The sequence below is a fragment of the Myiozetetes cayanensis genome, unplaced genomic scaffold (assembly GCF_022539395.1).
Source record: "Myiozetetes cayanensis isolate MyiCay16 unplaced genomic scaffold, myiCay2020 scf2-11, whole genome shotgun sequence".
Lineage (NCBI taxonomy): Eukaryota > Metazoa > Chordata > Aves > Passeriformes > Tyrannidae > Myiozetetes > Myiozetetes cayanensis.
The window spans coordinates 67,169,752-67,241,840 of NW_026087411.1; the positions used below are offsets into that span (position 1 = coordinate 67,169,752).

A 72,089-nucleotide genomic window follows, 5' to 3' on the forward strand; every position below is an offset into this window, starting at 1 on the left:
TGCTTCCAAGCACTGACTTAGGGGAGGTCAAAGGAGGGATAAAAGCTGGGGAAGTAGAAACTGTGTCTGAAGTCAATAACTTGCGGGTAAAGGGTGTTCTTTGAGGAACCATAGATATGTGGTAGGAATAGGAGGCAACCAGCTGTTCTTCCTGCAGGGTTAGGGGTAGATCATCTGATGCAATCCCCTTGTGTCTACTGCTTTTCCCACCCAGCCTGTTACCCACACCAAGAGGCCAAAATAAGAAGGTTGATTACTTACCAGGAAGGAAGGGCATAGGGGAACTTCCAAGAGGATGTGAAGATCAACTCAGAGTACAGTTACATCCATGTTCCACCTCTCCTGATAAATGATGGTTGAGAAATTGGTTTTTTTTAGTGGCAGAGTGGGAATATGATGTTTCCCCATGCAGCACGAGTATTTCTCTTCTACTCCCCTCCCTGTCAGAGATTTTTTTTTTTGAAAATTGGCAAACAGAGGGCAAATGTTTTTGGTTTGGCCAGTGTCCCTCTTTGAAACATACTAGTTTCAAATACATATGGGACATAAGCATATGACTAGGGTGCATGGCAGCATGGAGCTGGACTGTGGTGATCAAAGAGGCATTTGAGCACACCCTGCAGCCCTGCTGTGTCAGAAAGCAGCACTCTGTTCTGCAGGGCTGGAGCTCACTTTGGCACTGCATCATGGAGAGGTCTTTTAGGTTTTGAAATGGTCAGCCCCAGGCTGACCACCTCACATCTGGAGGGCACTGTGGTCCCAGGAGCAGTGCTCACCCTGAGTACCCAGGAGGCTGGGTCAGTACAGCAAAGGGTTTTTCACCTGTCCAGTGTAATACTGAGAGGGATCAGTCACTAAGCATTGCAAAAGTTTTTTGTCTCCCTCTCTCTGGCCATCAGGGAAACTTTTGGATCCTTCTTTCTTTCTAACCTTATGAGATAAGCATGGATGCTAAAATAGTCAGGATATTAGGTCAGGGGTTAAGCATGGGACTGATAGCCTACAGCAAATACAAAGAGGTAGAGCCTTTCTAAAGAATGCTGTAATGAACTGGGCACAGATGTTTTCCTGGGGCAACCCAAATGCTGTGCAGGAGGCTTTTGCCCATGGCAGTCAAGATGCCCTATGAATTGATGAGAAAAGCTCCTTCACTGAAATATGACACCCTTGCTGGTACAGCAATCCACGGAGCAACTGGCAGACATCACTGTGAGGGGGAGACAAACCTTACACTAGACTGGGATTACCAACCTGACAGTTTGCTGACTGTAGTTCTTCTTTCTTCAGTCTTTGAAAAGTCAGTCCACACCTTTTGTTGTGCTAAGCACATCAGTCCTAAAGCCCTTATGAAATAAAATAGTAGCCCTGACAAGGATAATTATTGCAAGTCTTATGATCCAGGTAAAAATTTCTATTAACTCGGATCCATATTGCTTAAATTATTTTGAAAGAAAATGACAGCGTCTCTATTTCAAAACCAGAAAGTGTTATATTAAATAACAGTTGTCTAAAATACTACACAGTATACTTTACTACTGTGCAAAAAGCAAATAATCTGAGAGTTATATCTTCCTCAAGCTTAGCAGCTGGATCTTTTTTTTAAATCCTAGGAGCTTGTTTTGCCCAGTTCTTGTAAGGGATAATTAAATTTAATGATCTACACTTCAAAAAATGACCTGTGATTCTGAGAATTTTATTTTAATGGTTTCCCTACTTGAAATATGTCTGAAGTGCTTTATTGTTTAAAATAATCAGTGTTTGATGGTTCTTGAAAGTCAAAATGGAAACATCTCAAGGAGACAGAGCCAGCTTTTCCCATATAAAGGGTTGATATACCATACTAGGGCAAAGCTATTCTTATGGGCATTTGCTTTTTGGTCTGAACACATACAGCTAATTGCAAAAGCTGCTTTGTTGAGTTTTTAAACAAGTGAACATAAATTTTGGAGAAGAAATTAGAATTTTAGTTAGAAGGGAACTAAAATCAGTTTCTGATGATGCTTCCTAATTTGTATAATGGCATGACACGACATTTACATTGCAGCTCTTTCACTTCCATACTAGACAATTTATACGGTCAGTTTGGTAACAATTAAAATCTTTAATGAAGTTTTCTGGATCATTTATAATCTGATGGGGTTTTTTAAGATTTAAAATTGCTGACAACATAGCAAATCTGAAGGGATAAAGGAGAAAAAGCAGGAGAAACCATTTTACAACTTGTGGTTTCCATTGCACAGACATATTTCATAGGAGTTCATTTACTTATTTAGTTTTGGAAAGGAATACTTATTTGAAAGGGATACAGAACAGCTTTGGCTGCCTGTAGCTGATAAATCAACTTTTCTGGACCCTCACTGACTCCTTTGGAGCTTTGAAATATGTTTTATTATCTGAACAAGATAATGAAACCAACCAGTTTGGCCATTAATTATATAATTAGTTGTATTTATATCAGCATTTACCACACCACAGTGCTGTAGATGAGAGTTAGCTCTTGATCCTGTCTTATGTAGGGGCTCCATGTACTGTCACAGAATTCAGTTACATGGGTCCCATGAAGCAGACACAGAGAATTGGGGTTTTGACAGGGGGTAAAACTGAAGCCTTGCTGGTTTTTTCACGCCATGATAGCAAAAGCTGAATAAAGCACAGCAAGACAAAATCAATTAGCACGCAAAATATTTTTGTGCTAGCAATTTAGTGTAATGCTGTTTGTATAAAAATAATGATTCGTTCCATTCTTTAATGCACTCAAACAATGGGTGTTCCTTAACAAGGGACATCCTTATACATGCTATTTTGTGCAACTTAGTAAGTACAGGCAACATTCACTTGACAGCTATAGATCAAATTACAAGCAAGTCACAGAGAAATATGTTTCTGCAGAGGAAACCCTTAGTCCCCTACTGTGTTCCTGTGAAAAAAAAGTGGCCAAAATCCAGCTAACTTTGCTCCCCAACTGCAAGGAGCCAGACTGCATTACACTGCTGGCAGCATTCAGCATCCCTGAGGAGGTTTTTCTGAGCAGAGTCCAAATGCAGACACCACCCAGGATTGCACAGTCTGGTCCACAGCTGGAGGAAGCTTGTACTTGGTGGGGGTGGTGGCCAGGAGAAGACCCCTCCAGAGCTGTTGAAGCCTCACCTCTTCCAGTCACCAATGCTGCTCCTGCAGGACCTGTTGGTGTCAGCATGGGTGCCACCACATCCATGCCTGTCTACTCCCGATTGTCTTCATGGGCTAGGGGAACATTTGATACAGGTACTGCCTAGAGCATTGTCTTCATGATTACACCAGGTCAGAGGCACTGGCCTGCTCAGGGTGCAAGACCCTGGGCAATTCTTTCCCCCTTCACTGAGTTGGAAGGGGCTCACAAGGATCACTGAGTCCAACCCTTAGCCCTGCACAGGATCATCCCCAAGAGTCAAACCATGCACCTGAGAGTATCACTGAAATACTTCTTGAACTCTGTCAGGCTTGGTGCTGTGACCACTTCCCCGGAGAGCCAGTTCCAGTGCCCTATCACCCTCTGGGTGAAGAACTTTTTTCTAATATCCAACTCAAACCTCTTCCAACACAGCTTCAGGACACTCCCTTGGGTCCTGTCACTGGTCACCACAGAGAAGAGATCAGTGCCTGCCCCTCCCCTTCCCCTCATGAGGAAGTTGTAACTGCAATGGGGTCTCCCCTCGGTCTCCTCTTCTCCAGGCTGAACAGACCAAGTGACCTCAGCCACTCCTCATATGGCTTCCCCTCAGGGCCCTTCATCATATTCATTGCCCTCCTTTGGATGCTCTCTAATAGCTTAATATCTTCCCTATACTGTGGTGACAAAAATTGCACGCAATATTCAAGGTGAGGCTGCAAATTGAACCTTTCTTGGGCACAGAAAGGTCCCCTTCCGTGGCACTGCTTTCCAGCATCTCATTCCCAGTCTGTAAGTACATCCATGTTTGCCCCATCACAGGTGCAGAATCCATCACTTTCCCTTGTTAAACTTCATATGGTTGGTGATTGCCCAGTCCACTAAGTTGTCAAGGTCTCTCTGCAGGGCCTCCCTGCCTTCAAGGGAGTCAACAGCTCCTCCCAATTTTTTTGTCTCTGCAAACTTGCTTCGTATTCCTTCCAGTCCTGTGTCCAAGTAATTTATGAAGATGTTGAAGAGCACAGGGTCTAACATGTAGCCCTGAGGAACCCCGCTAGTGACAGGTGACCAGTCTGATGTTACCGCATTTACTATTACCCTCTGTGCTCAAACACATGAGCCAACTGATCACCCACTACATGATGTGTTTATCCAGCTTTGGGCTGTACATTTTGTTCAGAAGGATCCTGCGAGAGGAAATACTGAAAGCTTTGCTGAAATCCAAAAGGATTACATCAGCTGGCTTTCCTTGATCAGCTAGGTGGGTTACCTTGTCATAAAAGGAAATCAGGTTTGATAAGCTGGACTTTCCTCTCATGAAGCTGTGCTGGCTGTGACCAATGACTGCATTGTCTTTCAGGTGTTTTTCAATACCTCCCAGAATAATCTTCTCCATAACTTTACCGGACACTGAAGTGAGACTGCCAGGCCTGTTAATCCAGGGTCCTCCTTCTTGCTATTCTTGAAAATCAGGCTAATGTTCACCAGCTTCCAGTCAGCTGGGACCTCTCCTGATTCCCAAGACTGCTCAAAAATCATAGAGAGAGATTTTGCAAAGGTATCCAACAGCTCTTTGAGGATTTTTGGATTAATCGCATCAGACCCTGTAGATTGTAAGGATCCAGCTGAAGCAGCAGTTCCTGCACAGTTTCAGGGTCAACTTGGAGTTGATCATTCTTATAGCCATGGACTTCCAGCTCAGAGCACTGAGACCCCCTTGGTCCATCATCCGTGTTGAAGACAGAGGCAAAGAAAGCGTTAATCACCTCTCCCTTGTCTCTGTCCCTGTTTATGAGGTGACCATCCCCATCCTGTGATGGGATCTCACATTCTTCCATAGAGGGGAAAAATTTGCTTGACACAGGTATAGTTGTGCTCTCACCATGAACTGTATAAACTCACATGGTAAAATTGGCAACCCAGTGATACAGGATACAGATCAAATATATAAATAAAACCTTTATTGTGTACAAATGACGAGGAGATTACAGTATTAAGGCCATGATTTCAATAGGGATAGTGGGAAGGATGCCTTTACCAATTTCTATTCTGACAGTTACCATTTACAATTACCATTGTTCACCAAAATGTTTACAACCATGTTTAATACCGGTTTTCAAAATTGTGGTTTATGTTCATATGTGCTGTATGCCAATACTCATCTCCTGCAAGGCATATGGGGTTTTATATATGTAGTAAAAGTGGTATTTCTTTAAAGGCCTGGTGAAACACCGTAAATTCAGGTTTGGTAAGGCTGCCCTTTAAAAGATTCATGAGTGACAAGGGAGGAATTTGGGGGAGAGGGGGGTTTGGTTGTTTTTTTTTTATTTTCTTAACAAAGTGCCCAAGATGGTTGCAGATCTGTTAAAACTCCACCTTAATGACTGTTTTGTTAGTGCCAACTTTCATTTTAGCTTCAACTTAGCACCTCTTATTAATTTCTCACATTCTTCATGGACTGGGGATTTCCATATTTGGTTTTACTCTTGGATTGTGTCAGACAAGTTTGAACAAAATCATTTCAGCTAAATGAATGTGAAAAATTAATATCTTCCATATGTTGTTATCGAAAACTTCTGTAGCTGTTTAAGTAAAAAATGGCTGGCCAGAAATCTTTACGTTGGCTTGTGATATAGTCTCTTCAAGAAAACACTCAAGTTGAACAAAATCGGTTAAGTAGTTTTAAATCAACTTGTCGTTTTTCTGCGTTGTATGTAGACCTCTTTAATTTTCCCCTCTCCTTTTTACTTAATTTAGTCTTTAAACCCTTGTTTAAAATGAGTTTGCCAGGGATTCATTTACTAAGAATATCTTTAATGACATCTCAGTTATAGATACATTTGACAAGAACCCCAATTGTTAAGACCAATTGATGAAAAAATCAAAGTGGATGCCATTTCTTCAGTATATAAGGGATGAAAAGGTTTAGAGCCTATTGTCAGCTTTCTTTCCCAGTTCATACAATTTTAAACATCAGACCTGATGATCTTAGGCCAGTAAAATGACAATTTTGCATGTATACAGTCAGTCTGTTTCTTGCTCTTTTAACCTAAAAGTAGAAATAACATACAAAACCTAGGCTAAAAAGAGAAGTTGACAATTAACCACTTAAAACTCAGAAAATCAGAGAGACTGCAGTTGCTACAACAATGCCAAGACCTCATGTTCTCTTTATGTTCTTAGAAAGCTTACAACCCACTTTGACAAAACCCCATGTTTAGAAAAAGAACAAAGCTTTAAAATCAAGTATTTAATTACAGGAAAAAGTAAGATTAAGGTAACTCATTCTCTGGTCCCCTAAGTATCCAACAGCTTGGAGTCCAATGGGATGACCTCAGTGAGAGTGACATTAAACTTTTCCTTTCCTACTCCTTTCCTCCTTCAAGTGTGAATACAGTGGAGAGAGGGGGGAGGACTTCTTTGTGAGATGGGTATTCAAACCTCTTCAGCCAGGCACAGAAGCCTGCCAACAGTTCCCAGGAGCATGCTAACGCTCAGCTATTGTAAAAATAAATACATAAAAACATATGTCAAAAGTCCCTCACATTCTTCTTTTTCCCCCTTTGCTGCATTTCCCCCCAGCTAAACAGGACAGCTGGGAGCAGGGCACTGGAAATGTCTTTCTCAGGTAGCTAACTTTCTACAGACATTATAAAGGGACCCTAGACATCAAATCCATGTGTGAAGTCAAGGACTCATTGTATTCTCCCTAATACAGAGAGAGCTACACTGCAAAGCGATTAAAACCAAAATTTCTAAATGGTCCACCACAGCACGTCTCATTCTCATGTAAAAAACCTGACATACCAAAGGACTGACTGTTCCCATTTGGTTAGGTTGGAGTGGCAAATACTCACAGAATCTGGAAAAAAAGCCCTCACAGAAAACTTCTAAAATATCAGACTACTAATTTGCCAAAGGTTGTATGGGAAACCAGAGGCAGAGACAGCAGTAGAGCATATTTCCCTAGGACTCCAGTTCAGTGCTTTGAGCACAGAACAGTCCTGTCTCTTCTTCATTTCTACTTTGTTACCTGAATTATAGGGATGTAAGATGTAAGAGACATTAACCTCATTCTGTTCAGTTCTGAGGAACACTGAATTACTGTTTTCTTTGCTGATCTACTTCATAAATAACCATGTTTCAGATGGTTCTAGGCACATGAGGGTTAGGTACTACTGAAACGTCTGTGCTGGCTGCTGCAGGTACATTTACAAAGAGACATTAGTGTTTAGGATGACATTATGAAAGTTTCCATGAAAACTGTGTTTGTTAAAAGAACTCAAGTAAAGTTTTCACATGTAACTTTATTTTTGACAGTTTCTCAACCTTAGCTTTGTACTTTTTATTTCCTTGTTTTAAGAAGAAACTGGGCTGTAGTGGGTTTCTGTGTCTAGGTTTTGGGAGTGGGGTGTGCTACAGAGGTGGCTTCTGTTAGAAGCTGCTAGAAGATTCCCCTGTCTGGTGGAGCCAATGCCAACTGGCTCCAGGATGGGTTTCCTGCTGCTGGCCAAGGCCAAGCCAACCAGGAGTAATAGTAATGCCTCCGTGATAACATGTTTAAGAACAGAAGGTTGTTGCACAGGTGAAAATTCCAGCCAGGGAAGAGCAGAGTGAGAACATGTAAATGACAATGCAGACACCAAGGTCAGTGCAGAAGGAGAGGTAGGAGGTGCTCCAGGCTGCCAGAGCTGAGGCCCTGCAGCCCGTGGTGCAGACCATGGTGGGGCAGCTGTGCCCCTGCAGCCCATGGAGGGACATCGGGGTGCAGAGACCCCCTGCAGCCTGTGGAGGAGGAAGCCCACGATGGAACAGGTTTTTCCTGGGTAGGACTTGTGGCCCCTGTGGGGGACTCATGCCAGTACAGCTCATTTGTGGAGGACTGCATCCCACGGAGGACTGACCCATGGGACAGCAGTTTGGGAAGAACTGTTGCCTCTAGGACAGACTCACACTGGAGAGGTCCATCAAGGACTGTTTCCCATGGGAGGGACTCCATGGGAGCAGGGGAAGGACTCCTCTCCTTGAGAAGCAGCAGAAACAACAACTCACCATAACCCCCACTCCCTGTCCCCCTACACTGCTGTTGGGAGGAGGGAGAACATGGAAGGAACGAGGGGTGGGGGTAAGGTTTTCACTTCTCACTCTTGCTCTGACGCTGTTAGTAATAAATTCAATTAACATCCCCACTTTGAATCTCTTTTGCCTGTGAGGGTGATCAGTAAGTGACCTCTCGCAGCTCTTTTCCAACTTCGTGAATCCTTTGTTGGCTTTTTTTTTATTCCTCTGTTCAGTTCCAGAGGGGAGTGAAAGAGCAGTTGTAGTAAGTACCTGCTGTCCAGCCAGGGTCAACCCACTGTATGGGCTCATAACAGAGATCCTTAAGTCACATTCCTGTATGTTATTTTAGTGTATACTTTAAAAGAAAAAAAAGGAAAACCAAGTTTATTCTGAAGTGCTGAAACTGACAAGAGTCGGAGATCATCTGATCTCAGTCTCTACCGCCATCAAACCATGGTGGTTACTGCTCATGGAGTGATGGAAATCTACCATTCTCCCTGTTGGCACTTTGGTGATTAAAGAAAATACATGCCCAGCAGCAGGTGCTTGAATTTCCCTTGAAATAAGACCACTTACACTCAGAAGAGAGTGTTAAAATGTATACACTAGGATAAAACATCAAATGAAGTAGTGTGTATCCTGGGTAGACATAATGCACAAAATGAAGTAGTAACAAGACACCTAACAAAATGTAGCCCGAAACCACAGCCTGTTCAAATCTGGTTAGTACAGTGAGGTAAGCAAGTTGGTTGTAGACTCTCTCTCTCTCTCTCTGGTTTACGTATACACACTATTTTATATAGTGTTTATATATAAGAGGGGTTATAGACTATGAAAATGTGGATCAGTTTTAGTACCCAAAGATCAGACCAAAAGGGAGAATTCAATGAAAAATGATGACCATCTCTCTTTCTCTTTGTTTAAAAGGGTTATTTTCTTATCAATCTCTGCTATTGGGCAACATCTTACAGACATGTTTGCCACTGTACACAGCTACACTCTACAATATCCTTTAGGTACATAACATATTTACTGCATATCCATCATAGATTATAATACATATCTACACTTGTAGATATGTAAACTGCTAAATTTAGCAAACAGTCCTTGTACCTTTGGTCACCACAAAAAATTCAAATGGTTCAATGCCAGATGCTAAAGGATAGGGACATTCCTACTGGAAAACCACTTCCTGTCTCATGAAACCAGAATGGTAATACTTAAGTGCTGTTTTGCTTGCAACTCCTTTTCTATATAGGCTATAGATTTTAAGGGGGTTCTAATTTTTGCTGTGAGTGTATAACACCTAACTCAATACAATCCACCTCTTAGACTGAATAGTTAACATGTAACAACATATTATACTATTACTTTATAAAATAAATATTAAAACAAAATGATTTATTTCCAGAATCTGTTTCTGCTTAGAGACCTTACTGATTACTGCATTAAGAATAATATGTGGCTCTGTTAGTGCATGTGTATTTTTATTTAGTTGGATGTTTATACATATGTATCTCATGAGATAAATTCTGGACAACTGTTATTGTACCCTCCCTTTCCTGTACAACAGTTTAACTTCTACTGAAGCACAAGACAAAGCTTTCCCTGGTCTTTCAAGACCTTTTGGAAATCACTACACTGAATTAAAATTCTAAAGCAAAGATCCTGAGCTATACGTTTTGATGACCACTGGCACTAATGTAGGATAAAGACAGACTGTACCTTTCAGATTATCTGTTCTAACCTCAAACTTCCACAGTGAAGAAGCTTTTCCACAACGTTCCTATTGTGTAATCTGTTAGACCATTGAATTATACTTGTAGTCAGAAATCCTTTCCTAAAACTTAAGCAATATCCTCTTTCTTACAAACTATACTAATTATTTTTTGTCCTTCCTTCAGTTGACACAGAGAACAACTGATTTCTCTTTATTATAACCATTCACATGATGGAAAAACAACTAAATCCTAGTACTACAAACTTCTCCTTGCCTGTAGTACACAGAACAATCTATTTTCTATGTAAAGCCTGTGTGTTGCCTTCCCAATACAATTTCCATATTGCCTAAGATTGTTTTTAAGGAGTATCTTTTTTTAAAAGATGCTCAAAACAACCCTGTTGGGCCCTTTCCACTGCACTAATGCTTGACTGATATTGCCTGTGAACCAGCTTGGCCCCAGGCTCCTTTCCTGTTGCCTGGGTAATTCCCATGTTCTATTGTTGAATTAGACTTCTTTTCCTGAAGCATAGCCCTTTGCTGAACTTCTGCTTGATTTTTGGATCATATCTGTCTCATGTTTATTGCCATGTTAAGTCCAATAGTACTGTGGGCTCTCTTTTGTGTCCACCTCCAGTGCTTCCAGTACAGCAGCAAACCACTGGCTGCTATATCTTGAAGGGTTTTTTCAGATGTTGAATTTGCTCAGCATCTATCTTCCTAGATCTTATTTCCCTGTCTGTGTTTATGAGAATGTTGTACAGGACAGCATAAAAAATATTACTGAAGTAAAGATCTATTACAGCTCCTGACTCCCACAGAACTTCTAGGCTGGGTACACTGTCAGAAAAGAAAATAACATTGAATTGAAAGAGTTTACCCTTGTGAAGCTGATCTTGACTATTTGTTACTATTTTATCAACCTAAAAATACATTTGTTCTAGGGTATTTTCAGTTGCATTAGTTGGCTGCTTTATCTGTAATTTTTCTAGTCCTTATTTCAGTGTTCTGGTTCCACTCAACATTCATGTCTCTTTGTCCTTCTGCTAGTCCCTCTCTTTTTTTTTTACACTCCTCAACCTTATTTTCTTGCTCCTCTATCTTTTCTTTTTTTCCCAAATCTTTTGTGAAACCACATCTAAAACAGGTATGGTGTTTATTCTTCTCTAGTTGTCCAGATTATCCTATTTCTTTTTTTTGTCAAAAGCTCTCAGTAATGACTCAGAAATTGTTTGGCTAATTTCCTAAAGCTGTGTGAAATCCTTTAACTACTTCTTTTAAAATTATTCTTTTTAACTTATTTTCCCCCCCACACATATACACCTTGGCATGTTGTAGATACAGTTTTCCAAGTTTAACACTCTTGGTAGCAACAAGTGCTAAATGTCTCAGTGGTTACACTGGCTACGACAGTTTTAGGGAAATTCCCTCCCTTAGCTCTCCCATGTGGCTAGCAATACAGAGACTGTAAATATAGCCAAACCACAAGCATTTTTACCACTTTAGTTGATTTATGCAACATCATGGTGAAAATGTCATCAGGCACTACCATTCCTGTCTACATTAGAGGAAAGGTTGGAGAAGTTTTTAAACTTGTGATTTTCAGGTAAGTGCCTTTGATAGATTCGGCGTAGTGTGCTAGAAAATACAGGGAATACAACCAATTTTACAAACCAGTGAGACCACTTTTTTTCAATGCCATGTGAAAATAAACATAAAAAATCTCTAATAAACATGCTTTTTCTTCTATTTAATGCACAATATACACATGCTTTTCAGCTTATCAGGCTGCTGGTTCACGAGGACTCACGGCATTCCAGATCATGCATCTGAACCAATTTCCAGGTGGTTCCAATCTAAGTAGTTCCATATTTTCTTCGGATATCTGTAGTTTTAAAATAAAATTTTGATAGAGTGATTTTCTTATTAATACTCTTAGGAATCATGAATTATAACCGGAAAATTTAGGGTGTGAAGGTACTTTTTTAATAAAAAACAAAATCTATGAAGAATCTTCATTTCTGTCCTTCAACGTGACAATATTTAATAAAGTTGAGGATAGTTTTTGATAAAGAATAAACAGCTTCTGAAAGAAAAATCATACCTAAATGTAAATATTCTCTCTAACTAGGCACCTTCCCTCCTTTCCAAAAAAACCTCACTAGTCCCATGGTGGGAATTGCACCAGTGTTCAAAACAGCCACTCCGAGAGAAAAGTATTTTAGTTTCAGTACCTAAACATGGCCTCAAAGTGTCACTAGAGAGCTATCGATAATCTGTCTCAAACTACATTTCATGGGTTTTGGGCTGCTTGATCTTTTCGCTCAAAAGCCACTTCTAACTTAACCTTGTTGCTTAAAATGCCCATCACTATGTGTGGCCATAAAAAATGCCCTGGCCAACTGTACACGGATGGCAAGGCTTTCTGTATCACAGTTCCACTTTTATGAAGGCAAAGAGCACGAAGTGAGAAAAGAAACTTGCAAATAACATCCTTTGGGGGAGAGGGGGAGGGGAAGGAAAAAAAGGAAGTTGGTAATTTATTCCCTCTCCCTCCATAATCTTGAACAAGACAAATAGAAATGTGATTCTAACAATGGTAGGAAGTGAAGCAGCCTAACCTTTCTGCATTTAGCCTGGAAGCTTTTTCAGAGTAGAGACTGTCTCTCAAATATGTTTACACAGTGCCTGGCACAAGCACGACTCATATTTAATCTTGGCCTTTTGAGCCTGTATCACAATATAAATATTTCCTAATAGTAGTAGTCTTACAGAAATGAACCTTTGTTTATGCTGCTGTTCAAAAGCAGTCCCTGGCCATGCTCCTCCTTCGGGATTCCTTCCCAGCTGTCCACGTCACTGCCATCTGCAATTGGATTGCCTTTAATGCAGCAGATTAATGTGAAAGGAAGCCTGCTGTATGCAAAATTTTAAGATGTCCAGTTTCCCTTGCAAATGGTGCATTTCTTACATGTATGTTGCTTCACTCAAGTGCTACTGGGAACATCCGATGTTCAGCTCCCTTTTAAGCCTCGTTTGAACTTGTGTGCCTTTCCTGAAGAGTTTTGCTAAGAGTGTCCTCATTCTATCTTTGTCACAAAAGATAAACAGTGTATTATTTCTTCCAAAGTCCTCAAGAACAACTTAGCACTTCCCTCTTCTGCATCTCTATGTGACAGAGCCACGCAGAATGTTTCTCCTACAATTGCTTCTTGCAGTTAAACCTGGCACTCCTGCTATGAAGTATTTAGGAATAGGGAAACTTCAGAAGTACTACTTTGTTTCTACTTCTATATATCCACAGATTATTAAACTAATGACTATCATAATATGTATGCAATAACAAAAACAATGTGCAAATCAAGGCCCTAAAGCCTCTTTAGATTAGATTAGATTAGATTTGCACTGGGATTTAAATAGAGAACAGTTGGCTTTGAATCTCTTTGCTTATTAAAGTTGATGGTCCTACTCTAACATCACTTGAAAGATATTTTCTCCTTCTTTTTCCCCTTTGGCCAAATTTATAATAACATCAGAAGCTTCATGATATTGAAATGACAATTTTCTGTGCAGGCAACACAAAGGCAAAAAATTCAGCAGATAACACAGCTTTCAGTGGACATCATTGATGACCAAAAAGTATTGGTTTTACATTGGAAATAGCAAGCTTTTCTGATAACTTATCTGGATGAGCTTTTGAATACTTTTCTGCATCATCACTTCAATGTTAAGTATTAGACAGACTCCATGTGATGGAGGCAGAGGAAAGCCAGAACTGGTGTGAGCCTCCAGGGTATAAACTCTCACATATATAATAAGGAGGCTAAGTTTCCAATGGCATTTAATTTTGTCATTCATGACGGCAACACATAAAAGTGCTCCTGTCCATTTTGCCAGTGTGGTCTTGCGGGTCTTCAGTCTCTTATTTCACGCAATCACAGTCACTTTCTTTTCCCTTTATTGCACACCATTTCATGTGGATTCCAGGTGGATGCTGCATGGAAGAATCAAATGTATTTCTCTTACCATTAGCAACATTCTAAGTGCATTGCATACTTTAACTTTCCTCTCACAGATCATGATGAGAATAGAATGAGGCCAAAATGAATCCTTTACAAAATTTGTTATCTAATTTAGCATACATTTGACACTGTTTGTCCATGTAAGCATTAACTCACAAAGTTGTTAAATATCGGAATAAAATAACAGTTTTCAAGTACACCTGTATAAAAACATCCAGGAGAAAGGATTCAGAGAAATGTTGGAATTATTCTCACTCTACTGTTTTAAATTATTTTCCTGGATAGTTATTAGAAAGCAAAACCATATGTATATGCAAGAATATTACCAGGAGAAAAACAAAAAAAAGTCATGTTCCCTCCTGTATTCTGAATATCAGTCCATGATTTCTGCCATTTTGATTGATGACCAAAATGGAAAATATTGGCTATCCAGTCTCCTTAGAAGTGCCATATCTGGTAAGTTTGCTTTTACAGGCTCCTGAACTGCAAGGTGGGACTTTGTGAGTGGTCTAATGATTCATCCCTGACAAATGTTACCTTCATCAATTTTGGACTTGTTTTCATTGGTGGTTTTTTGGAAGGAGCACAGCTCTGCACTTCAGTGGAAACAATGCCTCACACAATTAAATAATATTTTTTTAAAGACAGAAAGGGGGTATTTTACACCTATGACAGTGTTGCTCCAAAGGGCTAGAAAAAAGTTTCTTCCTTTAGGTCCTAAAGTTTGGTGGTCGGTTTCTTTTTTCTGTCACTCTTCTTCTGTAAAGGCCTTGCCTACAGAGGACTTAATTTACTGGTTTGAAATGATTCTTTTCCAGTGAGAATGGATGGGTTTGCTTTCTTTGAACAGAAGATGACCCTTGTAAGCATGGCTTTTGTGTCATCAAAATAATTTAAAATATTCAGAGTCTACATACCGAATTTCAGAGAGATAATTCCTCCAGTATAGGCTAGTAAGTAATTTCTTGCAGCTATTAGAGCTACTCAGCAAGAATGGTTTACCTATCCAATAGATCCATAGGTATTTTATTTTCTTTCTCTATTTTTTAGAAACTAAGGTGTGAACTTTAGGAGACAAAGTCTAGTTTGGACTGTACCTAAAAATAAATCTCTAGTCACTATGGTCTTTGGAAAGAGTAGCTATCAAATATTTTAATACCAATAGTATCAACTGTGGTGCTGGAAAAGACCTCAGAAGGTAGCACTGCTTGACTCAAAACATTCCCTCTCCAGCACTCTTCTAATGCAGGTTATCATATACATGGCCACAAGAACTATCCTAGGAATCCTAAGTCCTGGAATATTTACCTGCTTGGTGATAAAAATGCATGCACCACCAGTAATGTTTCCCTGTACTTGCTGTTCTAAAATTAGAATTGTGTTAGGAAAAAAAAAAAAAAAAAAAAAAAGAACACAGTTCCCCCTCTTTAATTGAATATAATTGAATAATGTCTTTGCTATTTATCTAAATTCATCATATCTTTGAGAACTAACATTCCACATATCTTGTTTGGGACTTTCCTACTGCAAATATTTATGTCCTGTTTCACCCAGTATCTTGATAATCCTGTTACTCTTCTGGGTAAACATGCCTTCCTACAGCAAAGACTGAGAGCAAAGATGTATAAATAATACTTGTAACCCTCCTCAAGGCTTAAAAACATTCTAAACACATCAACTGAAGTTTTATGTCACCTTCATCAGGTAACAGTATCGATATCCTTAAAAAGGAGCATTCTGAGTCCGAGTCTATTGCTTTCATATCGAAATCAATAACACAGGACAAACTTACATATTCCTATCTCTGTACTTTATTCACAGGTCAATATTTTGGTCACTCATCTGTTTAGGTATAACTGCCATTTTGATCCCATTGCTAACCCTCTTCCGATCTTCCCAACAGGCAGTGCTCCCACTTCAGAATGACCTCAACAGTTGCCTCAGTAAATGCATCATGAAACATGCTGCTGCGTCTTCCCTAAGTCCTCTAACAAGCAACAGGCCTTAGAAGCTCACCACCAGACTGGCTCTTCCTGGGGTAAGCTAAGGCACAGGCAGTCAATAACCTTGTACTTCGTAGTAAGACCTCTAACATTCATTTCTTAGAGTAACAGGAGGCTGCCTGGCCTGCTTGCCTCTGCCCTGCTGGACTCCTTGCAATGCCAATAGTTTCCATTCACTGCCAATTATCTGAAGACCCCAGATTTGTAAAGAAAAGAAATTAACTCCAGTGTCTACAGTATGTTATAAACGATATACCATTTTTCACTTGCTGCTTACTTCAGGAGCCAAAGTACCTGTTTTATTCTATCTCAGTGACCTGAGCATGGTAAAAAAAAAAAAAAAAGTCACAAGCTATGATTAGGATGCTTTCAAATAAACTACATCATTATGGAAAACATGTTACCTCAGTCTCTTAAACGAACACTGAAAGGAGTCCAGTATCACCAATGATGACCTTTTACTGCTCTTTCACTATACAAAGAGCACAAAGACCAAATTCACAGGACTAGTTTTGGAGGAGATCATTACTCAGCATTACACCTTTAGACTAGAATGTGTCTTATTCTTGACTTTTTTTTAAGACAATATAAAAAGACTTACAACTTAGAAAAACCCAAACAAAACAGAGGAAAACCTCTGACCTTCATCAAATCATCTGCAAGTGAAGTTAAGGGTTAGCTGTTTCAAACAGTAGTATGTAACAAAAAACATTCTTAAGACACAGACAACATCATCATAAAGGCATAAAATACTCACATATGCAACATTTGCATCTAATACAACCAACAGGAGTATTTAGGTATGTCAGAAGTTGATACATGAAGACTTGATTTGTATCCAGGGGTTGTGTACACAAGCAGGAAGGAGAAGGCACTTCAGCAGAAGCCAAAGCCTAGGCTCCACTTGCCTCACTCAGCTCGCCTTTCCCTTTTCTTGTCTTGCTTCATTGCCTGAAGGCAAAGTCTCTAAGTGAATATATCAGGACCAGATACAAAAGAGGAGTACTTGAAGTTAGACATTGTGGAGTTTGAAATGAAGTTTAGATATTACCAAGATAGGCATGAAATTTGAAAGGACTTTTGTACAAGCAAGTTATATTATTAAACAAGGAAGACTGTTGGCTTAGTTTAAGTAAATAAACATAAAAAAGTAAATCTCTAGAGTCCCTAGTCAGGCAAAATTAGATTCCAGTGTAAGTTTTACTGAAAAATATGACATTGTTCAGCACAACACAAGTTACCTTGTTCATAGCAATAATACCTTCTGCTTAAAACGAACTAGAGCAACCCAAGAAATCACACATTTTAAACCCACATACATTCCAAGAGAATTTGTTGGAATTATAATATCCATTATAATTAGCATTTCCATCAAGGCAATCAAGGAAAAAAAAAAAAGTTTAAAGCTTTCTCAGTAAGAATATGAACCACCTGACAAGTCACTAACACCCAGCTCCTTCATTTTCCTTGCACATAAATAAGGATATTCCACAATAGCACAGAAGTCACTATTCAGTCCCTTGGGGACCAAGGGAGGAAGGATGCTCTTGCACAATTTTTTGGCAGGAGGAAGCATTTCAAAACTCCTCCATTTCCATTACTCCAAGCCTTGACTCCCATCTTCTTACACCACACAGTGGAAAACTGGTATCATCAAATCTCACTCGACTGCTGGGACCAGAAAAGTAGATGCAACTGGTATTCTTAAGATGTATTTTCAAAACTCTGCTATGTTAGGACTTGGTTTCAAGTCAGCCAAGCCACGGAATGACAAAGCCCCAAGCCAGAAGCCTGGCTTCCTAGGGTAGGAGCAATTGTGCACGCCCAGGGATAGGAAGCACTTCAGATAACACCAGCTGGGTGAGGAAAGAACATGAAAGCTTGAGAAGAAAAATCTGAAAAAGAACTTTACTAGAAATTATTTTCTTCATATGTACACATACAGTTTGGGAAAAAAAAAAAGAGAAAAAAAGAAGAAATTCAGACTTCTTTTTAAGAATCCTTAGATTTAAATATATATATATTTATTAAAAAGAGACATTGACTCTATGGTCAAGACATCATGCGTCTCAGAACAGGTTTTTACAGCCATGTTATAAAAACCCCTTAGCAAAGAAGTTATGCACTAGACTTCAAACACATGTACTCCAAGAATGACACTGGTGTGGAGGATCTTGTTTTACATCCATTTATTTTTGTCCCTCAGCAATTATAGCATAGTTTCAATACATTTCTAAAGCTATAGAGAAATACCAGGGCAACTAGAGTACATACAAGCCAAAGTTAAAATGGTAGACAGCTGAATTTAAAAAAACAAAACAAAACAAAACAAAACCAAAAGAACCCCAAACAAATAACAGGAAAAAAACCAAACCAAAACAAAAAGAAGTATGCATTCAGCAGGAAATCTACTATACTTCATTCAGTTTAGGCTTTGTTCTTTAGGGAACAAGGTGCTAACGTGCCATTTTCTCATAAAATGAATCATAATTGCTTCCAAAGAGTTTCCGCTGAAAATGTAGGTGGAAGCAAATAAGTGTAACACTAAACTTTCTCCTATAAACTTAGAAGCAACACTTTCTTGAATCAATTTCCACCCTCCAAACACCACTGCTGCTTTTCTTACATGAACTCACTGTTTTATTAAGGCATAATATGCCCTGAGCAATATGCTGGAAATTAGCCAGAAAGCCTAACAATTAAAAAGTAAGCACCAGGAGATTTTTTATAGATAAATTTGGAAATCTGTTTTGAAACTCACCTGTACTTGGGAGTAGCACTTGAGGAAAAAAAGAAAATATTGCTTTTAATTACTTGAGCAGAATGGCAGTGTTAATTTCCCTTTTCTCCTTCCAGGCTAAAGTTTTCAGGCTAATAGTCTAGGTACCAAAGTAGGACCAGCATACCAAGATAGAAGTGGGACATCTGTTCTAGAGCTTAATTTTTAAGCAACTCAGCAAAAAAATTTCATTGCCCCACCCTAAGCAATTGAAGTTAAATCTTATTTTCCTCAAGAGGCAAAACTCTCATATGCTGGATACTTCTGGTCTTAAAAGCAAGATGGACCCTGGACAGGAAAAACATACACTGTACATGCTCAGATTGCCTTCCACTCTTCTTTCTAAAGCCAGAAAAGCCTACAAATTACCTGGTGCATTGCACAGTTTCTCTGTAAGATGCACAGTATTACACAGTCCAGGATTCAGGAAGTTTTCAAAGCTAGTGCTAACAGGACACATGACTTTCTCTCTACAAATTTAGACAATACTGGTTAGTCCCTTTAAGCTACCAGAGTATCCATAAAAGAAAGACAACCAAATTATACATTTTATTCACATTTATTTTTCGCTTTTAGTGTGCTCACAGAAAATTAGAACACCTTAAGCAGGAGTTTAATAGCAATTTTTGTAAGCAAAGTTACATTCCATCTCTAAGTCAAATTGGTCAAAGCTTCTCCAGTATTTACAAAAACATGATAGACAAGATGCTACACAAAAAAAAAACATTGCATCTGAAGAGTTTTCCTTTATTTTCAAAGACAACTGGAAAAGAAAGCATTGTCTGCTGTAATCAAAAACATACCACAGTATAAACAGTAACCATTCCACTTATCACAGCTTGGTTGAGTTTAAAATTTGTGTTTAAAAGGTCCAAGATGACTGCAGTTTTACAAAAATGGGCAGGGTGGAAAGAGTTGCAAACTTCATGTGCTTCTGGATATCAAGATTTGTTTTTTTATACAATAGTCACAGTTAAAAACACCCTGCTGGTAATACATAATTACACTTTATTAAGGTCATAAACCAGCAATAAACAATAAAGCCTATACAACTTGTATTTCTACTTAATCACTGACTGATACAGCTAACATGAGATAAGTGAAAAGTTCCTATGGTTTAAATGAATTCCTAAGACTATGATCTCTTTATCTGGGTATTGATTTTTATTTTTTATTTTTTTTTCCTTTTTCCTTTCCTTCTTAATCAAGACTTGTAGTGTTGTAAACCTTATAGAACATCTGCCTCACAAAATACATCGTAATAACTTTCTTTTAAAAAAAGAGACTAACCCCTTACATCATTTCTGGTGGGGCGCGCTCCCGGCAAGGGCTGCGCGCCCCGGGTTCCCCACTGCGGCCCCTGTCACTTCATTTGATATCCCTTATTGACCCACCCATCTCCTTCATATATGGGCATGTCCATAGACCGATCAGCAAAAGTTTTATAATATGAAGAGAGTTGCAAAGTATGAAATTAAAAAAAAACCAACAAAAACAAAAAAACCAACAAAAAAAATTTATAAAAACCCGAACCAACCAAAACAAAATGTTAATACTGATGAAAAAAAAAACCCAAAAAACCCAAAATATAGAGGGTGGGAGAGGAAGGCGGAGGAGGGCCCCCCTCCGCCCGTTGGAATGGCGGCAACACACAACGATTTGAGATGGGAGCTGCGGGGGGAGAGAAAAAAAAGAAACGAGACATCTTTTAAATCAATCCCTGGTTGTAGACAAGTTCTCCGAGACCAGTACCTGGCACCACTCCAACAAACAAACAGGGGGGAAGAAAAGTCCGTCGGCGAGGGGCGGCGGCGGCGCTTACTACTCCGCCGACTCGGCGGCGGGTCCCTCGGGACTGCTCTCGGTGGGGGGCTCCTGCCGCGCCGGCTCCTCCGCGGGGGCCGCCTCCTGCTCAGCGCTGCCCGCCTCGCTCGTGGCGGCGCCGCTGCCCGCCGCCTCCTCCGCCGCCTTCGCCTTCCCCTCCGCTGCCTGCTGCGGCTGCTGCGCCGGCTGCTGCTGCTGCTCCTCCGCCGCCGCCGCCGGGGCCTCTTCTCCCGCCGCCTTCTCGGGGGCGGCCTCGTCCGATTTGGCCTCCTGCGAGTCCCCCGCCTCCTCCTTCGCCGGCTCGGCGCTGCCGGCCGCGCACGGCTCCTCGGCGGCCGCCTTGCCCTCCTCGCTGCCCGCCGCCTCGGGGGCCGCCGCTGCCTCCTCCTTCCCGCCCTCCGCCGCGGCGGCGGCGGCGCCGCCCTCGCCCTCGGCCCCCTCGCCGGCCTCCTTCTTGTTCTTCTTGAAGGAGAAGCCGCTGAGCTTAAAGGACTTCTTGAAGGAAAAGCGCTTCTTTTTTTTTTTCGGGGTCTCGCTGCTGGACGAGGGGGTCGCGCCCTCCTCAGTCTTGGGGGAGGACTCGCCCTCCGCTGGGGAGGCCGGCTCGGTGCTCTCCGCCTCTCCCACCTCCTTCTCGGAGGCGGGCTCCGACGAGGCCACCTCCTCCTTGCCCGTCTCCTCGGCGGGCGCGCTGCCGTTCGCCTGCACCTCCTCCTTGCCCGCCTCCGCCGCCGCGGGGGAGGCGTCGCCGTTCACCTTCAAGTGGCCGTTCTCCTGCAAGACAGCGACCAGCGTTACCGACGGTGCCCGGAGGCTGCGTGCGGAGCGGGACGCGCCCTCCCGCCCGCCCGCCGGGCCTCGCCTCGCACGGTTCCCGCTCCCGCGGTTCGAACGCCGCGCCCTCCGCCGGGCCGGGCCGGGCCGGGCCGGGCGCCCCCGGCGGCGGGCGGGACGCGTGGTGGCCGCCAGAGGGCGCCGCGGTTCCACGGAGCGGCGGCGGCGCCGCGCACCGCCCCCGGCGCGCCCCGTCCAGCCGCGGCGGCGGCGCGGGGCGGGAAGGCGAACAAAGCTCGCCGGGCCCTGCCCCGGCCCCCGCCCGCCGCGGCCCCTCCGCGCCCGAGCGGTGCGGCCAGGCGCTCCCGCCCCCGTCCCCCTCGCTCACGCCGCATTTGCATCTTTCAGGCGCCCGGAGCGCGGCTGGCTGCCCCGGGCGGCAGCTGCGGGGGCGGCGGGGGGTGGCTGCCCGCAACGCCGCCGCTGCTGCGAGGGGCAGCGAGGGCACGGCCAGCCCGGCTCACGCGTGGGGAGGGGGCGGTGGGCGACAGAAAGCCGTGCCCCGCGGCGGCCGAGCCCCTGGCGGAGCTGCCACGGACGGGGCGGGCGGCACAGCGTCCGGTCCGCAGTCCTGCCCGAGGGGGCTGCCCGCGGAGCCCCCCGCCCGGCGGCTCCGACCCCCGCTAACACACAGCCATCCTGCTCCACCGCGATAAGCGTTCCGCGCGAGTCACCGAGCGTCTTCGGGAGCAGGTTAAGCGCGCAGAAAAGCCAAGCCAAGGTGTAAGATCCTTCCGTTTACGAGCCATCGAGACACTCCACCATAATACACGAGGGATTTAAAAAAAAAAAAAAAAAAAAAAGGAAAGAAAGAACCGTGCCCCCTGCCCCCCCTCCCCCCCACAGGAAAGAAAAAGGAACGAATCATTCAAAGCCAAGCCCGTTTAACCAAAATAAAGAAATTATTCCTTTGCCTCGAGTTGCAAAGATAAAAGGATCGACCGTATTCTCCATTGAATGTGCCACTGGGGCATCAAAGGAAGAATTAAACAGGATGCGAAAGAGAGTCCGTCGAAGTTGGCTTAAAAAAAGGACTAGATTTAATATTTTTTAATTTTTTTTGTTTGTTTTTTACCTGTCCATTCGCCTTGGATGGAGATGCAGCCACTGCTTCCCCAGGTTTTTCGGCGGAGGCTTCGCCCTTTGCAGCGGTCTTGGAGAACTGGGCACCCATGCTGTCTTATTCAACAAAGAAACTCAACAGATCCAAAAGGAGGGGAAACAAAGAGCGTTGGGTTGGTATAAATACTGGGCGACCAGCAGCAGCAGCAACACACACACACACCAGAGGGGAAAAAAAAAGAGAAGAGAGAACAGAACCGATTATAATGCACTCCTTTTAAAAAATTTAAAGTTGAAGAGATCAAAAAGCAGCAGCACAGGAGGGAGGGGAAAAAAAGGGAAGAAAAAGTCGAGGAAAAAAAAAAAAAAAAAGGAGCCCAAGTTTAGTAAAAAAGAAGTAATAAAAAATCCCAGATTTGTAGCCGTACTGTAGACAAGGAGAAAATGGAGAAATCTCCCTGGTTGCTAATAAGATGCGGAGTCCAACGCCCAAGTGCACAGATGAATGGGCTTCCCGAGCGGTGACGGCAGCGCTCCGCCCGCCGCCGGCCAATCGCGGCCGGCGCGCACAAAGGGGGGCGGGGCCCGCCCGCCCGGCGAACAATGGAGCCGCGATGGCAGCGGTTTGAAATCGGCCCCCGGCCGATAATGAATGTGCCGCTCCGCTCCGCTCCGCTCCCCTCCGCCGCGGCGCGGGCGGGCGCGCCGGCACCCGCGCCGGGCCGCCAGCAAAACGCGCCGAAAAGGAGCGGGGCGGGCGGGCAGGGACAATGGTGCGAGGGGCGTGCGGGTGAGTGCGAGTGTGAGTGTGAGTGAGAGCGTCCCGGCCCCGCCGCACGCCCCCGCCCGCTGCCGCCGTGAGAGAGCAACAGATAGTGTGTGCGAGCCCCGGGCGGGGGAGAGGGAAGGAGGGGATTTGCTGCTTGCTTTTTTTTTTTTTTTTTCCTTTAACCCCGTTGGGCTTTTTTTTTTTTTATTCTTTTCTACCCTGGGTTTAATTGGTCGGGATTGTTAAATCGCCCCCAATTTGGAAGGTATTTGAACCACGTAGATCGGATTTCGCCGAACGAGATCACGAGTCGAAATTAGTAGGTCTGTAGGCCAGATGTTGCAAACGCTAAAGCAGCGGCGGCAGGAGCCGCTGCCGGAGCAGAAACGGACCCCTCCCCCATAGCGATATTGGCTTGGAATAAAATATTTTGTGATTAGCCTACGGCTCTAATTAAATTCTGCTGTCTGATTATTCCTGATTTGTGTTTTTAAAGTATTTTCTGAGGCGGTGACCCACTTCACGATTACATTTCCATGCACTGAAGTAGTGGGCGAAGCGACGTTATCAGGGAAACATTCGCGCTTTCCCAAACCCCAGCCCCGAGCGTGTATTTACGTTGAATTTAAACCCTCGAATAAGATGCAACCCGAAACTAATGCACGCGAATTAACGGTGATCTGGAGACCTTAGCAGCCTGGGGGTGGGTGAAATATCACGGACCCGAGTGATTTCCTTTCTCGGGGGAGGGGTCAGCGTGTGTGGGGAGCCGGGCGGCTCCTTCCCTCCGCGCTGTGATGCGGGGAAGGCTGGCCCAGAGCCCCCCTTCGCCCCCATTTCCTCGACACCCCCATCCCCTTTTAAGGAGTAGAAACGAGCGTCAGAACGATCGTTTCCCTGAGTCGGGTAATCTCCTCCGAACGCCTCTTGTTTATAAACAAGGATGTTAAAATGATTCCGATAATGAAGGGCTGCGAAGCGGGGAGGTTCGGCCCAGCCTCCCACCTCCCTTTCCCCGCGGATTACCGGGGCTGGCGGGACCGGTGGGCTTCGTGCGGGCACCCAGAGCCGCCACCCGGTAACCCCGGCGAGGGCAGCCGGCTGCTTTCAGCCGCTCAAGGAAATATTACGTGACTTGGGGGCAAAAAGGGGCATATGGTTGGTGTTTTCTACGGGGTGGATGCGAACTCTCCCTCCCACCCGCCGCATTTCACGCACAACATCCCCCTCCGCCGCCTCTACCCGCCGCTCCCTTTGTTTCGGCCGCCCGCCCCGCCGAGCCCGGCGCAGCAGCTCCCGCTCCCCCGGGGGGCTGCTCCCCTCACGCCCACCCGCGGCCGCGCTCCCCGCACCGGCAGCACCCGCAGCCCTGCCGGGGTGAGCGGCCGCCGCAGGGTGGGGGTGCCGGCAGTGTCGCCACCGCGCCCCGGGGCTCCCTCGGCGGGGCCGCGCCGCCGGGCGGTTTCCTTGGCGAGGGCGGCGGTTTCCTTCCCCGAGGGGCGGCGGGGCCTCCGTGGTGGGATCGGGAGCGGAATGGGGCGGGGGCGGCCCTGCCCGCACCAGCGTCACCTGCGGCTGCACCGCGGCGGCCGCGCCCGGGGGCACCGGTGCCGGGACCCGCTCTCCGGGGATCCATGGGCTGCCGCTCCCCCCCACGGCCCGGGTGTGCGTGGCGGAGCGGTGTGTGCGGCGCCGGGCAGCGCCGGCAGAAGGGACGGAGCGAGCTGCGGAGGGGCTCACCTTGTGGCGTGACGGCAGCGCGACCGTGGGGCACGGACAGCTAGACAGCTCTCTTCCGCGGGATCCTCCTCCGCTGCTCAAGGGGACTCTACGTGTAGTGTTTTCTCTGCTCATTTTAATCTGGATATTAAGCAAATCGTGATTTTGGTGGTGGTGTTTTTTGGGTTTTTTTTTGTGGTTTTTTTTTTTTTTTTTTTCATTTTTAGACTGGTTCATTTAACAGCCTAAGAAGACCTGCTGGAAGACCACGACAGGACTTCACAATCAGTCTTAAAAGGCACCCGTCCATCTTGCATGGGTATATGCAATTTCATCAGCATGGGCATATGCAGTTTTACTGGCACGACCATGTGCAGTTTTACTTTCCTTTGTAATTGTGTCTGAATTTCAGAGTAGTGTCACTTAAAATTTTCACAGAGTGACTGTGGGAGTTTGGATGGCATGTGCTCTACATTATGCTTCTGATATATTTTTCAACCATTTCAATGCTTTAAAATCTGAAAAGAAAAAGAGAAAGAAAAAAAGAAAAAGCCTTGACTAATCTTACTCTAGGTGCTTAGTTCCACACTTTGTTCTGTAGAGTCTCTGGACAAGCAGATAGTCTGGAATACATGTACATTCCTGCTGTCAGTCCCATTGCAATTAAAACCTGGACAGCTATCTCTAACCCAAACCCTTGAACATGAGGTGCAAATGCAAGATTTAACGCCTTGAATGACCTCTTGAACCCATCGACTTAGTGTCACACCACACCTTTATGCACCAAGCAAAGAGATAGACTGGAGAGAAGATTCCTCATTCTTAAACTTCTTTACTCAAGTTCCTGATCTTTTCATCTCCTTCCAAGGGAAAGGAGGGAGGAAAGAAAGGAGAAAAACCAAAACAATCACTCATTGGTGTTTTGGAGCAGGACTAATCAGTTATGATTATGAGAATACTGATTTTCTACCTTGCCTTCCACATAAAAAGTTATGGCATTTCTGTGGCAGGAATGCGGAGATATGAATGTAAAGTTGCTCGTGCATAGGGTGTTGGAGATTTAGTATCTCAAAAAAGTAGTACATTTGTCAGGTGTATTTGTGTTAAGGCTTTTACCACAATAGCTATATCAGCATAAAATCAGATCCCCCCCACACCTGTGGCATGGGTGACAATATTTCTAAGAACAGGACAGCAATGACTGAGAACCAAAAATTAAATGAGAGGAGCCCAAAAGTTAAGGCAAAGAGACAAGGCTGGCGACCTGTTCTCAGGTGGGCAGCAGGATTCACCTTCCCTTTGCAACTCCAAAGGTTGAGGGCCTTGTTTGTCACTGGCAGTTTCCTGACTTCTAATAGTGTGTTGCATGCCCCAGATGAAGTTGTCTTTTTTCAGTTCTTCCAAAATGTGACTCCTCTCAGCACATTTTGCCTGAGGTATTTTCATCTGCCTTTTGGGAAGAGGAAAGACTGAGGTGTGGACTGCTTTGTAGTGTGCTACCCAGAAAATCAGTGTCACAGCTGACTTGGAGTTACTGATGCTTGCCTGTGACTTCATGGTCATTAATACTGAATCTGTGCCTTGCAACTACAACTTTGATCATGCATAAACACAATCCTTCCAGTCAAGCTAACCAGGTACAAGCATGGTATGTAGTGCTTATGTCAACTTTACACTAACTTTCTGTGGGGAGGTTAGAAAAAAGATGATAACTTTTGGCCTAAGAGCAGCTGAGGCAAAGTTGCCCCAGCAAAGTGTGTGTCCACATCTAGAACAACAGCTGAATGTGGTGCCACACTCTGGGTTATGTGGCTACAGAAATACTGACCTTACATCAGGTCCTCTGAAACTGCAATTTACCACCCGATGAAAGTATGGCTTCCGACTCCTGCAACCACTGCCCAACGTCCCATCTCACTAATATCCAGCTTTTTTTTGTTGTTGTTGTTTTTCCCAATACATTGTAAAACATTTATTTCCGTCCATTCACGAAAGACAGGTAAATGAAATGACACTTTCATTTGACAGTTCAGGAAAAGGAGAAAGCTACTCAGTAGCAGCTCCCTGCCAGTACGGCAGCTGCTCACTGAAATCCCAGAAAAACCCATCAGTGACACTCACACTCGACTAAGGTAAAACCACTATCGTGAACACGTTTTAACTCCTATTAAAATTCGAAACTTTTAAAAACATGTCCTAACTTGCTACATGTTGTTGGGACACAAATGTATATTAACACATTTGCTGGCAAATGCACTAAAATGCAACACACCCTGCCAACACTGAGATTTTGAAAACGTGTTAATTAAAAGTTTTCACTGACACTTTTTTTTTTTTTTTTTTTTTTTTTTTTAATACACCTTTATCCTCATCCAGACAAGCCTTTAAAGAAGGAATTCTAAGAGCGGTTTTGGGAGCTGGAATACTATGTTTACAGAAATCCTGAAACTGTGTATGGTTTATGGTGTTCCCATTGTGACTCTCGGAGCTCTGAGGATGTGCTGGGAAACCTTCTTGTGTCCTGGGGTGCACAGAGACTTTTCCTCTGTGCAAAGAGGGCAGCAAGCAAATGAAAAAATAATAATCAAAGTTTACACCGAGAGATAATGTTCCCTATATGCTCATCTACTTTCTTGGAAGCCCTTTCTTCTCTTGTCCTAGTCCTTATGGAGAAACAGTGTAACATGCACTGGACAAAAACCATCTTGCTTTCCCAGGAAATGTCAAACTGGGACAGGTCTGTTAACAGGAAAACAGGATAATATGAGCTGAATAATGTTAAAAGCTTCAAGTTCTAAAACTAAATTCAGATTTGCAAAGCAGTTGCATCTTTTCCAGTTTCTGAAAAATTATTATTTCATGATGTCTGAATCAGTGCTGAGATTTCTTACTGACACATCACTTCAGTTTCTTCAAGCTTTACTCCAGTTTGGCACAATGCTATCAAAAGCTTTTAACCTTTATGTCACTCACAACCATTACAAGCCCTTTACTAATATTTGCCCAGCTTTTATTAACTGAATACATTCAACAATGTTTGTTAAATAGGATCCAGGCTGTTTGAATGTCCAGTGTGCTGGGAAACTGAAAACTTAAGAGAGTTTATATATTTTAGAAGTATCATACAGCTGGTCTCTCTCATAGCTAATAAAAAATATCTCTCAACCAACTAGATAACTGTCCTCCAATAATGATGCTGGTTACTTCTGGGGAAGAAAAAAAAAAAATCTACAAACTAAAATCAAGAATAAGAAAACCAACAATAAACCCAACCCAGCCCAAACAAAAATTCCTTAGATGATGTAAAAGGATACACTTCATTAAAGCCCAAGCCCGTCCCTCGAGAGCAATCACAGCAAGAAGCAATCACTAACAGGGAAGGTGTGAGTATACCACTAAAAGACCAGTCCACGAAATATACTAATTGTGCTTTAAAGAACAACACTTCAACAGCAACGAAAGGGCATTGAGACTCCATTGAGTTAAGCGGGGAGTGGACAAAAAAAAAAAAAAATAGATAGTAGCAGAAAGTTGCAAACACTTTACATCCATCACTTCTAAGGATAAATACTGTTTCACTGCAGTTTCCCAACAATTTTACCCTCGTTAAGTCAATTCAGCAGCAGTCCTTTGCTCCCTTGGTTCCTGTGCTCTGGCCCTATAGCTCCACTCCCTCCATTGTGTGTGCCCTGGCTTTCCTCTGACTTCCTGATAAGCCATTTGTAGAGTTAAACCAGCAGAAAACTATTCTTTCTCTCTGCCCAATACGCCTCCTCCTCTCCCCCTCCCCCTCACTTTTTGAGGGGGGAAGGGTCGTTTCCTGCTGCTTTAGCTTCTGTAACTCTTGGTGCGGTCGGACAAGCAACAGCGATGACAAGCAGGTGATAACCTGATTCAGCATGAAGTTTAGCTTCAGTTCCAATGACATTTGCTTCAATGACACCACTCCCTCATACAATCCTCCCTTTCTGCAACTTGTGCCTGGTTCCGTTTTCAAGATCCTTCTTCATTTCTGCTGGGAGGAGTGATCTAAGTAAAAAATGTCTGATGGGCAGGTGTTTTTTAGAATGGCATTGACAGATGACGCCTCATCAAGTTTTTGAAAGACCACAAGACATCAGTACTTTATGTCATGTGGCTACAGCCAGCCTGGCTTTCCTGAATTCCAGGTAGATTTGGAGGGGGCAGAACTTAAATAAGAGTGAAACCATGCACATTTATGCAGAAAAGTGTCACAGGGTGTGAAATGAAACTGATGGACCCTGCTAAACAGAAATCCATCTAAAATAGGAAATAGGAAGCATTTAAGCTTACCTCAGAAATTTGGATTCTTGTAATTTAGTTGTTGTGAATTGAAACTGATCTAGGGTTACATCAAGCAGGGGCTCAAGGTTGTGGAATTAACAGCCTCCACATCAAGTGCCTAGGCTCTCTGCAGGGCTCAGGCTACCAGGAGAAAGCCAAGTGCTAGCCTGTAATTTACCCAGCTGGCAGGTAGAGGCTGGTACCCTTAGTTTGGTTTTATGATTCTCACTGCCTGAAAAAATACACTACAGCCACAAGATGCAAAAGGCCAAGCCAGTACAAGTTGTTGTTGTTGTTATACTCAGCTCAGAAGGGCTGTTTGTTTCAGGTAGCTGGAATAAACACTGTGTAGTGCATCCCAGTCAGTTTGGTAGAAATGTATGTGATTTGTCTGGTGTCCTAGTTGGGCACAGATTTTATATCCGTGGTCATATAATCCCCAACTACACAGAATAAATCACAAATAGGAAATGTGAAGCATCTGTGCCTGTCTCAGAGACTAGTGTTACTTGCATTTGGTTGTAGAGAAGTGTATCCCTTTGCTTGGAAGCCAGCACTCTGACCTCTTTCCTGCCGTGAGGTGCTTTAGCCCCTTTGAAAGCTTAAGAGGCAGTCCCCTTTCATCCAGCAACTCAGTGGTGGGGCTCAGGAAGCATGGCTTTAATTCCCACAAAAAAAATTTGAATCCCTTCATTTACCTCCCTCTGCTTTTCCCATGAAGTTCTAGGATAAGGAAATGTGAGCATAAATGTTTCCATTTTCTCTTGCTGAAGCTGTTCAGCAAAGGAATTAAGAGTTACTCTGTGACATGGAGAATTACATAGTAATTGCACCAAAAAACTGAGCACGATTCTGCAGTGTAATTGCTTAGCAGACCTGCCTGGGAGTGGGAAGCATCTTCCCTCTGGTTCTTGCTCCACTGAAAATGCTAGTGCTTTTTACTTTCTAGTTCTTGTGGCAAGCAAGGGCTGGCCCTCATGATCCAGTGTTAGCAGACTGACCCAGTGACTTCAATACACAGTCATGATCCTGTTTTATCTCATTCTTCATCCTTCAAATAATAATTCCTTTGCAAAGCGGATCACTGAGCAGAGAGCTGGTATGCCCTGGCACTGTCATGCTTCCAGCTAGACAGGTCAGCTGCACAGCTGAAAAGGAGTAAGAGAGGACTGCATGCCATGGCCCCTTCCCTCCCAAGTGACAGGATTTCCTTCACATGCAAGGTAGGTCAGTGCCCATGTAAGCATCAGTTGTTCTGGACATCAAAGATGCGGCAACATCTCCTCTGTATTTCCTCACAGAAGGCCTTTGATCGGCTGCTTCTGAAGCACTTTGGAGATAGGATGACTGAGGCAGGACATGGTACATTGGTTGGGTCCCTCTGGTAACACCTCTAGCCTCTTGACTCTCCTGGCCTTTTGAAAAGCAGTGACAGATCATACTTCAAGCTAGAGCTCCTGGGTCCAGTTTGATGAATTCAGCAACTTATCAATGGCTTTAAATTTTCAGTTTGTGTTAGGATGACCAAAATGCGAATATGTGCTTTGCAGATTTAGCTGCTCTTTGTAATCTCTCAACAGAGAGATTAGTTCACTGATGCTTCATATTAGATACACCAGACTTACAGATTTTCCATCTTTTTTCTTTCTTCTTTTTTTTTTTTTTTTTTTTTTTCCCCATTGACAAAGTGAATGTTTTAGAGTATTCATGATATCATTCTGGTATTACATACCCACCACAATTTTATTTTTGGTTTATATTATGACTAAATATTTTCTATTTTAGAAAGTGTTTGTTCTATGTGTATTTTGTGTTTTAGCACCTTACTTCTTACTGTAACTGTGTGCAGCTTTGGGGACCACACTATAAAAAGGATATAAAAATATTAGAGAGCATATAAAGGAGAGCCATGAAGATGGTGAAGAGCCTAGAGGGGAAACATACAAGGAGCAGCTGAGGTTACTTGGCTTGTTCAGCCTGGAGAAGAGGAGACTGAAGGGAGACTTCTTTGTGGTCTACAGCTTCCTCAGAAGAGGAAGTGAAGGGGCAGACACTGATCTCTTCTCTCTAGTGACCAGTGACAGGACCCGAGGGAATGGCCTGATGCTGTGTCAGGGGATATTTAGGTTGAATACAATGAAAAAGTTCTTCACTTTTATTGGTGGCTAGGTGTTGCAAGAGTGTGGTTCTCGGGGTGTTCTTGTGCAGGTCCAGGAGTTAGGCTCTATGATCCTTGTGAGTCTCTTACAACTCAGGATAATCTATCATTCTATGTAACCTAATGCAAGAGGACTAAGTTCATATCCAGTTCTATAAAGCCTTAGAAGAACTCACATTAGTCATGCAGTGAGTTCACTTGTCATTAGAAGTATGGATATGTAGGATGAGACCCACCTATTTAAGTCTAATGGGTAACAGAAATTACTGTCTATGCATCGAAGGTGTTATCCAACCTCTTTGTGTAAGACATGGGTAATGAAGATCTTTTCTTTTTAACACTGGCTTTAGAAGTTTGCTATATAAATGTTCCTGCAGCCATGTACTAATTTTTGAACATATAGTGACTGGGACAACTGAGAAGCCATTTTTTTGTAGCCAATGTTGCAAGAAACCACAGCTATGAGACTCTCAGGCTGCAGGCTTCTGGGCAGTAAATTAAGCGTTGTTAAAACAAATAGGTTAATGATTATGAATTCAACTGTTTGATTTAGAATGGCACATACACATAAATTCAAGAGACAAGAGGAGTTATTGGCAAAATAACTGGTTTAAGACGGGTGCATTTGTGCCGTATTCCTGCCTGGGATTATTGGTGAAATAACTCGTTTAAGATGAGGGCATTTTTATCGGTATTTCTGCCCTATGACAGACTGCCTAGGTAACTGAGGTAAGTCTCTGTGGATATATCTGCCATGGAGACCACGGTACTGGTTTGGGGCAGTAGCTATAATACATCTTGTTGTGGGTATTGGAAGCAGGCATGGAAATAAGCAGAGATGAAATGTCTCCACATCTTGGTGAAGAAAATTTTTCTGCCTTGAACACAACCAACACACCTTGTACCCAAGTTTGTACAAAGCCACTGTCAAAGGCAGCAGGAGGGCTGCATGGATGAACAAGAAGCTCCTGACTAAACACAAACTTAAAAAGGAAGAATGCAAGAGGTAGAAGCAGGTGACCCAGGAAAAATACAGACATAGTGTGCAGTGATAGGATTAGGAAAGCCAAAACCCACCTGGGGTTAAATTTGGTGAGGGATGAGAAGGGCTTCTACACATATGCAAAAGGAAGATCAGGGAAAATGTGGGCCTGCTGCTGAATGGGGCAGGGACCTTGGTGCCAAAGGCTACAGAAGAAATCAAGATACTGAATGCCTTCTTTACCTCAGTGTTTGCTGGTAAGACCAGCCTTCAGGAACACCAGGATTCTGAGACGAAGGGAAAAGTCTGGAACAAGGAAGACTCACCCTTGGTGGAGAAGGAGCCCATTGAAAGGAACATTTAAAGAAATTGAATATATACCAGCCCATGGGATCCAATGGGATGTAACCACAAGAGTTGAGGGAGCTGCCTGATGTCAGTGCAAGGATACTATTGGTTATCTTTGAAAAAGTTGTGCTGATGAGGGCAGAATCAAGAGGACTGAAAGAAAACAAATATCAATCCTATCACCTAGAAGGGCAAAAAGAAGGATCTGCTCAACTGTAAGCTGATTAACATTCCCTTGGCTGCTAAAGAGAGGCTGTGGAGCCTCCATCCTTGGAGATCAGCTGATCACAGTACTGGGCAACTGGCTCTAGGCAGCCCTGTGTGAGCAGGGGGTTTGGACAAAAGATCCCCAGAAAGGCCTTCCCATCACAGACAAGCTTGGATTCTACATGATTCAGGGTGTGATATTTTCTGCACTACCTCAGCTGTGCTGATACTCACTTCAGTTTCAAGAAGTATTTCTGAGACCTTGTACCTCAGTTAAATGGTCAATGGATTATGGAAATTAATACACCCTCTTATGTGCCTGGAAAGAATAAATACACCAAAGATTGTGAGGTGATTTCAGTGAGTGAAGCATACAAATGTCTTCAGTGCACATTTATAGGAAAGAAAGACTTCACAATCCTTTTTCCCTGAACAGTACGAATTACATTAAAGCATGAGAAAACAATATCTTTAGTAATGTTCTTGAAACTAGGTTCTGAAAAGCTGAGAAAATCATAGGTTTAATGTGAACTCCTACCTTTATAAGTTCCCATGCCTTCTGTGATTCTATGTTGGAGTCCATATAGAGCAGATTGAAATAGTGTCATACTAATTTTTGTTTATTCCTTTTAAATTATACTTTCTCACACTTTAGTAAGATCTCCCATTTCCCCCCATGCAGCTATAAAAGGCTGACTTCAGTCTGTTTAGGATCGAGGCACGCATGAGGTCTTTTATTGACAAAAGCAGATGGTGATTTCCCCTACAATCCATTTCCTTTTCCCTGGCTGGCATGTGAAAAACGGAGAACATACTGGAGGATGCACCGTCATACTACACCAGCTTCAGAGTGCTCCTCTCACAGAGGAGAGCCCAGGACCTGACTGCCCATGAGGGGTCTGAATTACTGGAAACTATTTCACATTTGGCTTAGAGCTATTTTGACAATCTTCAGCTGTATCCTTTATTTCTTCCTTTTTAGCATGTAAATGTCCTTTTTATAGTAGCTTTTCTAATAGAATTTATAGTTCTCTTTTCTTAAAACTTCTTATTCCCACTTCCTCATTTTTATTTAAGTCAGTCCCTTTTCATTTCCTGGGCATAAAGTGCTACGCAAAACACATACATTCTCAGGGTGAAATCTTGTGTCTTCCTCAAATTATCTTATGATCTTCAAAGTGGTAATCATGTTCTTTTTGCCTTACTGCCCTTCATGCTTATGTGGAACTCCACAAAATGTATTATCTTCCTTTGTACGCTTCCTTAAAACACTTCTTTTCTATTACACCTACCAGTGCATTGATTTCTATTTTTTTTTCCCTTGGATTTATCGGTAGTTATTTTGAGTTTGAAATCTCCTTGGGATCAGGCCTGTCTTTGTGGACTGACATTGCCTTATTGGTTAGCATAAGGACAGAAAAAGTGGAAATTTAAGCCTCTGAGGTGCTATAATATTGGCAGTCCCTGAGCAGAGTTCTCTTTTCTGTATCTTACTGAGATTTGCTAGGGAGGATGTGAAGCTCAGTCAGTGTGTGGGCATAAAGCTTGTAAAGAGCTTTGGAGCAACAACTGGTTTGGCACATATGTGCAAGAAACAATTTATCTTTCTTCCTTAGACCCACATACATCATGGGCACTTTAATTTCTTTTTCTTTATCTCTGTCAGGATTTTTAGATTGCTTTTTACATGGTTGTATTCAGCACTATTTCTTTTAGCATCAATTCCATTTAGATTTTTCATTCATGTACAAGGAAAGATTTCTGAAATCAACTAATAAAACATCTGACTAATTTAAATGCTTATGAGCTTAATATTGCATTCATATTACTAAAAAACATGGAAATGCTTTTCTTTAAGTCTGAATTATGTGAAACTTAACCACAGGAAATTTTTTTGTTCTTAAGCATTATGAAGTCTGTAAATACGATAGCATTTGTGATACCGTCATGAGTGGTCTGGAAAACTGTGAGCAGCAAGTGTGAAGCACCTCCACACTAGTAAGGGCAAGAAAAATACAAGCCAAAAGAAAGGTGGGAAAGACACAATTATTGCCAGATATGCAGTTGTACATTCAATGTCCAGAGAAAACAGTTAGCATCCAGCTTTTTGAGAACTTCTTCCCTTCAATGCACATTTGCAGCAAACTGTAACGCAGTTCTTCTCCAGGCTGCCACTTCTGTAGTGGTGACAAACAGAAACTCACATTCAGGAAGGTTCAAAATGGAGCCATGCCTGGCTTAAGCAGACAGATTGAGAGCATTTGGACTGTAAAGTTTGTTCTTTATGGAAAGTATAATTTACATCTTCAGTGATATTGATACTAAAAATGTCAAAAGCTACTAAAAATGTCAAAAACTATACATGCATATTATAGTGATACCAAACTCTTTGAACAAAGTGTCAAATGGATTTCTTGGAAGATTCAGATAAGGACATTTTCTTTCTTTCTGAGCTCATCAATCCCCAGATAGAGCAGAGACCAGTCTTTGAAAGACATTCATATCTCACCTCTCCTATCTTGCACCTCATTTATAACCTCTTTATAGAGGAAAGGGCATAGGGTGATTCCTGCTGTCCTTCCCCCAGGGTGCAGGACCCCATTTCCAGCATAACCCCTTTTTCTTTTCCTATTCTTCCCCCACCCACTTTCTGGGACCTAAAGGTCCAAAAGTGACCTTATAGACACAGAAACTTCACTCTTTCTTGGCACTTGCTTGAGAAGAAAGAGGACTATTGCTGCTGGGGGTGAAGAAAGACCCAGGAGCTGAGGTGGGTTTGGACTTGGCCAGTGGAGCATACAGGCAGAGCACTCATGTCCCAGATGCTCAGCTCTGCAGCAGTGTCAGCAAGCCATGATGTCATTGTCCTTTTGGTACCATCATCAACAAGCACAGCTATCCTGCCCCTCACCCTACTGCTCATGGTCCCAGGAAAGGAAATTTTCTCTGTTCTGTACTGTAAGGTTGTGCTTCAAGGCAGATATTTGTATCTTGAAAAAAACATTGTGTAAGATTAAAAGAAGCCAGTCTGTCTGAAAGGTTTCACAGGGGGAGTTTTGGCACCACAGAACATGAGATTGAGAAATGATGGTGTTATCTACCTGTTTTTCATTAGAGATACTCATTGCATCTAGCTGCCCAGCCAAGAAAAGGGTGGAAAGAGGAGGAATTTGACCAGACCTTTCTCCAATCTGTGGGCTCCTGTTATCTTTTTCTGCCAAGACAAGGCAGGAAACACAATTTGTGTTTGCCTGGATTTGGTGCAGACTGGTGACACAAAGCTGTGTTTTCCAGCAATTGCTAGGATTGGAGAAGTGCTTGAGACAGGATATTATGCTTGCTCTGTGGGAATTGCACATCATGAGGGATTAGGTGCTTCCCAAGGTATTTCTCACAGTGCTGTTCTGAAACTCTGGCCAGGGGAACTCCAGCCCACTTCCAGGGAGTATGGCCCTGTCTGATGGGTTGTCAAGTAAATGATCAGCAGAGCATGAGGTCCCTGAGCCTCAGAAAAAGAACTGGGCTTTTCACAAGCTGCATCTTTGGATGTATCACAGTGTAGAGAGCTGCTTCCCTTCTGATGCCTCAAGATGAGGTCTAGGGCAAATAATCCTGCTTCCTTCTTTTCCTCAAATCTTTATGGGGGGTCCCACAGAGATATCACCAAGCCTGATGAGGGAATGAAGAAAATGTGGTGGTTTCATTTTTATATTTATATTTATTTTCTTTTTTATTTGAGTTACTTGGAATCTCTTTATATAGAAATACTTTGAAATGTAATTTGTTTTCCTGGGTAAAATTCATCTCCAGGTCTGCAGAAACATTGTACAAATTTCTGCACCCTCACAGTAATTCTTGAGCAGTTATCAGAGTATTCAAAAAAGGTAATAAATCAAGGAAAGCATTCAGACCAGTATTTCTTAACTTTATTTTTAGTAACTGATGATGGACTGTGGGTTCAATTAGATAAAGGGGAAGTCTTCCAAACACAATGGTTTTCCCCTTTAATATTTTATTTCAAAACCTAAATCTGTTTATACAATGCAAGTACATCATTACATACATATATCTCTTATGCATTGGCTCACCAATTAATTCATCACATGAAATCTTTACAAGTTTCACAACCTTGCTGCAGTTAAACAGAGATAAGAGCAACTCAACTTCTGGATTTAATTTTGCTTTACTTAGCCTGTGTATTTACATATGTCAACTGTAGATGAGATTTCTGAAAGGCATTATTGGGAAAATCAGTACACATTTTAAGTTACTCTTACAGTTCATTAATGAAGTCATGGTAATGAAGCAGATGTATAGGATTAGAAGAAAATGTGAAAGGTAAAGTGTAGCAGTACTTAAATCATCACTATATTTGGATATTTCTGAAACAGAAAATCAAATCAGCTCTGGTTTCTAAAGAAGTTATTGAAAATGTCATTGATGGCTGCACTTGCTGGTTGCACTGTGCTTTTATTAATTCCATTAATGATACTAGGTAGATACATATTGTTCTCTTTCAAACTGCTTTCACAAGGTTAGTACCTAAAGCACTTTGTTTTCTGACTAATTTTAGTGATAACTGATACCAAAGAATATGTGGAAATTGTATAGATTTGCTTTTCTGAAAACTGTTTTGTAACCAGGTCCAACAGCTCTGTGGAAGATCTGCCATCCCCTGTGCCAGTCCCCTTACATTGTCTCAAATATTAATAATAATCATGTTTATTAAAGTAACAGGGTGAATGAAGTAAGGTTTGTCAGGGTGCTAGTCAAATGCTGAGCAGTAGGTAGCTCCCCCTGAGCCTGAGATTTACAAATAGACGAGACAAACACAGGAACAGGGAAGAGAGTATAGCAGCAGAAGCAGAACCAGCCACAAAAGTATTCCCCTTCTCAGGGGGTGAGAAAAGGGCAGCTTGTCAGGGAGGAGGGTACTCCAGAGGAATAGAAGATCACTGCGGGGAAGGCTGGGAAGAGGATGAATTGCTCTGTGAAGCTGGGTAGAAGATCATCCAGGAGAAGAGCAAACCTGCAATCCACACAGATTAAAAAAAGACTTCAGGAAAACTTCCAAAGGTGCAAATGTCCAGTGCTTCCTGATTTGGCTCCTGTTATTTTGGTTGTCAGCTGCCTTCCTCTTTCTTTGCAACCCTTCCCCAAAGCCATATGGAAGTAGGATTAAGGTGGGTGGAAAGCACCACCTTTCTCCTTGTAACCTCAAAGCCGGGGGATCTCCTCGGAATGGCTTGGGGCCTGGCATTACTGCTGCCATCTGTTAGCTGCTCCTCTTCTGTATTATAGCTATGGTGGTGTTCAACAGCTTCAAATAAGACACAGGCAAGGTTCTCTGTCTGCAAATGTAGTTGGGAGCAGCTGGGAGAGCTTACTGTATCCCACTGGCAGATGGGACAAAGAAAACATCCTTGCTCTCTTTTTGTGCCTGGGAAACAAAGGGGTTAAATGACTTCCCTGAGGTCACACAAAATGTCAGCAGAAAGGGGAGAACAAAGCTTACTTAACCTGAGTCCAGCAGTACACTTCAAGTCTAAAACCCCAGTAGCTCTGGTAGAGGCAAAAGGGAAGGTAAGGAAAGAGGAAAAAGGATTAGACAGGACACACTGGCTCACAACTGCTCGTACACAGTGCCTTAACAGAAGCTAGCTAAGCTTTTACACAGGAGCACTGCAAATGGTGTGGAATTCAAATCTGAAATGAAAATATTGGCAGAAGTGTAGTCTGGGACTATATTTTATGTTTATGTTCTCTTTTTAGTGTCTGTATCACTTCATCTAAGTGCCTTCTGATCATCAACCCATTTTATTCTCACAAAATCTAAGTGAGGAAGAAAAGTTTAATGCCCATTTCTAGAAGGTAGAATTTAACCAGACAACTGACAAAAATCTTAGGGTCCCTGGGAAGACAGAGGCTGTGTTCAGCTGTAAAGCAAAGGCTTTATAAGCTTCACTCTATATTCCTAAATCGCTTAAATCACATTGTCTAAATTGTTTTTTAAATTAATCTGAATTCTACTGCACAGTGTGTGTTTATATTGCTCTCTGAGAGAGATATGTGGCTCCTGCACCCTTTCTGGGTCTTCCTTGGGGAGTTTGTTGGCAGCCTTTTTAATAGGATCATGAAGAAAGGCGTGGGCCTGCTTTAGAGTTAGGGAGCCTGAGGTCAGTGAAAATACAGGAAGAATTTAACTTGTTCCCCAACCTTAGGAGTATTTGGCCATAGGAAAGCTCTGAGTAGGCGGAGGAATGCACACTTGGTGCTGAAAGAATGAGTATTGGGAAGGGAAGATGCAAGATGGAGCTCTTAAACTTTTCACTCTGGGCAAGGATCTGATGGGAGGTGGGCATGATTACTCCCAATCACACCCCTGCCACCTATTTCTTCTGAGCAATGCCCTATGTCATCATCATGACATACTCTCCCTGTGATTCTAGTACCTGTCGTTGGGAACCCATGAATCAAGGGGCTGATGTAAAGGTTGTGATCCTGTAATCTCTTCCACAGTCATCTCACATCTCATTTTGAAGAAATTTCAAGCCTCTCCCAGAGATTTAACATGCAATTTGTCCCAGGAAATAGTTTGGGATGCATTTTCTGTGTTTGAATGTACTGGTTATTTTGTGCTCTTGAAATCTTGTTTATTATTGCCTTTTCCTCTCATACTGAGTCACAGAGAATCTATTCCTTTTGCCCCCGTCTATCTCCTCATCCCTGACTCAAGAGCAAAGCAAATCCCTGCATATGGTTCCAGCTGCTTATGAATGCAGTTTTCCTGAGGCCTCAGTCAGCAAGGCATTTCAAGGCTTAGATCTGCATTTCCCAAGTCAGGTCTCAGAACCCCAGATGGAATCTAGGTGGTTACTAATGCATCCATTAACCTGAAAGAAATTCATGTGAATCCCTTATATATCTATTCTTATACCTAGTTTACATCTGATAGATCTGTAAGACAGCCTGCAGCTGATACTCATTTGAGCACTGCAGGCTTAGTTGCCAGCAGAAATCTGTGACAATCTGGAAAAAAGGAGAGGATATTGTATGGACATTGAATAGGCCGGTTGTGTGTATTTCATTACCAATACTTTGAACATTGTCTCCAGGTCTGAACTTCAATCATCAGTTGCTCAATGACCACGTAGACAAGTACACATTGTGTTTATTGCCACATTAGAAAGAGTAGCCCATCATGCTAAACACTGTAAATTCTATCTGCTTTATCACTGCAGGATCATGTTGTGTGTCCTGTTAGCTGGTATCACAACAGCAGCTTTGTTTTGGTAATACTAGAGTTGAGAGTTCAACATAATGAATACTCTCTTACAACTAGTTTACACAAGGATTATTGCCATTTTTCACAATGAGTTTTTCTAAACATGTGCATGCACATAAACAGTCAACAAAACCTAGAAGAACTTGAAACTCAAGGAAACTTTAAACTTGAAATCTGGATGTCGTACTTAGATCTCACATGCAGGAAAATTTTATAAGACACTATCAAAAAAGCATTCTCTTGGGTATTTTGGGGAGATTTTGGTTTTCTTTTGTTTGTTCATTTTGGTTGTGATTTAAGAGATAATTTAATTTTCTTCAGTGTAGCCCAAATCTTCTAGATGTTACAGCTTTCTGTTTTTTATTTTCACCTAGTTTATGAGTCTCTCAGGAGCCTACCAAATCATCCATCACAGTTCTCTGATTATCTGTTCCGTAAAGCACCATCCACCATGTTAGAATATATTGATTTTTTTTCTCATATCATTGGTCTGATGATCTGATGGTTCCTGGCAAGAGAATAAACATGGTAGGCTCTCAGATATTTGCTTCCATCATCAGAGGAGACGAACTTTGGTATTAGGTTTTTTTCAGGGCTGCAGATAGAAATTAGAGCACGTTTCAAACATAGAAATGAGAGCAACTAATCACAACCGTCTTCTCTCAGAACAGTAGCTACCTTCAAATCACATCTATTTATAACCTTTTCTGCCACTGTAATTGGTATAGTACACTCAAGCATAATCAGTGTTGTTACCACAGAAAGGACTACTTAATAATATATTTATGTCTACACTCAAGAATAAAAATGTGTAGAGGGAAAGGCATAAAGAGGTCGTGTCAATGCTTAAATATACCAGCTGCAAAGCAAATAGGTGGAGGAAAATCAGTGTCTACACTCAGTTTTGAGTCTCTAGTTGTGAGAGCATTCAAAGAAGCTACTTTACAGATCAGGGAATTGTCTTCAATTAAGCCATTGTTTTCAGCACTATCCAACCCTGCTAACCCTGGGGTTAGAAAACACAGTGGTAGAATGGTGAGTCTATATAAGTCTTGTCTGAACTTCATCTTCTACCCCTTTGTGCTCAGTGGAGCTGCAGTACAGGTATGAAGAGTAGTGAGGAAGACAAGACTGATGTGTCCAACACAAACACGAAATACAAATCACCAATCCTCATGGATATATAGTGTATAATCTCACAGCATAGCTCTCATTAACAGATGCTACAGTTGAATAGATATGATTGCAGATTTTGGTAAGAATTATTTTTTATTGGAAAATGAAATTTTGAAACCTAAATTTTTTCCCATTAACATACTAGTTTTGACTTCAAATGGAGAAACTTTCCTGTTTGGGATGAAATTTATCATCAGACTGAAAGTGAGAGAAAGAAGATGAAGATGGAAATTTATACTGTTTGGAATGACTCTGTGGTACCAACTAAAACAGATATTTTTGTCAGAGGAGAACCTCACCCTCTGGAACCTGTAGCATCATACATTAGATACTTAGAAATAAAATATTAGATTTCCCCATGCCAAGCTATTATGGGGAGCCTTCTGTCCTGCAGTCTTTCCTTTTTATGTATCCCACTCTAAAATTAGTCTTGCATTTATAGGTAGAAAAAGGCAAATAATTGAAACCTTTTATCAGTCTGAATAGCAACAATAATTTAATGCTTAGTTTTTACTGAAAATATGCACAAATTGCCTGTTGGTGCTCTGTGAACGGTCACCATATGTCAAACTCAATCCAGTGTGCACCAATAAACTTCTAAAATCATCCTTTCCATTGTATAGGCTGTTCATTAATAGGTTGTTCTTCATCTTTTGTTTTTAATATTTCCTCATGTGGTTTTTGCTGTTCTGTCACTAGTTCATGTCTTTGACTGATACCCGTATTAGGAAGCAGGTATTATCAAGCAAATCTGCTAAGAGAAGATGAGGTGGCCAGAGGACTGTAGTCTGGTAGGAAAAGCCTTGAGGAAATGGATAAATAACTTGCTGCTTTTGCATAAGGTCTTAATTGCTAGCCAAGGGATAGAGTGGGATTTTAATACCTGATTGCACTGGCAGAAGTGAAGCCATCACCACATGGCCTAGTCCATCATCAGTGTATTTTTCAGAAGATGCATCCTAAAACATGACAATTAACTGCTGTGGGATTTCTTTTCCCTTTGTCCTCCCTAAGGGAAGCATAATTTGGAGAATGATAGACATGTCCAAGATCTAATGAGTAAAATGAATACTTTCTGGGTGGTGAATTTCTGCCATGCTAGAAAACCAGCTACCTGGACCAAAAAAAAGTTTGACTAAAGCTCCTAAGCACAAAGTAGGAGCTGCAACATCATGCAAAGTCAAGTAAAAATGCCGATAATTGTCTTTAGTCTTCCCTTTTATGTTCTCTTGCTAAAGCTGAACTACTACCCATCATGAAGTTCTTTACTTGCCAAAAAAAGTCTGGCAAAGATGAAACTTCAGGTACACTGAAGAGACAGAGAGGGGATTCTGAAATATGGCTGTGGGTGGAGATATCTGAAGAAATGTGTGACTGTGTAGACAATCTTTATATGTTAAAAAAAAAAATTGTAGCCAGAGAGATAAATATTGTCTCAAACTTATGAAAAAAAAAAAAAAAAAAAAGGAGTACAGGAATGCTCTTAAGCTCCTGGCAGCCAAAAAGATAGGAAATATTTTTTCATATGTGTCTATGTATTTAGAAAACATAAAATGTTACCCTCTGAGGATAAGAACTTAGACATAAACTACAATAGGAGTTGTGATGTGATTAAAGAAGAGTGCTTACCTCTGAGGATAATAAAGAACTGATTCCCTTAAACATTGCACAAGCTTTAAAATCGGCATCTCTTCTGGACAGCATTCTAGGAAACTATCCAGCTACAGTAAATTAGGGAGAAGTGGCTGAAATGCCTGGGGACTTTTATTCCTAGCATAATTGTATTTGAAATACTTACTCTGAAAGACTTTGCACAGAAAATAGTGGCAGAAAAATATTGCAAGTTTGTTTAGTTTTTTTTTAAAAAGGCAAGTATTTACATAAGGGAGAAAAGACCACTTATATCCCTGCTTGAAATGATAGGATGTGGACCTATAGAAAATGGTGTTGCTATTCAGGTGTTACTTCTCCATAGCACTCTGATACTTGCAGTACCTATTCCAGGGAGTATATCTGGTGGGGTTATTTTACAGTCCCTCTAAGGGGTTAAAAAGAAACCTAAACATCAGAAGAGGGAGCTCAAATGTAGTTGAAATGACAGTGGTGAAGATTAATAGTCAACCTCTGCCCTTGACTAGTCTCTAAGGCTTGGCAGTTTCTCACTAGAAGTCTATAAAATGCTTAGGCATGATTGCTACACTTTGGGAAGAGCCAAATTCCTGAATTGTCTGAAGGGAATAAAAATAAAGAAATTATGTTCATTGTATATACTTCACTCCCATGAGAAGGTTACTGAGTTGTTTGTATATTTTATATCAACCCATATCACTTCCTACAGTTGGCAATAAAACCCTCACCAAGACTTTGGCAAGCAAATAAGAAAATGTTCTGCCAGACACCATTAATACGGATCAATCTGGTTTTCCTTTGCGTGAACCAGAAGATTACTTTCCCGAGGCAAATCACAAATAGTTTTTTTCCTCGAAGACTTGCTTTTTAAATTCTACTGCATGCCAACAAATCTAGGATAATTCATAGAAGTATGGAAGTTAAGGCCAGAAGGGATGGTTAGATCATCTACTCTGACCTGCTGTACATTTCAGAGCAGTAAGTTTCCCCATTACCCTCGTACTGCACTCGTTAACTGGAGCTGGTAAAAGTACTTCCTCAGAAAGTTATTCAATCTTAATTTGAAGACATCAAGAAAAGAAAATCCACTGTTCACTTGGGAGTTTCCCACTACACCACTAATGAACTACTTTCACAGTGATTAAAAAAAAAAAGGCAACATACCAAACTAACAAACCAAACCAACAGATCTTTCCTTTCCAGGTTGCATTTGTTTGGTTTTGGCTTTCAGTCACTGATTCTTGGTACACTTCTCTCCACTAGATTAAACACCTTGTTAGTATTATCTCTTCATGAAGGAACTTACTCATTATACCTCTTTTTCTTTGATAAACTAAGTAGATTGAATTTCCGAAGTTTGCCACTGGAAAACATTTTATCCAACCCTCAAACAAATTTTGTGGCTATTTTCAGTATCTTCTCCAATATTAATATAGTCTATGGACCTTGAATGAATTATGATTCTTGTGAGGACTGAACACAGAGATAAAAATCGTCTCCCTAGTCTTATTCACAGTGTTCTTTTAATAAAAGGTAGGATGTCCATGAGTCAGGATGGAGAGCAGAATCTGGAAATAGGACACAATTCTTCAAGGAAGGCCACTGACTACCAGAAGACATAGTCAAAAGGAAGATGGCTTTCTGTTTGGTGATGTTTCACAGTCAAGATTGGATATCTTTCTAGAAGACTCACATTGGCTTTGGTATCACTCATGCGATTCTTCAGTGAGTCATTTAGAAACCTAAATTTACAAAAAGCTGACCTCTGTGGGAGGTTACTCTCTACTTAGTCCCTAAAGTGGGGACTTATTGCAGGGTCAGGTATATGCCAGAGCCAGTGCATGTGAAGGAGTAGGACTACATTCGCAGGGTAGGCAACAGAGGACTTGTGTGTGTGACCACTGCTCAGACACAGCATTTGGATAAGCTCAACTAGTCTGTGAAAATGTAGTTTTGGCGACTCTGACCACTTATTCCAAATTGTTTATGGAATTTCAGTCCACACTGAAATTGTAAGTCAATTGCAATTTGGTTTTGAAATTTCAACCTCCAGTGATCTAAACAGAACAGACACCAAAGGAATAACTTGAATCTACTAACAGAGCAAGACTCCTATCATTTGAAGCACCACTTCAGTAAAACTTGCTGGAATTACAGATTTCAGTCCAAATTGCACAAAGTTCAGACACATCCAGAGCCGAAGTTCACTTTCATGATTATCTCAGTCACCAAGAATATAAAAAAGCAAGGAAGTTTTGCATGCAACATTCTCTCAGGTAATGGAGCTAATATAAGAAATTCCCAGTTATAAGAACTCCCTGGCCCTAACTGCTTATATCTATTCTCAGCCTGCACTTTTTTGCTGTTATGGTTCTGTTAATAGGACTGTGTAAAGAACCGCATTAGTGAAATGATCCCATTTATACACAAGCAAACAAGCAACTCCTTTGTTGAAGGACAGGAGAAAGTGGGAACCTCTTAATGAAACAATTTAATTAAAAAAGGAGCAGAACAGAATGACCACAACACCATAACTAACCTCTGTGGATGCTTAAAAAAATAATCTAATTCAGATTATTTCATAGGACATTCTGCCAGTGTAGCCCTGAAACAAGCCACTACAGATGAAGGGACAGTAAAACATTGTATGGAGATAGAAATTAATTTGAGAGGAAAGTGAGAACTGAAGGGAAGAAGGAAACTTTTTTGCTTCTTGGGAAACAGTAGTGTGTAATAACATCTGATGTAAAGGATTAGAATTAGGTTTGAAACTTAGTAATAAGTTTGCAAAACCTTTTTTTCCCCCCCCCCAGGTAGATTTATTGTACAAGAAAAACTTATTTATATGCTATAAAATTATACTTTCATTATATTAAAATTAAAGGCAGGTGGTAGAATCAGTTTTTGTAATAAACTGCCACTTCTCAAAGTACTTAGCAAGTTTCCTTGGAGAAGGATAGATTACACAGTAGCAAATGTTCTGACTGACAATTTTCCAAGATGGTAAATGGGGGTAGGAGAATATGAGTTCTTTAGTGGAGGGGGAATATCTAATCTTAAATTAGATATTAGGAAGAAATTCTTTACTGTGAGAGTGGTGAGGCACTGGAACAGGTTGCCCAGAGAAGTAGATGCCTCATCCCTGGCACTGTTCAAGGCCATGTTGGATAGGCCTTTGAGCAACCTGGTCTAGTGGAAGATGTCCCTGGCCATGATGAGGGAGCTGGAACTGTATGATCTTTAAGGTCCCTTTCAATCTAAACCATTCTATTAGTTGAAGTATAACATGTATATAGTCTCATCTGCCTTACTTGCTCAAGGGCAAGCCCTTGCCTTTCTTGTTATCGACTTGTTTATTGCTCCTGATAAATTTCCTTACACAAGAAATCATAACTACCTGACATTACTTTGCCTGCTTCAATACACATCTATATAAATAAAAAGAAACATTTGTACATATCCATATGCTGGTTTTTTTGGGGGGGGCCATGAAGCCCAGAAGTGGAAACTTTAGCTTTTTTCCTCTGTACATGATTCTTGAAGAAATTCCTCGCTGCCTATTTTGCTCCATGGTCCTTCTTTGTGATGTGCTTCTGCAAGAGAGGATATGTCTGGTTTCCAGATGATCAGTTATGAGACAATTTTCCTCAACACGGCCATTGTGGATCATTCCTCTATGGCAACCCTTACGTTTTACTCCTCATTTTCTGGGGAATCCTCTAGATCCATGACTGGAGTTCCCCAGAATGGAGGAGCACCCTGGTTTCCAGTGCACTTTCCCATGGTCACTCAGTGTTTCCTCCATCTTGGTGCCTGCCTTCAGCATCTACTTCATTTCAGACCATCTCCTCAGTGAGACAAAAGGCATTGCTGAGGCACTGATGTTTCCAAATGAACCAAAGAGATCACATTACCAAAGGGAGGGGATATAAAGTAGGGTTAAAAAACTGCTTCTGAGGCTTTGGAAATGTCATCTTAGTTACTTGCATTTTCCAGCTTCAGAAAGTTATTTAGAATGACATTTTGTGGCTGGGCTTAACGTTAAATGATCCTTTTGTGGCATTACTTATCAGCTAAGAAAAATAGACTGGTTTTGAGTACAACTTTTCTCATCCTACGGTACATATTTAAGATAAGTTATATGGATTACATCTCAGAAATAGCTAATTCATAGCCCAGAATCTTTCAGGTACCTTCCCCATGCATCTAGCTTTACCCTTTTTAAAACTTAGGAAAACCTTCGTTCTGCTTTGTGCTATCCTCCACAAGCTGAGAGCTGTCAAGCCTGTTGTGCACAGCAGCTGAGTCCCCTGGTCGTCATCAAACCACTCTGCTTACCCCTACTTTGTACATCATAGCACCAACAAGGAAGACAACGCTTATCTTGTCTTTTCCTCCCAGAAGTAGCCACAGAAGCTGAGATCAGTGTGTCTGTACCTAAATCACCCATCAACCCTGCTCTTCTCCATCTCTGAAGCAGCTGCCTTTCTGATCTGAGTGACAGTGACAGACTGAGCTACAAAGTCAGGGAGGCTGCTGTGTGTAGGGCATATGGAGGGCGAGAGCTGCCGCCACCCTGGCTGAAGCTTTAATAATTTTTTGAGCCAGACAATCTCCTTTCCTCTTCATGATATCATGCATTAGGCACAGCTGATAGAGAGAGCACAGTTCAATTTGATCCAGATGCTGAAGGGAGTGGGGCCAGCGGCTCTACAGGCGTGTGCTCCTCTGCTCTATCTTCCTGGTCTCTTCTCTACCCTTCAGCACTGCGGGAACTTCTGGAGACATCTTTCCTGTCTCCAAGGGATAAGACAGGAAAGCTGTGTGAATTTTAAAGGAAAGGTATGAGTTTTAAATCTTTTTTTTTTTCTTTTTCCCCAGAGGTATCACATACACCTGAAAACTATTTCAACTAAGGTTAATAAACTAGATTAAGAGGATTACAAAAAAATTAAAGTTACCTTTTTCCTCCTCCGCTCTACATATCCTCTGACTGATAGCTGCAGTACCTTGTCAAATATAACAGCAGCTTACAAATTCATGTAAAAGTGGAAACTATATTTATAGCAAGCATTTTGACCCAGATTAAAGTAACTATTACTACTGTAAATCTGGGTAACATTTGTTATCTCAACCAAATTGTATAAACTTCAAGACTAAAATTTTTTTTCCCTGTTCCTTCATATTCTTCTTCCCAGCTCCCCAAGAACTCCTACCAAAGGAATGGAATAAACTCTTCCATTTAGCACTTAAAGCCTGCTTAAAAATTTCAGACTTCTTTTTTCATAATCAAACAAGTATAGTTACTCCTGCCTAAAATCAGGTGGGTAGAATATATAGCCTGGAATGCAGATGCAAGTCTTGAAAACCACAACTTCACATCTCGTCCCCTTCTTTTCCCCTCTCCTTCTCTTCCTTTTGGGGCAGAACAGAGGAGAGGAAGAGATGTTGCTCTTTTCATCAGCTCTTTTTAATGCAGCGTGATTTAGTGCACGTAGAAGTCATTTATATAGTAAGAATGAGCCATTTTGCAGCACTAGAATAATTCCATTGTACTGCATTTCTGAATAGTAGCAAAGATCATGGATGTTACTGTTAAATAGATTTAAGCAGGAATTATAGACTACAAAAACAGCTCAGTACATAACTCTAAATGAAAATAACATACTAATGTGTGAGTGATTTACACCAACATCAGCTGTCTGCAAAAAGTTAGTACTTGTTCTCATGCTTTCATTTTCCTGGGTGGAAGATTAACTACACATATTTTCTGATTTCTCTCTTGAAGTGGTTTCACATTAGCATAATATTTTTGTTCCCACAATTTCACTTTTGCACAGATTAGTAAACTGGAATATACTGTTTCTTAAATATAGTTCTTCATCACATGTGCTGTTCAGACTTCTCATATTGACAGCACACAAGTGTAACTGTCTCAAGCACGTTCTCCCCTTTGCTGTAAACAATATTCATTTTTGTTTTCGTTTAGAAAACTATGTAAGGCTGTTGCAGTGACTACGTTTCAGTGCTTAAGTACTAACACTGTTTTTATGGGCTGGTTACTGTGTGTATAAACAATACTAGTAAACGTAAGTATGTGGATTACTGCTATGGCCAGGAACAGAATTTGACCCTATGTAAAGGCTGATTTTTGTGTGTGCCATTAGGAAAGCTGTTTTCAAAACTGTGAGTGCCTGAAGGCAAAGTTACGTGAAGATGTTGCTGTGGGGTGATGAGATACCAGTGGATCCAGGTGGCTGTGCATCTTGCCTGTAGCAATGGAAAGCTAATTGCTCAACAGTGAAAAAACTTGTTCAGAGTTTTGCTCACAGGTTTCTACACTGCAAAGGGTTTTTTAGATATACTGTTCAGTGAGCTACATATGCATTTTATACACCCACTGTTAAATGCTTTTTGGAGTAGAAATGATCTGATGCCACATGCCTCACATAAGTGCCCTAATCACTTGCAGAGGTCTCACTCTTTCCCTGTCTTCATTCTATTATAATTTCTCCCCTCCCCTCCCCTCCCCTCCCCTCCTCTTTTTTTTTTGTCTTTTCAATGATCACAGTTTAAGCAGGAGTTAGAAACATTCCCCTGTCTCCTCCACTTCTTCTACACTCCTCCATCCCCTGGGCTACGATAGATGGTATGCCCCATTTTAATGCACATCATATTTTAAAAGGAGAGAGTTGTTAATTCCAGTATTCCATGGGCCCTGGATGGTGGTCAAGGCTATAAAACACTCAGAGGGGTAGGATTTGAGACAAATGCATTCCACGTGTGAGTTTCTATTGACTAGATTTGGCAGTTTCTTGCTCCTCTAACTGGTGAACCTGACTCTTCTTATGTGGCAGTTGACTTTCTCAAAAACTAACTTTACCAGTTCTGTATTTAGAGCCTAATTCTCCTAGGGACTGACATGGAGGTATTGTGCTGGTGAGGGTCAATATATCTCAGCCCTTGGGGGAACCAGTCCTCAGGACTGGTGTGATATGATCTCACTAAGAGCACCTACTCTTAGACTTTGCTTGAGTGTAAACAGGAAAGCAACCACTGATTGTGTGGCTTTCCAAGAAAAATATTATTACAGGATTAAAAAATAATTTTCCTGCTAAAATCCTACCTCTTAGGATCCTTTGCATCGTAAATGCAGAGAGAAGATGCAAGGACTTTCCTATGACCTTATGACCTACATCCTCCCAAAAGTTCTCATTGGCTGTTTCTAGCTGGTCAAAGCTTTCTGCAAAACTAACTGCTGCAGAAGAAGTCTTGTTATGACTATTTTGGAGATGTTATTAGCATCAGCATGATTTGATAGATCAGGATGCCAAGTCAGAGAGATGGAGTCATTAAATGTATGGAGGAGTACAAGGTTTTGGCAGGTGAGGGCACGATAGAAACTATAATACAATTCGAGGTGAGTTTGTAGGGTAAATGAGATTGGCAGAAGAGCTGTTGTTATTAGGCTGAAAAATAGAATTCAATTTTAAGGTTTGGTTAAGGGGAGTTTTCCAGATGTTTAATGTTAATAGAAATAATGATGTGGGAAAATAGTAAAGACTTGAAGTGGAAATGTCAAAACCTTCAGAACTCATTTCAGTGCTGGCATAGACATTAATAAATAACAGGTTTACTTTATTTCTGTTTTCTGAGAGCACAACAACCTTATGAGTTTCTTAAATTCTTTCCCTTTAATGAGCACCCAGATGTCCAAAGTGTTACAGGAGCACGCTGTCACGGACATGCTTCTGAATATGAACCAGGAAGTCTCAGGACATCAACAGGACTGCCTTTATTTAAAAAAAAAAAATAAAAAAAAAAAATTAAACCAGTCATCACTTCCCCTGCATGCAAATGGTAAAAGAACATTTTTATCTGAAATCACACTGCTGTTTTCAAAAATATGTCCTCAAGTATCAGGAGGTTTAATCATTGCTGAAAGGACCTCCAAGAGTCAGTTAAGCCCATAATTTCTGTTCCAAATGAAGGGAAATGAAAAGCTGCTTAGGAGTTCTAATGACTGGAGGAAGCACTGGGGAGTCTTTGCAGGGGTGTGTCTGTATGAATGACAGCTCACGTGGAGAAACAAAAGGCAGCAAGGTATGAGAGACAGGTAAGGTGAGAGAGAGTAGGGCAAATATGAGCACTTAGGGTAAGGCTCTGGCTAAAAGCACAAGGGTACAATACCATCTGATCTGGTAGATTTTCCATACTGAGGGAAATGAAGCATTATGAATTTCTTCTAAACAAGGTTGCATCAAAGGAAACCCCAATTTACCATTAGTTTGTCATCCCAGCTGGAAACATCTACAAATACCTAGAGCCTCGGATCTAAAAAGCAGTAGGACCATCAAAGCCTTTGGAAATAGTGACCTGAATCTAGACAGATGATTTATTTTACAGATCTGTTTGGATCTAAGCTGCTGCAAGTCACTGGTCACTAAGATTATTATTATTAAGTGGTAAACTCTTTTGGGACTTTCCTAAATAACTATTATCAGAATAACAAAACTCACTGGGATCTTTGGCACCCTCTCATGAGCTAAGGTGCAGGCAGTCTTTTGAAGGTCATGATTCTACCTTCAGCTGAGGTCTCTAGCATTTTGCTCACTCCTGCTGAAATGTAAATCATGCTTGCTATTCTTCCTTTCACCCTCATTCTTTTTCTTTCTGCCTCTCTTATTTCCTGTCATATCATACTGTATGTTTTTGATAGGTTAGCTTTTTAACACAGGTAGGTCAACTCACAGAAAGGACCAGCAAAGCCAGCACAAAGAAAGGGACAGGAGTTTGTACCTGGATATAAGGTTGGGACATCCCCTCCCTCTTTCAGCTGTTGATAGGTTGTGATGTTTGCTCACCCTATATAATGTAACTCTATGTGAAAATACAAACACACTCCTCCTTCAAGTTAGGTATAAAGGGAGGGGTAATTCTTATCTAGCAACTGCTCGGGTTGCACCTTTGGTAGAGAGGAGGGTTTACTTTAGGTTTGTTGTTACATCTGTGCTTGCACAAGTAAATATGAGTGAGCTCAGAAGGAGCTCTCACAACTCACTTGTTGCAAGCTGGACAGCTGATTAACAGTGGCCTTATACAATGGGAGCAAGCAGAGGTACACACTGTGCTGCATCAGGTCCTGTTGTGCTGCCACTCTCTGGGTTCCAGAGAGGGCAGGAGAGTGGCTGCTGAAGAATACATTTTTTTGACATTGAATTTTATTCCCTAGGAGTTTGTCGTCTAGATTTCTACTCTTTGAGCACAGACACTATCTGAGGAGACAGTTAGATCCTGTCTGCACTGTGTAAGCAACTAAATGTATCATCTTTTTTTTCTTTTCTTTTCTTTCAGGTAGAGTGTAGCTGCTTTGTGTTAACATACCAGCTAACCCCATCTTTCTGAATGTAATAAAACAATAGTCTAAATGGTCTGCTAAAGCTTGCTGTGCTTTAAGCTACTAAACCAATTTTATCCAAACTATATTGTAACAGGCAGGATTTATAAAAACATTTTAACTAAGAGCAATCTTTAATTTTACCAATATATTTGTTGTTAAAATACACATGGAGTCAAGCTGCAGAAATGGCTAAATTGTCATAAAGTGGCCCAGATGTAGTGGAATTAAAAGATTTACACTGATTACAGGTAAAGAGTCTGTATGTTATTTATTTTTTCAGTAACTGAAATATGTCATAACAGAAGCTCCACCAAAGGTCCATGTAGCAAGTTCTTCTTCTGTACTTGCAAAAAGCCACAAATGATCAGCCATCATCATTCTCATCTTTTCTTTACTGGACTAAGCCAGTCAAGCCTTTTGGTGTTTCTTGGCTTATTGGTTTTCTAGTCTTCTGACTGTCCATGCAAGCAGTTCTCACCATCACGCCCTTCCCATAAACAAATCTGACCTGACCTGTACCGAACACGCCAGTGGACTATCTGTACACTGACATAAGCATTTTCTGACTCCAGGTAAACATAACACGATTCATAAGTGTCTTGTTCACAGTTGGCCCAATAGCAGGGCTGGAGAAGCCTTGTGTTTAGTACATATTCTCAGGTTCTGCCCCTCTTTTAATATTTTCACAATATAATCTTTCAATATACAGCTAGTTTCTCTAACTTACTCTTAAATCCATGGCTTTGCATTTAGTGCTGTTTATAAGTGCCCTGTTTTATTACTGTAGTTCTCAAAACTGTACAGTTCTTTCTGCTTGATCTCTTCATCCTCTTCTGTTTTTGCACTTGTCCCTTACTTTGTGTTACTAGCTAATTTCATCATCCTCATCCTTCTTAGAGTGTAGGACATATCAGATTTGTCTGGATTCCTGTCTGCATCTTTAGAAACTGAAATGTTTTTCAAAGTCTTTTTCAAAATCATGTTCCCCTCAGACAAATGCTACATGGGGTAATACCTGGGGCAGATGCTGTAACTGAAGACTGGACAGCACAATTAAATGAGAAATTGTATTTATTTAAATATCTGTGAAAAAGCTTTGTAGAGAAGAAAGGAGTTTGGCCATAGCAAGGACATCTGCTCCCAGAATATTAGAAAAATACAGTAGATACTCACTGCTAAAGAAATATGATTCTTATTAAAAAGATGGTTTTAGTTTGAGTGTGGTGGGTAAGACATGGTTTACAGAACATTAACTGCACCAAGTAGGTGGAAGAAGTAAAAACTGTTTAGAAATGCAAAATGTGCTATAGTTAATTTCTTGACAGAAGGCTTTTTTTCCCCGGAGTTGAAAAGCTACTCCATGTAATTCTTTGAAGTTAGTGTGCAGAATATGTGGATGATAAAACAGGCCATGGTGAAAGAATATTATTAAAATCCAAAAGTTAGGTTACCACTGTGACTTCTTTGTTACTGTAGACAGTTCCCTTACTTACAAACATTATTGTAGACTAACTAATGGCTTAAAGGCTGTCTTTTTTCCAAAGGACTTCTTTGGCACTCCTGGAGCAGCGATGGGCAGCGCTCACAGTGCAGGCAGGGAGCCCGTGGCTTGTTGTTGTCTGGCTGTTCTGTGTGTGGCTGCATGACTTGTAACCCTCACTTAAAGGCAGAATACTTATTTCCATCTGGGCTTCCCTCACTGCTCAGTGAGACTGTTTTTTCAGCACAGGCTTGTGGATCTGGATGGTTTATTTTTGCTAAAGAACAGAAAAATTAAACTGAAAGTATGCACTGATTTTCGGTGCACAAATGGAGTATCCAAGGAACTGATTTTTGGCAGTACACTGAAAAACTTCCTGTGTTTAAGTGTAGCTCCCACTAACTTAAATCATAAGTAATGTAATTTTTCTAAATGTGATCCCTGGTACTTTTTTGGACAGGCTGGGACTTCTAGCTGTCACTGGGGCAAAACCCTTCCCTCAGAACAGCCCAGGGTGGTGGGAGGACCACAGGAAACTCTGGGTTGTTTTTGCTGCCTTTCCCCAAAGTACACATGCTTTCATTAGTGCCAGCTTTATGCAAGGGTGGAGAGGAAATTTTTACTGCCTTTCTCTTCAGAGGTCTCTGTTTGTCCTGGTGTGCATATAATAGGGTGTCTCGCAGATCTAAAAAAAAATGTCTTAGAGCAGTAAAATGGTTCCTGGCCAGGTCTACTCCTGATTTACACCTTCAGTACTAGTGTCAAGGGAAGATCCAATGTATATGTTAAAGTTTATTTCTAGCTGAAATGGGCTGCTTCATTTGAATTGTCCCCATTTTCCCTTCCTCCCTTTCCCCATTCCTCCCTACGAAAGCATATTCTTTGCTTAGGGATAGAAAGGAAGGTTTTCTTTTTTAAATATCCTTATGAAACTCTTTCAGGTTCTATATTTGAGGTATGTCATATTTGGAAACTTTTCAGGGTTTTTCATTCTTCTGTACAATGTATATTTTTTTACTGCTAAGCCTTTCTATATGAGTTTAAACTCTAACATTTTACAGTATTTTAAAGAAGATAATTTTGTCATTAATCCAAAAACTATGCAGCAGGCTATTTTTCATATCACATTACAATTCTCCTCCTACTCTTTCTTAAAGGAAATCAAAAATTCCAGATGTTTTCCCTGCAACATCTGGCTCCCTGGCACAGGCTTCTGAAACAGTGTTTGCAGCCTTAAAGTCGTGCCTTGGTTTTGTCATTTAGTTTACTGATGGGTTGTTGGAGTCACTGGTGACACAAAGACTGGTTTGCTTTGATAACTCTTTCACTCTAAAAAGAGATAGCCTTGCAAGCCCTTTGGGATTCCGCTCAGAATTTTTTGGTACTAAGGAATGTGACGAGCTCAGCCACCTTGGCTTCCTGTCTTGCAGAAATACGTGCAGCAGTATTAATGCATGTGGACTCAGAAGTGTTCCCTGCTCAGCCTCAAAAATGAGGCTACTCATGTCTAAGTAATTAGCTATATTCCTGCAGAACACACTGTCAGGAGTTCAGAGTCACTGTGCCAGACTCTGTCCTGGGGGAAGGAGACAAAATGTAATGGGAAGGAGCTAGAAGGGGCCATTCTGCCATGCTATTAATCCTTTTTATATGTCTCTTTCTGGGATCTTTATGCATAAAATCCTGCTTCTCTCACATCCTCCCTACTGTGCTTTGATCACCAAGTTATGTCTTTCAACATGTCTCTCATGGGGTACACAATGCCACAGGTCCCATAGCATACCTACCTTCCTCGTATTGATTGATAAGCTGAATCACACCTGGGATTTAGGTGCCATATATACATGGGGGCCTTGACAACTCAAGTAGCATTCCAGGTGAGTGTCATAAATACTAACTTTTAGCTGTTTCAGGAGAGAAGATCTTTTTATTTCCTTCTCAGCCTTCCCACACCTCTAAAGGTTTAGAAAAGTTCTGTGTTTAACAGAAAAGGGAGAGAAACGAACAATGTGTTGATTTACCTGGTTTGGAAGAACCCCTTTCTCCCCAATTGAATGGTAAAGCTGCTGTTATCGAATGCATATGCTACTGCCAGAAATATGTCTCAGCCAGGGGCACAAGCTGCTCACTTTTCATCAAAGAAGCAGGGGGAAATGGCTCCATGGAGCATGCTTTACAGTTGGCTGTTAAAGCCTTCGAGACTGTCTCTGAATTTCCTGCTTTGAAACATTTTGCTGCCCCAGCAGAACAGTTCATGTAGCTGGCATAAGGCAACCACACCTCTCCTCTGGGTTCCAGCATGTTTTCCCATATGGGCAGGATGTGGCTCTCTATGTCCTGTCTCCTCCCAGTTGTTTGTTTGTGTAATTAAATCTTCCACACCGACACAGAGTTCTTGCATACTTTTATGTAAGTCATGTGATTTATGGTCTGGAAATACCATCATCCCCTTAATTTGCAATGTGTACACTCTCCTCACGTCTTTGCTGGTACTACCTGCACAATATCATAAAGCACACAGAGAGGTGTTATTCCACTGCTTTTAACATGCATGTGTGACTGGTGCTGGGTTACATCTTTTCCACAGTACTTAACTGAGAATTTTATCTGACATACAGTGAAGGGTAAAAAATGGGATAGCCAAAGCAACAAACTCATCTGCCAAGCTTACGTGTTGGAGGCTGCCCTCCATAGCAAAGCTCTCTTTAGTAGTCATGAAGCAGGTCTTGAATTAGTTTGCTTCAATAAGTTGTCTATAAACACTACAGCATCTCCAGGTCTGCTCCAAGAGTTGCTCAGCTATCCCTGTGAGGGCAGCACCCCCTCCTATAAGAAAGAGTGAGACAGATGACAGAGCATCATGCATCTTCCAACCATCTGACTTTAATCTCCTAGCACATGTGAGTGAGAACCCTTAGATGTTTTACTAGGTCACCTAGTTTTATGGCAAAAAGCACAAGACAATTTTTTAATGTGCTAAATAAATTGTCACTAATAGGACTTCTGGTGTCTTGAAATGGGAAAATGATATAGTGAAATGCGAAAAGATCAGCACGAGAAAATGGTACTAGACACCAGTGAAAAAGGAGCAGAGGACTCAGAAAAAAAAAAAAAAAGAAAAAAAATATGAAGGCAGCAAATGTAAATCAGAGGTGAGGCTGTATCCATGAGGTCTGCTGCAGGGAGCTGTGAACTTGTTCCATGTTCCTCATCCTCTGGCCAGGTGGGGCCCTACGAAAGGTTGCTACTCTTTAGCCGAGCCAAAATCTCGAAGTGGATCATCTGGAGAAAAAGTGGATGAATTTTTCCAGCTCTGAACAAGTAGAAACCATCCTCAGAACAGAAGTTAACTGATTGTTTTGTCTTGAGGGATGCTTTAATGTCCTACCTCTTATTTAGGACCAGAAGTTCTAAGGCCAAATCTCTCCTGCTTTGCTAGCTCTTTTTTGTTTGTTCTGGATACAATGGTGTGGGACACAGACTGGGACCCAGGCTGGGCTATTAAAGAAGGCACAGTAAAACATGCAGGGTACAAGTCTCTTTGCTAACAACGGTTTCTAACAACTCTGCCAATGCATGCGTGCAAAATAATAGGAAGGGTAGGAAGACCAAGGAGACGAGGAGTCTATGCAAGTCAAGAAACACTGCAGTGTAGATCTGAGTAAAGGCTGTGAGTAATGTTTATGCTGTTTTACAGAAGTTAGAGCTTTGGTAGATTATAGAAGGATTTGTGCACTGTAGTATCTGTGCCATTGTGAGACGTGTGAAATGGACTGGTTGTTTTACTTCAGCACATAGATTCAATACTGAATACAGCTTTTTGTTTTGACCAGTACAGATAAGGAGCCTGCCACTGATATATCCTGCAAATGAGTCAGGGTGGTGCTGTGACAAATTCTTTATCTACACTACATACACATAAAAATATCCACTTCTTCTGAATCAGTTACTAACATTGGGAGTCCTGCTTCATCTTGCACTCTCATTACTGTGTCAATTAGTAGAATCTCTTATTTTCAGCATATTTAATTATTATATTGCTAAATATGATACTATGGCAACATGCCTGCTCCAGGATTCCCTCTGCTGCTAGGCCTGGTGCAGCTGAACTAATAGAAAAAGCTAATGGGAAAGTCTAATGACAATTTTTAAAGCTTAAATACCAGTCATTTAATCTGACACTCCACAGGCTGCTGGTTGTTTCCCCTGGATATTCATAGAGCAGTTAAATTCAAAATAAAATTTGCAGTCAGTGGAGCTGGTTTATAAATGTTGTGTAATGCTGAAAATCTTCAAAATTCCTTGAATACAGTATTCAGCAAATGATATCTGACCGGCTTTTCCCATCCCCCTCAAAAAATTTAATGTGCACATGCACTGCCACGATGCATAGGAAAAAATCCTATGGAGCAGTCCAGCATACACAATCTGTCAGACCAAGAAGAAATAAAGATCTGTTGTTAATTCAGACAAATGGTCAGCAGCTGCAAAATAGTTTCCACAAGAAACAGAGCAAAACCTTCTCAGTTAAGGATAGAATTTTTTATGATTTTCTGTTGCCTTTTCCAGGGCTCAAATCTCCAGCATATATTCCTACATAACTTTTAATTGTATTCCCTGCTATTTCAGTGTTGTAAGCCATAGCAGCAAAAAGCTCCTTTAAAGTAAGAAAAGCCCAGTGATTTTTATATATATATATATATATATATATATTTAGGATTTTAAACAAACTAATTGTCTCAATCATGTCATTACAGAGAGTAAAGCTGCTCAATGATTGAGCATGACTGAATGGTGGTATTTTGCATTCTCCTTGTAAGACTGCAGCCGTGGTGATGAGCATGGGTGCACTTGCCACCCGATGGTGCTTCTCTGATCACAGTGGGTGTGTGGTCACCAAGTTAGGGCATCTCATCATTATCTTCCTGGATACCTGTCATTCTCCTTGTAACAGTGTTTCTCTTAGCTGAGTCACTTTTTTTGTGACTCATAAGGTTATTCCACATCGCTATTATTTTACTACTTAGGAGAACAGGGAGAATTTAAACAGTTTCAATTAATGATACATTAAAAACTAAAAAACCCCAACCAACTCCAACATATGCGGCTGTCCAGAGCCTTTGCTGCTGTTGTGATGACCTTCCAGCTTCTGATACCCATTTCTATACCTGAGGGATAGTTAACAGGGACTGCAGCAGTATCACAACTTTAATCTCTCCTTGTGACTTTACAGGTACGGCAGAAGTGACTGTCAGGAGCGTGGGCTGGGTCAGATGCTCCTTGCCTAAGCTGTTAAGGTCGGTGTTTGGGTCTGTGTTACTCAACTCTGCATTTGCAGGGGATGCGTCAGGAAAAGCCCCACGAATACCACTTAACTGGTTATGCCTTAATGACTGTTTCTAGGAATTTTGTCAGAACAGCATCAGTGTATGTTATTTAAATTACACACAGTAAGCTGAGCTTATTTCTGCAAGGTACACTGAACCAGATCTATTTTGGGTGTGCCTTCTCTTAAATCATGATTTAACCTGTAGGCCAGGATGAACCTGAAGTACTGTAGGGTTATTGGAGATTTAGATATTCATACTGTCCTTTGTAGTCTGACAAAGAACAAGGTAATGTTTTTACTCTTCTCTTAAAAAATCCAAGAAACAAGAAAATAGTCCTCATTTGTCCACCTGAGACATGTCCAGTAGAGCTTGGATGTGAATTTGAATGTTGAATAGACACGCGTTTCCTCCAAGTTTAGAAAGTGTGGGATCTTTTGCTTGCCCACTGCTGACTCACTGTGTCTGGGAACTTTAAGAGTATCTACATAAACTATTAGATGCAATTGCTTCCCTCTCATCTGTGTCAGAATTTTACAGGAAAGTTCTCTGAGTTGAGTGTATGGATTCAGTCCCAGAGCCACGCAGTTTGTGAAAACTGCATAGACAGAGGAAGTCAAAAGGATTTTAAAACAGCTTAACGTTTAATAGAGACTGAAGTGAGTAAGCTGCAAACACAAAACATTTCCAGAACTGCATCTTCATCATGCTAAAACTGTTTTTATGAGTTGTTATTGTTGTTATTATTATTATTTTAAAGATCATAATTTCTTTACAAAGAAATGACATCATAGAAGCTACAGTAGTAGCACAGACCTAACAGCACAATCACATAGATAGGGTTTATTGTTGTATTTTCATGGACATCTGATTTAAATACTTGAGACTAGTTCCCCCTCAGATGTGGGTTGGTGAGGGTGTGTAGTCCTCTCAACTCAGCAGCATTTACCTTGACATAAGTTCAACCTTGTGGTTTGGAACCACTGAATAGGTGGGTACTGTGCTTCTGAAGCAGAGGTGGCAATCTCTCTGATAGAAGGTCCCACAGGAAGGGTGAACTTCAATATATACAATTCTTGTTTAAGTATCTAAAAGGTCTCAAGGAGTGAATTGTTCCAATGTCATTCTCAGGAAACGGTCAGCCTCCTCCTCTGAAAGATTTGAATTACAGTGTGTTGTTAGATTCTCACGTCAAGAAATCCTTAAACTCTCCTGGACCGTTCTGTGCATTTTAGTCTCATTTGCTACAATGCTTTCACAGGTCTTTGATTCTTCACTGCTTCCACCCTATGTAGTCACTCACATTTTGGCAAAGAGATCAAAAAAGAGTATAGGAGAGAATGTGGATGAAACAACATATATTCAAAATGAACATCATCAATAAAGAATAAGCAGTCATCCTAACTCCAAATCAGACATAGGGAATGTCTTAGGTGGCTGAAAGGGTTATGTCAAGAACATGATACAATTTCTTTCCCATAGTTAGGTGTGTTGTTCTCACTCTGGAAATATTAAAATGTTCTGTTTTTAAAGGGAAAGATTATGTTACCATTCTGATAGGAAAATTTTACAAAATGCATTTGCATATGAGTGTAATGGACCAGATCCAGAATGAGACTTCAGCAAAGTGATGATGTTTAAGCTTAGAAGTTGGATACCTGGTTCCAAAGATGGGGTTTAGGTTGGCGAACACCCAGTGCCTTTGGATTAGGGAAAGTCTGTGGTTTGTAAGGAGGAATTGCAACAACCAGGACACTGTATGGAGGAAATGTTGGAGACAACTCTTCCTCTGAAGGTCTGTCCCTCAGAATTTTAACTCAGTGTTAATACAGGTACCTCTGTGAAAATGAATTCCCTGCCTGAAACCACTTTTGGCACTTCAACATCAAAAGCAATTGACCAATTGTGCCTTTTCAAGGTGGCAGTAGTAAAGGTGTGCGAAAGTAATGAGCAACCTTTAATCTTTCTGGGAGCCGTGATGAGCAATCACCTTACATAACAAACTGTGCTTTCCTATAAATTATTACTTAGAGACATGCAAATGCCACCTCCTGAAACTTGTTAACAAATATTCTCTCCAGCTGTTGAAGTGGGCTGAGTTCACTCCAGTTTCTTGTGAGACTTTCTTTCCTCCCTTTGTAGGTGCAGCATATTTAAACCACAGTTTCCCAGTTATTTATCAGCTGAGCACAAAATAAGTGAGCTTTCTTATTTACCTATTGAAAATGAAAGGTAAAAATGCTCATTTTTATTTCTCTACTGAGAAAACACTAGCTATTTTTCTTATTTCTCTACAGAAAAAAAAAATCAAAAATAAATAACCTTGACTTGTTTACTAGAAAACTGCAGCTTTCAGGCAATTTCATGTCATCATTTGTCCCTTCTCTTTGATGTGGTGTGTGGCTGTAGAAGACAGAGTACAAGATTTTGACCCTCCTCTCCCAGCAGTAGTTTAAGAACATTTCCTTTTCTCAGTTCCTGCTTTACTTAAATATTTCTTAATTCTGTAAGGAGGGGAGAGATACTTTTCGGAGGTAGTGACTTTACCCAGAAATGACAGCGCATGGCGTTTGCTGGCATATGTCTGCTGTGCTGGGAACTTGTGTTCAGCGTGCTGTGTTTTTTCCTCCTGTCAAAGAACGAAGGCATCTGTTTGAAGCCTTGAGTCAAACAGTGATCTGCAGCAGGTCACATTGTGACTTCTGTAAATCAGTCTAAAGCAATGGGACCTCACACAGTGGATGTGCATCCAGGGCAGGACATGAACTGGGCTGCCATGTGGCAGGGCTGAATTGGGATTTCCCACAGAAGAACTAGAAATAAAACAGGGGAATTCAGGATAAAATTCTAAAATGCAAATCAAGTACGAAGCTCAGAACAGGTCAATAACACATCCTCTTCTTCAGTGAAATTTCTTAAAAATTCTGAAATTATTTTTTCTCAAACATTTTTTCCTGCCTTCTAACTGATATAAGCAATCAGAGCTAGAATTTAATCAGACCTAGTTATAAAATCTCATTGAAGACATAGTTGCAATTATTCTACAGTGATATGTTTGGAGCTGATAGACATAGATATTTTTGTCTGATGTTTTACCCTTCTAAGGGTTTTGTTATCATTTTACCCCATTACAAGCCTGTCCATTTCGAAACAATCTGTGTACCTCCCCTGGCAGGCATCTAATTCCTCAATCTCTGAGCTACATGTAAAAATGAATAAATATTATGATTGCTTTACCATATCAATGGATTCTGACTTCAGTAAATAAATATTTATTTAGTTTTTAGTATGGCTGAGCAATAGGTGCAATTATTTTGAGATAATTACATTAGACATCTTGCAGAATCCACCCCACCAAAAAACCCTCCAAGACCAACATAAACCTAATTACACATAAACAATACTCTTAATTAAATATATTGTAATTTTTGAATAGTTTTATAACATGCGTCTATAGTGTGATTAGTGCTTTAAAACTGAATATGAGAACTGATTCTACCTAGCAGCTACAGAGGAATTATGTCTGCAGTTAAATAAAACATGTTTCAAAGATGGGTGGGTTGGGAGCCACAGCAGTTCAAGCCCATCTCTAAACTTACCATCATTTGATAGAGGTTTTTGCATACTCATATGCATCTCTGCTTTACAGGACTCTGGCAGATGAGCTTACCTAGTCTCCTCATGGTAGTTTTGGACATTTCTCTGCTCCAAGTTCATTGGTTGGCCCCTGTGCTGGATCTCGTTTCTCCACTGGGAAGCCAGCATCTGGGAACCTTACCCACAGCACTACCAGTCTCACAGTTTAGATAAATCTGTTCTCATGATCCATCAAATGTAGGCCAAACTTTCAACAACATGACTGTGACACAGCAGCACTGTGATTTTGTTTGGGGGGAGTAGCCTTGGACACTGGAGTAAAGTAAACTTCTGGGCACATGATAACTGCTTGAAATCTATGTTTTCCAGAGATGACCCCTTAGTTACCTGAAGGGTCTTTACACTTTTACATTTTTATTTTCTGTTAATTATTATTCCTTTATTTCACAGCTGGCACATTAGACTTGAGCCTTCTCTTACACAGTTGCAATGATGTGATTCCACTGAGTTCACATTATTATGGACTTATGAAAGTTAAAGTGGAAAGCCTGGAACCTGTGTGGCTTCCACTTCTATTTTATCTTAGCAGTTTTAATTGGAGGAGATCTTTTATTAAGTAAGACAAAATTCTCATTATAACAACTAAAATAGCAGCATCCTACATTGGTGGCCTTTTCTATCTATACTTTCCATGATGGTGTCACAAAACATTACCATACTAGTGTTTTCCCTGTGCCTGCATAAAGAAGTTGAAAAGTCCTGTTTATTTGTCCCTGCTAATTTGTGCTCTACACTGTTTCAAAAAAAGAAAAAAATAGAGACATTAAATGTTAATGGATGCTGAAGGAAAACTTTTTTTTTGTGAGACCCCTTAGAAAGTTAGAAGTCAGCCTTGGAAAGCAGACCTTTTGAAATTCCTTATAAAAAGAAAACAAGATTCTTTTTTAGTCTTCATGGATATCAAAGGAATTTTGTATGTGATTGAGAGCATCTGGCTCTAATTGTGTTAAATAGCCTTAAGCAGCTGACTTTAACTGTAGAAGCTGAGAAATTCCACTATGGGTACCACTTTTTCATATACCTTTCAGATACAGAAGAAATCAGGAGGTTGTTTGTATTTCAGCAATCAGCCTTAAAAAGAGATAAACATGACAGAAGCAGAATATTACAGTAAGTTTTGATTTTGGAAAAACACAGTCTGTGTGGAACAAGAGGAAATTGATACAGAAACTGGACCATCTTCTAAAACAACTTGATTTGGCCTGATTGTTGTGCATTTACAGTCTCAGACTTGATGAACTCTGAGCATTATGTATATATTCACATGCAGCACATATAGCAGCACATGCTATATTGTGTTTTAGTTTCCAGTTCACACATAATATAACCCTACCAAGGTGCTTTAGACAATAACATTTCCTTACAGTATACCTGCAGGTATTCCTGAAATTATGTATGTTTAAGGAATTATATTTTAGAGTTAGGATAGAGGACTGAGAGTAAAAAATAAAAAAAGTAAAATAAAATTAAAAAATGACTGTCTTTTAAGACAAAAGCTTTCCTTTCATAGCAGTGTTCATTCATTCCCATGGAGTGTGAGTAAACAGAGAGGAAATAGCTTTTGGCCTGATGAGCACTGGGAGGATGTTTCTGTACAAGAATACTTTGTATGCTGTACATCCAGACAGTTTTCATTGCACTGGCTGGAAGAGATTGCCAGGCATCAATGTTATACTGAAAAATGCTGAAGCTAGAGAAGATAAATCCTCACCTAAATGTGATAGCTCAAACAGTTAAGTCCAGTGAAACTCTGATATACTTTTAAAGTAAGGAGGCCATGAAAAATCAGCTGGTAAGCAAAAGCTGTCACTATATACAAATGACTTAAGGAGTCCAGAATTATACCTATTGCAAATGTGATTCTACAAATTATGGACTGTAGTGACCCTGATCCAGCGATGATACAATTTCATATCACTCGTGCCCCACTGATGCAATGACTTACAGTCCTGATGTACACAGGCAAAGCTGAACAACACCAGAGACTTTCTTATAGAGAGCTGCAAAGCATTGATTCCCAGCCAGCTTTCTAGCCTCCTGCTTAATCCACCCTTCTTTATGATTTTAGGTAAAAAGCCTGTGTTTGTTTACACATAGACCAGGGCACCTCAAGTATGGCAAGAAGGAATTAAATGACAAAATCAGAGGGCTATCTGCATACTACATTATTAAGGATCCCATTCACTGCAGTCTCTTTTACTGTTATTTAGTTTTGCATAGATGGTCCTTTCCATTCACAGTGAATTGTGTGGATTCAGACAACTCCAGGCTTAGCTGTTTATCCTTGTGGTATTTCAGATTTCACACCTCATGCTGTAAAACTTTCCAGGACCAGCTCTCTGCTTTGAAGTATACAGTGCATGGCAGTAAACATTAATGAGTCATAAATATATTTCACCCAAATAAATGTTTTACAGATTATACTTGCCTTAGTCTGTGGCAATACCATTCATTATTCTGCAATTTCAAGAATGTATAGGATGGCAGATAGCTCAAAATCATGCTATTTTGATGAAGCAATTGGACTTTACAGAAAACTTTTGTCTTAAAATCTTAAAATAAACAAGTAGATATTAAAACAAATTATTGTGGCTGTGTTTTTTCTAGACCTCAATGGTTAAAATGTTTTTGCTGCTGTTTGGCCATGATTGAATTCCTATTCAAATTAAATTGTCATGACAGCAAACAAACTCTGAAGAATATGGCAACTAAAAGTGTGATTTCTAAGAGCAAATATTTTAATGGAGGTAATGCCCACCAGCTTATGTTGGCAAAGATCTAGTGTCATGAAAGCAGTGTGTAATTATTTGCCCTGGATGTCAGCTGTCAGTGTATAGATACTGTATATTGAATTATAGTGAGATGAAAATAAACATGCAATACCTCTAATAGATATTTACAGTTTTATAGCTGCATTAATGTGCTTGTATGAAGCTAGTTTTCTATGGATTTTGTGAGTACAGGTCAAAATCACTCCCATACTGATTTTAGGATGTCTGTCATGAGAGTCACTTGCATAATACTGGCTGATTCTCATCATGATCATAAGAGGTTTCAGTGTAGGTAAGGAGTCTACACCGAGCACAGAATTAAAGGTCATGGTGGGGCTCAAGTATTTTATTTCTTGCAATTTTCTCGTAGCCTGCAGCAGCAACGACATCTTCTTCAGTTCACTCCACCCGTGCATTCCGATTCCTTCTGTTTTTCATGTCATTCCGCTTTTCCTCCTGAGCCCCTGGGTAATGCTAAACACTCTGTTTCCTGTCTTAATTGGTGTGGCCTCCTCACACTTATTTAAGGTTTCACTCCTGTGATTAGAGTCTTTGCAGGCTGATTCTAGAGAGCTTTGTAGACTTCCTGGGAAATAGATTGTCCCTCTGCATGGTTCCACGTGCAGAACTATGTATTAAGTGCAAAGTCTTAATAGAAAGAAACCGTTTAATTATGAAGATAGTGACTGATAACAGAAAACTGAAAAAATGCATACACAGGTATGTATACAAGTACGCATAATGAGGTTGGTAAATGAAGGAAAAATCCTTCTGACAGAACAATACCTATCACAAGAGATTTATTTTTGATTCCAAAGAAAATATTCCAAAATTGTCTAACTGCTGGATGGGAAGCTTCAACTAAATGATGAACATAAGGGAACCTGACATTAAATGTTTGGTGCACTGCCATGATGTTTGTTGAATTTTATTTTTATGCTGAATTTAAACCATCAGTGGTGCTAAAATTGATTCTTTGAGGAATAATGCATAAAAATGGAAACATAAAATACAAAAGAATGTAACTCAAGTGAATGTGGTCAGATACCACATTCTATACTTCTGAAAATGATAAAAAAAGATTTATTTTGTTTTGCTTTGAAATTCCTCTACATACAGAGTGGAATGTTCTTTAAGAATTTGTGGGTTACTTTAAAGAACAATCCTCGAGCTTTCTTTCATTTTAAATCTAGGCTTTTCAGTATATTCATTTTCTCTCTTTCATCTTTTCTCTTTGTGGAAGGAGAAAATAAATACCACTGATTGATGTGAATATTTGTATTAATCCTAAAGATGCTAACATTCAGCAGGCTTCATCTACCCATTTTGTTAAGTCGCAGTAGTGGTAAATTATTGCCATCATTCAGTATTTGTTTTTGCAGATGCATCTTAAGTAAAATAGGTACTTGGTTGGCTATACCTGTAATAGAAAGATAACTGGCCTTTGGTTTTATCTCATGAATGTCACAAGTGTCTTGAAAACCAAAAATAATCTGAGCACTAGAGTATTCCATAGAGAACTCCCATGTTAGGAAAAGTCCTCACAAGAATGAACATTGGGCGAGTAAAATAAGAATTCTCCGTAGTTTACCTTGCAAACTTCCCCTTTCAAAAAGCCAAACATGTTTACCGTAGGCTGCCTAAGGTATCTGATCGCTCCAGTTCATCAACTCCATTCAGGAGTCCTGGCACAGAATTATAGGATCACAAAATCATAGAATTATAAAATGAATTGAGTTCAAAGGGACCTTGAAAGTCATCTAGTCCAACCTCCCCTGCAATGAGCAGGACCATCTTCAACTGGATCAGGTGATGAATTGTCATCATCACATCTCTTATATCCTTGAATGTGAAAGACTGTGTACAAGGTCCTGCAGTTTTTTAAATTATAAAATACAAAGAGTGGCTAAATTAGAAATGCATGAATGAGTCTGAGAGGATGATTCTTTGTCCCAGCTTTATATTTGTGTTTTCAGGACCTTACCTCACTTTCTCTTCCTAGAATATTTAATACTTTGGTACCTCATGATATGGTTGTAAATTAAAGATATACATTTAACAGTGTAGGGAACAGTGCCTGACCTATACGGTGACTATTGGTGATTTCCAATTGATTTGAAAAAACGCATGGTGAAGGATTCTCACAAAGGAGGTAAATCGATCAGTGACTCTTGTTGATCAGTTAAGTCAGTGTGACTGCTGATCCCTAGAACTCTGATCAGAGTTTAGGAATGTAGTACTACAAATAGGAGAGGGTTATGATCACAGTATTCAAGCATTGTCTCTAAGGAAAGTGATTTATAATAAAGACTAAAAAGGAACATTTCATGTCTGTGCCATGCCTGTACATTATGGAAAAAAAAATAAAACAAGAAAAAGATAATATTTTTGAACTCATTTTCACAGTCCTAGAGCAAAAATACTGAAATCAGAACTGAAACAAACCCAGATAGTTCTTAAATAAGGACAGACATAGTGAAATAAAAAACAACAAAAAAATCTTTATCAGTTATTTTTTTTTTAAATTTCAGCTTGCTTTGTCTGTATGAAAATTTTAACACACATTAGGTAGAAATTTGCCTAATTTGTGTGAAAAGAAACCAGGCCCTGAATCAGACAAGATGATCTAAGGCTTTGAGCCATCATGGACTCAGAGGGCCTCAGAAGACAATTAGGAGGCCATCTTTCCTTTGGAGAAGTTTCTTCCTAAAGGACTTTGGGGGTTTGGTAAAATGTTATTTAAATTAAAATTGTAGACCATGGTAGGAAAGTAGGTCAGCTGTGCCTTCGCTCCAGAATGCTCTCTGTCAGGGCACTTTATGTTTTTCTTAGGGGGACAGTAGTTTTCCAAAGAATCAATACACACTTATGTCCTGGTTTCTTTTTGAAGAAATAAATGGAAAGCAGAAATGCTGACACTATTACACATCAGTCCAGCAACACTCAGGGAACTTCTGCTCAACTCTTCTTGAAAGGAGGGGCAAGAGTGCACATCCCTTCCAACACATGGTCTCCTCTCTGCAACATCTAGGGGTACACTGAGGCACTTTGTTCTTCCCATAACTCTTTCCAAACACAGGAGTCTGAGCTCTTCAAGGATTTTCTAGGTTCAGGTGGGAAAACTAGGTTTTACTCTCCCTTCCCTACAACTAGGCTCTTGCTTCTTATCAATAATGACCAGGGAACAAAAGTTTTGCATGTTTGAGAGTGGGAGGATTTCATCCCAATTCCTCTGTGTTTGCACAGAGCCTGGTATAATGCTGTAACAGAAGTGTCTGGAGTAATCATATGCTCACTTCTAGGAGCACAAAAAAAAGATGGAGTCTTTTCCATGGGGAATAGTATTAAGATATAACTGAATTCTCCAACAGTACATCTTTAATACAGGCAAACCTTGGCTAAAATAGCTAACATGGATTAAACCATCAATTAATTGGTCTTTAATTCAGATTAGCAGCTCAAATTCTGCTGCATTCAGCTGCTCAGTAGACTGCTCTGCATTATTCCAGTAGCACAAAGCAGCAAGTGAATATGTCCCAGCATTTTATTTGTGAAATCATGGATTTGTTTAATAATTGCTCAGCCAGTTTGATTTTACAAGCCATCTCAGTGAGACAGCAGTAAGCTGGAAAGGTTTGGAGTATGGCAGCCCTAAGAAGATTTTTGCCTAGAAGATCGTGTGTTACAGAAGTCATGAGAAAAAAACCTTTGAATGCTTTCTTCAGTTTGATTGCAGTTTCAATAGTTTTTACTGGAAAACAGGCGGGCCTAACATTTCTGCAACTTTCTATAGGACTTACTTTGTCATTCCTTCTCACTGTTTTACCTCACAATTTAAGTCTGTTAGTACCCTCTTGCAGGTTGTGAAAATTCTCTGTCGAATAAGCACCCCATGGAGCCAATTATTTGCATGATTTGAAATGAGGAATTTTTTATATGTAACTCTTTTTTTCCCATCCTTTAAAAGACAAGCCCCCACAAATATGTTTGCTGTTTAAAATTGCCTGTCAACATAAAAAAGAGTCCTGTTAACAAGAACTGCTGGAAAGACCCTTGTAATTTCTTAACATAAAAAGTTTTTTGGGATTCTGAGGTTGTGTGCCATATGTACTTTGAGTTCTGGTAAAAGTTCCGTCTTATTTCTGAGTCAAACGTTTCCCAGGACTTGCTCTCACATAGCAAAATGGTTAGTACAGTGCTATAAAAAGTGGTGGAAGCAATAAAAATGACAATATATAAAGGCAGCTCAGAGTAATATGGAACTAATTTATTGAACATAAATATGATTTTCTGTACCGTACATTCTATAATTCAGCAGTTCTAGAAAATGCATATACAGTGGTAAAAACAAGCAAGTGGATGCCTTACTGAAATCAGAGGAAATTTGTCAATGGCTACAGTGGAAAGGTGCTGAGGCTAGGGATTGTCTTTTAAAGGTCATTAATATTGGCCTAATAAAGACCAATAACAGAAAAGCATATTCCAAAATGTGACGATTACAAGTACGTGGCAAACTGAGTACATAATTTGCTGAGCATGGAGTTTAGAACATACAAATTGTGTTCACAGAATGTGAAGTTCTACTTTGGTCCAGATAAAATTGAACCATGTGCAGGGAACAGATTTAAGATAGCTTTTTAACTTCTCCTATTTAAGACTAGTCCACATATTGTTTGTACACTGATTTAATTTTATGACGGTTTATGAACATGTGATAAGCTGGTCAGATGACTTTTGTTTTTATCAAGAATGTAGGCATATATGAATTATATACAGTTATTTAGGTGAACCAGGTTCTAGACTGCAGTCACTAAATCTGCTAAAAACCCAAGCATAAATAAACTGTAGGCTGCTGTTTGATCAATCGTCAGAATAGAAGATAAATTCCTCTGTTATTATTGGCAAAACATGAGCTGCATAGTATAATCTCTCAAGATAAAGTAAATACATTTTTTTGCAATTAGGCTTAAAACCAAATCCTAATTATAAAGGATTTGTAGTATTAATCTGCTATAGAATGGTAACTACAGTAGGAATAATTTACACTATGAAGAGAAATACTCAGTGAAGCTTAAGGCATTTTGTGCAGAAGTTTATGGACTGAAAAAAGCCAGAACTTGCCAGTGCAAAAGATATATTTGTCTGTTAACAGGTGATTCTCATTGAATCTTAAAGTTACTGGACAGGAGGTTTGGATATTAAATCTCCCTTGCACAAATTATTCTTCTCAGCTTTAAAAAAAACAAGATATGAAAAGGATGGGAGAGGGATGCAGACTGTGTCTTAAGAGAATGGTGTGCAGTGCTGAAACCTCCAGAGACAATCCATGCATTTCTGGGAAATATTTATTTATAAGAATGAGGATCAGGTTTGACTTCAGTGTAAGCCACAGGCTGTCAGCCATTAATCTCAAATTCCCTGTTTGTTGTTTCACTTTAGGTACTTGAATTAGCCAGTTTTAGGCCAGCCCTACAAACGTTATTTATTTTGTGCTTATCTTTGTTAAATTTATTAAAAATGGAATGCACCTAGTTATCCAGCTGTCAAAAAAGGGGATTTGCATGAATAAAACATAAGTTATGTTTATCCAGATATCTGACTTCTCCTCTGAAACTGAGAATTAGTATAATGAGGGAGAGAGACTGTTCTTTTTAAGAGCCAAACCAAATCAAGGCAGAAATATATTTCAGGAGTTGGTTTCAAATTAAGTGATGGTTTAGAAACAGTCAAATAATGAAGGACAAGGTCCTTATTGGGTGATGTTCCTGATATGCTCAAGAGATTGTCCATATAGAGAGAGTCTGTATTTGAAATGTTTTACTTCTGCTCTGAAAGGAGACTGGTGTTTAAGCAAAGGCTACCCCTCCTTCAGCAAATATCTAGAGAGGAATGATTGCAACATCCAGAAAAAATTAACCTTGTGGCTTTTTGATAGTGCCCTCTTCCTTGATTGTGGGGTTTCTTGAAGTCAGTTTGAACTCTTCAAGTTCGAGCAGTATTCCAGGTGTGTTGTATTGCATGCAACTATTTTAATAATTCTTCCCATTGCCAGGTATTTTAGGGCAATAGCAAACTATGTGCTGTGAAGAACTGTGACCACAGTCTCTTCAAGAAAGTTTCATATGAAGAATTTTCTTTGTGCATAGTTTGGCTGGAACAAAACAGCATCTCTAAAAAGTCTAGGGTTTTTTTTAAATGTTGACTGTGTAAGACTGCATGTAATGGAGTTACCTTCTCCATGATAAAAGATCTGTTTCTTATATGGCTTTGTGTGAATGCCAAAAGCAGTGCCCCATTGTATCAAATACAGAACAAGCATAGTTCTGATTTAATCAGATAAAATGTTATTTTTTTAAAATGTCAGTATATTAGTTAAGCCTAATTGTTTTGCACTTCTTAAAATAGTTGGTTTTCCTCTTTATT

General features: G+C 40.7%; 1 protein-coding gene across 2 annotated transcripts; it reads right to left on the minus strand.

Moving 5' to 3' along the window:
- Nucleotides 1-19,273: 19,273 nt before the first annotated feature.
- On the minus strand, nucleotides 19,274-25,038 carry MARCKS (myristoylated alanine rich protein kinase C substrate). Of its 2 annotated transcripts, none has more exons than XM_050314213.1 (3): nucleotides 24,963-25,038; nucleotides 22,467-22,639; nucleotides 19,274-21,331 (listed from the first exon to the last, which is right to left on the minus strand). In XM_050314213.1, exons 2-3 carry the CDS (start codon nucleotides 22,563-22,565, stop codon nucleotides 20,555-20,557), a joined length of 876 nt encoding a protein of 291 aa, XP_050170170.1. In that variant the 5' UTR covers nucleotides 22,566-22,639; nucleotides 24,963-25,038; the 3' UTR covers nucleotides 19,274-20,554. The 2 variants fall into 2 exon arrangements, with proteins under 2 accessions (XP_050170170.1, XP_050170169.1); XM_050314212.1 differs by lacking the exon at nucleotides 24,963-25,038 and adding an exon at nucleotides 22,882-23,066.
- Nucleotides 25,039-72,089: the final 47,051 nt, after the last annotated feature.

Excerpts from the sequence above, each read along its gene's own strand:
- MARCKS (XM_050314213.1), bottom strand. The coding sequence starts at position 22,565 with ATGGGTGCCCAGTTCTCCAAGACCGCTGCAAAGGGCGAAGCCTCCGCC. Across the intron at positions 21,332-22,466 it reads CATCCAAGGCGAATGGACAG|GAGAACGGCCACTTGAAGGT; the intron begins GTAAAAAACAAA and ends GCTGTCTTGCAG.